Source organism: Mchenga conophoros, linkage group LG3 (assembly GCF_057382185.1).
Source record: "Mchenga conophoros isolate Kocher_MC1m ecotype Shallow Benthic linkage group LG3, M_conophoros_male_GT1.1, whole genome shotgun sequence".
NCBI classification, from domain to species: Eukaryota; Metazoa; Chordata; class Actinopteri; order Cichliformes; family Cichlidae; genus Mchenga; species Mchenga conophoros.
The window spans coordinates 33176154-33247866 of record NC_140528.1 but is presented as its reverse complement, the minus strand read 5'-3'; the positions used below and the strand labels follow the sequence as shown (position 1 = coordinate 33247866).

Here is a 71713-nt window from a genome sequence, read left to right as displayed (position 1 = left end):
TAGCTCAGGTGGTAGAGCAGGTCAGCTACTAACCAGAAGCTTGGCGGTTTGGTCCCAAGCTCCTCCAGTGTGCATGCCAAATATCCTTGGGTAAGATACTAACCCCAAGTTGCTCACCGATGCATTCATCGGAGTTTGAATGTGTATGAATGTTAGACAGTAAGCACTAAACCCGGTGGCGCCAGTGTTCGACAGCCTCGACCTCTGTCAGTGCGCCCCAGGGTGGCTGTGGCTACAATGCAGCTTACCATCACCAGTGTGTGAATGTGTGGATGACTGGATATGTAAAGCGCTTTGGGGTCCTTAGGGACTAGTAAAGCGCTATATAAATACAGGCCATTTAAACAGTTTAGAAAAAGTGATTGGGTGAATGAATTGTTGTATAAAGGCAGCTTTGAGTGCTCCGAGTAGAAAAACGCTATATAAGAACCAGTCTATTTACCATGTGGCCTTTTGGACTCTTCCAAACTAAGTATTCCTTTTTCAAACTGCTGCCTAAAAGCTAAATATTGTCATTATGGATTCCCTTTTTTCTTAGGATGACACAATACATACAAGACGAGCATGCATCCTGAAGTCCTTGTGTGTCTACCTGAATGAAGACCATGAGAAACTTGTGAAGGAATATACGGTCAGTTACATTCACAAGTTGTTCTGTGTTATGTAATTTGCTCCAGGAGTTATGGGTAATTTCGATATATGAAATGGTAAAATGTGACACCACGTGTGAATAAAAGATATTGCAATTGGTCCTTGTTTTGTTTCATGTCAAATTTCTGAGGTGTGAAACCAGAGACATAGAATTTAGTAAATATATCAGCTGTCACGGTCCGGGTCAGCGGCCGTGTGAAGAGTGGAAGGAGGACTCAAACGCAGCACTTATTCAGACGTGAGGGTGATTTATTGACAATACCAAACATAAAGTGGAGATGGCAAAACTGAACTAAGGACGAACTAAACTGGGAGAAACTACACAAAGGAGTGGCAAACCTGAACATGAAGGGAGAACAGCAGGGAGAGCACGCAGGGGATTTCACAGGGTATGAACACAGACGACGCGACGAGGAACAGAGGCAAACACACACTATAAATACACAGAGAGACACTGGGAAATCACACACAGGTGGGAGACACAGCTGGACCTGATTAACCTGACGAGACAGGGGAACACTAACACCAGGGACCAATAGAGGGAGCACAAACCCAGAACCCAGTATCTAAAATCCCAAAACACAAACCATCCCAACACAGCCCATGAATAATAACAATAAGGAACACAAACACAAAGTCACTGAGTCATGGACGCAGGACCATGACATCAGCATATTCACGCTGATTGCTGAATTCCTTTTTTTTTTTTTTCATATCTAGACTCAAACAAATGTATTATTATATTTTACGTCACAGAACACTGAGGCCAACACTGAAGCCATGGAACAAACTGTGATGGGAGTGTATGTCATACATCAGGAGGGTGCGGAGCCTGGAGATGACCCAGAGAACATCGGTGTCCTGATTGAAGGCGTGGAGGTTCTCACTGGTTTGAGGAGCATTGCAATTGCTTGTGCTCTGTTATTTGGACTGATATACTGTCTGAACCTAAGCTACCCACCGGAGCTCAAATGCACTTTTGAAGTCTTGCAAAAGATTATCATGAAGCTGGATGGACAGAGGTTGTCATCCAAGGCACAGTTCCTAAAAAACAAGCTAATGGGGTGAATGAGCTTGAAACAGACTCAGGCAAGCCAGATATTTTTTTTCAAGGTTTCTGCAATGCAAATATTGCATTGAACATAGTTTTATGTTCATATAAACTATGTGGTTTGCTCTGTGACTATTATACAAAGATTGTTCGTTCATAACTTAAAGTCTTATACACTTGAAGTGTAAACACTGATTTTTGCCAGATGGCAATTGTTACAAAGGCAAATGCACACTGGTTTTCACAAATTGTTTGAGTGGAGCAGTTATACTCAAAATTGAATGTTTTCTCCACACGTTAAATAGCATAAAGTCACTATTAATGGATACAGCCTGATTAAATGGAGGACTAATGTATGCAAGCAACATAGTAATGATGTAATGTTATAGTAATGTTGAATGTTATGTCTGAGCTTTAAATTGTGTTAAAATTCATATTGTTGTTTGCAATGCATATTTTACTACATTTTACGAAAGTTGCTTTGGGGATAATATTTTTTGTCTGCAAACTATTCAACAGACTTATTTCATTTTTATTATTAGGGTTATTTTATTGTATTTTTTCTTTCAGTCAGCATGTCTTCATCTGGAAGTTCTGTGGTCTTAGTATGAGATGGTTAAAGGGGAGAAAGCTAGGCTGAACTGGGATCCTGCCAACTGTTTTAAGAATGTTCAAGCAAAATAAAAGAGATGGTTTTGCAAGTTATCATTTATGTATGTTTCATTAATTTAATTAAAAGTAATGTTTACATAAGCAATACAAACACTAACTGAAACATGATTGGTGTAAGTACTACAGACATAAATTACATTTGTTCATTCAACAAGATTAACATTGGTGTAACAAACAAATATTTTACTAGTTCATGTAACAAGACTGACTTTTGATGTGCCAAGGTGTTTAAACAATATAACATGAATTTTAATTACACTAACTTGGTACAAACATGTTAACTGAATAAAAATCAAATTAACTGAATGTTAATGTTTAAATTATGTTACACTTACAAACACATTTAGTGTTGAAACAACACAATCAAGATGGATTGATATAACATGATTAGATGGAATATAGGTGGCAAGATGAAATTAAGTTCATCCAATGAATTATTTTTTTGAGTGCATCGATCGGCTTAAGCACACATGTGCAGCCGAGTCCAACCTCAAACTCCACAAAATTGCCTCAAATAGTTTCTTAGTCATGCAAGCCTACACCCGGTGTGGAGTTCTCTCCGTATGTAATAGTATCTTCAACCTCTTGTATACTCTGAGTGGAAAACAGTTAAAACATAAACATGTTTAATGAATACCTTTCATAACTTGAAATGCAAATAGAAATTATACATTTTTAAAAATGATGCAAACAACAAAGTAAAATGTTGCTATTTACCCCAAAATGCAGCCAAGGCCTCAGATTTTTTGCACAATCATTTCAAACTATTTACAGAACAATCAGGTGTGTTGCATCAAATAAGAAGGCACACAAAGTATTCATGCAACTCCCAAAGAATAGGTCCTGTCCACTATAAAACAGAGGAGAACACCACAAGGTCTGACAGCAGGAGCACCTGTGACATTCACTAGTATAACTCACAAAAACCCAATAACTGCATAACACACTAACTACAGCCTCCAAACACACTAAACGTCACTAATCTCTCACATGTGAAAACTCGCTCTCTCTCTCTCATTGGTGTCACTCCTAAAACTTCTCCCTCTTCCTAAACAACCAAACGCCTCATGTTGCCATATCATTTTTTGATTGGTGGACATGGTACACTTCAACATGAATAAGGAAGGGAAGTGGTGCTTTTTCTTTTTCACTCGCAAGCGGAGAGCGTTTGCTAGCGCTGTCCTTAGAAAACGCAGTTGCTGAGGCGGCTGAGGTCATTTGGAGTCCAGGGAGCGCTTTGAAGACCTTCTGTGACTCTTTGGTGGCATCTGTCATTTTTTACAGTGTTGTATGTTGGTACCTCAGGTCCCACATCTCCAGATTCACTAACAGCTTCTTCCACCTGGGCCATTCGGACATTTAACAAACACCATGTCCCCTCTGTTCTAACTCTGCTGTGATCCCAACAACCTACATGTAAAGGTCGCCCAAACTAATAAAATTGTCAGGGATTATAGTGGAGAGAGAAAACAGGCGGCTCCCACCCTCTATCTGAACATCAGTTTTGAGTGGCTATACAGTATATCTGCAGAGATACGGGCAGTACAGGTGCAGCAGTTAGGTATTAAGAAATAAAAAAGAAAAGAAAAACATAAAATGAATTCATATTCAATTTCCACATTTACTAAAAGCAAACAATGTAATGATATTAAAGTAACTCCCTGATGGATGACATGAGCAATGAATAGCTTCACTGATTTTATTAGGTTCTATTTGAGTCTCAATCTGCTGCTGTTTGAAGCTCATCACCAGAAAAACAACAAAACATACAAACTCTGAGGGAAATGACCAAAACAGTCTCCAGTCTTTTGTTAGACTCTGTGTTTATAGTGGAAAATTTGCTCTTATTAAAGGAAGTGAAGGCTACATAAAGGGCAGATTAGAAAAACGTGTGGTGAGTGCAACTAGCAGCTGTGGTTTCCTGAATGAACGTCGATGTTCAAAGAAACGAGGTTACTACACCGGGGGACCCCATCCTTGGGGTGGACCCATTTTTGTTTTAGCGTGTTTTGGGGTTTAAAAGCCACAGAGACGCGGTGCTTAGGAAAAATGCATTTCAGCTGTGCTGATGCTCCTGACACGTATAAGACTGGGGAAACCTGCATTCAGCTGGACCTGAAAAACACTATGTCCAGATAAACACAATCAACTTTTGGAGAAAAATAAAAGATTCTTCATCAGACTAACAACTAAAAACATGACACTTACCTTAACAGTATGGGCTACATCAAATATATTCAAGACCGACAACAACACTTCTCACTGCTGCTAATTTTAACAAAACTAAACAAAAAGTAGAAAAAGGCAATTCACCAAGTCTTGAAAAGTAAAACTGAAAAATAGAAACACAGAATAAAGCATCCATCCAGATCTTTACCACCAACAACATAAAATCTACCTTAATTAAATGGCCAAATTCTCCAATAAATTAGCAATAATAAAGTAAGAAAAAATAAGACATTCAATTTATGGACGCTCAAATTAACAGAGCGACATTAAACGCACCTCATTGCCTGCCGTAGCGTTCTTCGCAGCTGCACTTCACCTCAAAGGTCGGTTAATACATCGGATTGAACTTAACCAAAGTCCAATTAAAGGAAAATAAATGTTTCTAACAAATACAATGAAGAAGATTAAAATAATTCACTGTCAGTTACTGTCGCTGTGAGTTTGACGAGGTCAGCTGCTTCATTTGGTTCTGCCTAAAGTTCTCTCAGTGATCCAGTGTTTATATGATAAGATACGTGTTTAATGCAGAGAGTTGGAATTACAAGTTGGTAAGAAGCTTTTTAACAAAGGTTTGATTTAAGCTTTAAGTTCAAAGGTGAAAGAAATTTCACGTTTGATGAAGGAAGATCAAGGCTAACAAGGACATGGGTCAAAGGTCAAAATAAGGTAAGGTGAGAAAATATAATAGATATATATAATCAATCAATAAGGTGAAAATATCAGATAAAAGGGTTTATTTGGTTATAAGGAATAAAGAGGTCAAAGGTCAAAACAAGAGTACTGTTAAGTTAAAATTAAAGGGTCAAAGGTCAGATTAAACAGGTTACACAGAAAGGATCGGCAAAACTTAAACAAGGATAAAGAAATAATACATTAAACAAGGAAATAAATTAAAAGTCTGAGTTAATGAGAAATTAAACGTTTAAATCAGGTTAAGAGTTAAATTTTAAGCTTTTCTTAGTTAAACTAAATAAAATAATCAGAATAAACGATTGGAGGAAAAAAGCAAAGATGTTGTGATCAAATAGTTTGTACGGCAGAAAGAAAAACATGTTTCAGTAGATTGTATGTTGGAAACCACAGTAGACACAGTAGACTCAAATCATTGTTACTGAGGAATTCTGCCTTAAACAGTAAAGTGTTCTTTAACAGTGTGTGTGTGTCTGCAGCTGTTGTGTTGTTGCTGCATCGTTGCCTCAGGGGGAAAGTTGTGTGTGTGTTATGCAGACTAGCAGAGACTGCAGCTGTCAGCAGCCACACACACTTTCTATTCTTCAAATCAAATCACAGTGAAACATGTTCACTGACAGCTCAGCTTCAGCATCGTCTTCATGCTGTGACTGCAGCCGTTCAACTCTGTTTGTCTTTAACCCAAATCATCACAACATGCAAATATAATCATCAAAATGATGTGACTGGAAGGATGCAGCAGTCTGTGCTCCACCTTTCTCCTCCACACCTGCAGGTGGAGAACATGGATGCATGAATCTCTACAGAGTTCTTTGAATATTATCCGTCTCATCAGTTTTCAGTGAACAAAACTCCTCACAGAGCCAAAATAAGCAGTTTGTATCCAACATAACTCAGCTGGACTCTGATGCTCCGTATAACAGCCACACATGAGTCTGGATTCACTCAAAGCATTGAACAAACTTTATTGGAAATGAAGCTTTTGGACATTTGTTCTCTGATATTTGCTCTTCAGCTCGAGTCTCCATCAGTGGGAACATTTCCTGATTCAACTTTTCTTCTGTTCAAATCAAACTCCATGAGAATCAAAGTGTGAATCAGAGTCCTGATGATCAGATTCTATAGAAACATGGAGACTGTAGAGGATTTACACTCAATGTGTTCATTTGTTCCCTTAAATCAGAATCAAAATAGAAATCAATTTCTCCCAAGTCAAGTTCTTCCAATGAAATCAGGGATCGATTAATGTTATTGACAGGACAGATGATCAGAGGTGCAGAGTTTTTACCTCCATCATTGAAACTGGGACTGAAGAATGGGTGGAGTTTGTGAGTGAAGGAGCAGCCAGTAAAGGAGTAGATCAGAGCTGCAGCACCTACATCATAAAAGGAGACCAGACCCTCCTCATAATCCACAAACACCCCCACCTTCTCAGGACCAGGATGGAGACAGAGGGGGACTGAAGGACCAGCAAGAGCTTCATACTCATTTCCATTTCTCAGCCACACAGTCCAGAAACCATCCTGAGGACTCAGTGTGATTTTTCCCTTCCTGTTGATCGACTCTGTGGCCACTCCTAAAGTCCACTCAGTCTTTCCTTTAACCTGAACCTCAAAGTAAAATCTGCCTGAAGAGAAACTCTGCTCTCCTAAAACCATAACACACTGAGAAAATCTCTCTCGGGGGTTCGATTCCCCTGAACAGCTACCCTGAGGTACCCCTGAGCAAGGTACCGTCCCTACACACTGCTCCCCGGGCGCCCAATGGCTGCCCACTGCTTCACTGAGTGAATGGGTTAAATGCAGAGAGCGATTTTGCCGACGGGTATGAATACCGTACAACCTCCTCTTTCTTCTATGATAAACTTGTTTTCCATCATCAGACAGGATGAGTTCAGGATGAGCTGTATCAGGATCCAGAGTCACATCCACCTCATGCTGCTGCACCCTCTGCAGCTCAGCCTCTAACAGCTTCTTCCTGATTGTCTCCTCCAGCTGAGCCACAGCTCTCCCCACAGTCCCCTCATATGATGGTGGATGAACTCTGACCTCTGTCCAGTCCTTGCTGGGTGGAGCAGCTTTCAGGGAGGAGAAGCTTTGGAGGAGGTGGAGGTGGTCTTCAGAGCGTGAGAGCTGCTCCACCTCAGAGCTTCTCTCCATCAGCTCAGAGATTTCCTGTTCCAGATCTTTGATGAGACCTTCAGCCTGTTTCTCTGTAGCTTCCTGTTTGTCTTCGATCTCCTTCATGAGCTCCTTCAGGCGTCTCTCAACAGACTCCATCAGAGCCGTGAGGACCTGAACACCTTCTGCTTTCTGTCTGTCTGCAGCATCTTTACTCATCTTCACCGACTCTGTGATCTCCTGAATCTTCAGTCGTCTCTTCTGGATCATCTTCTGAATCTCAGCCTCTGTCTTCTCCAGCTCTGCCTTCTTTCCTTCATATTCTTCTCTCAGAGGAACAAACTCGTGGTTCTTGTGGTCTAAAACAGAGCAGAGCACGCAGACACATGTCTGGTCGGTCTTACAGAACAGCTGCAGAAGGTTATCGTGCTTCGTGCACATCCTGCCTTCCAGGTTCTCCACAGCATCAACCAGCTGATGTCTTTTCAGACGTTTCACTGTCAGATGAGGCTCCAGGTGAGTCTGACAGTAGGAGGTCTGACACACCAGGCAGGATTTCAGGGCCTTCAGTCTGGTTCCAGTGCAGACGTCACAGGGAACTTCTCCTGGTTTGGCAGCTTGTTGCTCTGAGCTGCTGCTGCTGGCTTTCTGCTGAGCTTCACGTCTGAACTGAGCAACCATCTCAGAGAACAAAGTGTTGATCTTCAGCTGAGGTCGAGTGTAGAAAGGCTCTTTACACATGGGACACTGACAGCTCTGACTCATGTCCCAGTGCTGACTGATGCAGGTTTTGCAGAAGTTGTGTCCACATGGTGTAGAGACTGGATCAGTGAACACATCCAGACAGATGGAGCACAGAAACTGATCTTCAGATCGCAGATTGCTGGCAGCAGACATGTCTGCACTCTGAGGGAGAAAGAAGAGAAACATTTGATTCAAAATTCACTTTAAATTTCATTTTTACAAAGAGAGAAACAAGCGTCAGTAGTCTGAGGAGCTTGGAGAGAAAAGCGTCTGGACTTCTTTAACTTTCTTTTCATCACAGAAGCTTCTTCACCTCATCCTCAACACGGACCAAGGAATGAATACTGCACTTTTAGAAGAACTCCCTCCCCTGCAACCTCTTATCGTCAAAGGGACAGAGGTGGAGAGGACAAACAGCCACAGATTCCTGGGACTGCAGGTTACATCAGACCTGAGCTGGACTCTCAACACTACAGCAACTGTGAAAAAAGCCCAGCAAAGGCTTTATTTCATTCGGCTGCTCAGGAAAGCTGGCATGAACCACCACCCTCTCACCCAGGCCTGCAGAGGACTGATAGACAGCATCCTCACCGCAGGCATCACTGTCTGGTATGGAAACACTACACAGACAGAGAGGAAGGCTCTGCAGAGTCAGAAAGTCTGCAGAGAGGATTATGGGAACAACACTTGCATCCATGGACCTGCACATACAAAGCTGCACATACAATCTCAGACACAACAGAGCGGACAGCAGCATCACACACAGAACACGATTCTTCAACAGCTTCTTCCCCACAACTGTCAGACTGACGGCAAACAAAAACACACTGAACACTTAAAATAACACAGCACTACTTAACCTCACTTTGAATGTATCATCGGTTCACTGACCATCGGGCAATACACTCACAACAGACTTGTGAAACAGATCTGTGGAACAAATGTGCAACACTGTGAGTGCGATAAGAGGTAGAGAACTACACACTCTCTGTACATTTTCTTCTTTTTCTTTGTATATAGAAAATAGTACAAATAAAATAATTCACGCGGAGTGTGAGGCATGAATTATGATCAGTTATTTTTTTAAGAATTCTAGAAATGGTTGCCAAATCATACAAAAACTCGCCAGTTTCCCCTCTCTATCAAATCTTATCTGCTCCACCCTGGCCACAGACACCATCTCATTAAGCCACCTGTTAAAACACGGGGCCGAAGAAGACCGCCACTGTAAAAGAATAAGTTTCTTTGCAGCCAGCATACCCATTGTAATTATCTGTTTTTGTGAAAAGGAAAAAGATTCGACTGATGCAAATGATCCAAGTATAGCCAATGTACCATCACGTGGTACTTTTTTCCTAAATTGGTTTGAAAACCACATAAAAAATCTGGCTCCAAAAAGCATTCAAAACAGGGCAATGCCAAAATAAATGTGCAAGGGAACCTTCACCGACTTTACATCTGTCACATAAGGGGGATACAGAATTATAGATCCGGTTAAGTTTAAGTTTAGAAAAGTGTAGTCTATGAATGACTTTAAACTGGATTAGTTTATATCTGGCATTTATTGAGCCTTTCTGAATATTGGACAAACAATTTGACCATTGGTCTTCAGACAGAGGGACCCCGAGGTCTTCAGCCCATGTTTTCTTAATTCGGTCGGAATCAACTGGGATTGTAAAGCACTTAACAAACTGAGATATCAAATGTTTAAAATCTGCTTTCCGAATTATATCAAAGTAAGTATAACTTCGTGGCTTCAGTGGAAAGTCTGAAAAGTTTTGTTGAACAAAATTCCTTATTTGAAGATAACGAAAAAAATGTGATTGAGGTAATTGAAACTTTTCTTGAAGTTGAAGGAAGGACATAAATTTGTCATCTGTATATAAGTCCTCAATGTATTTCAATCCCTTTTCCCCCCATTCTAAAAACACCCTATCCATTTTACCTGGTTTAAACAAGTAGTTATGTATTATTGGCATTCCTACTGAAAAATCAGGTTGTTTGAGAGATTTCCTAATTTGACTTAATATCTTTAAGGAGTGTTTAACAACAAAATTACGACTGAGCGAATTGTTAAAAGAACCCGTGTTAGAAAACAATAAGACTGGTAATGAGGCTTCAGATACTGTTGCTGCCTCTACCTGGAGCCAGATCGGAAGCTTGTCATGACAATAATCAATAGGCGAGCCCCACTGCCAGTGCAATAGAGCTCTTGAATTTGCTGCCCAATAATAATGTCTAAACACAGGGAGACCTAACCCCCCGCAGGAAGTGTTTTTTTGAAGATGAGCCATGGATATCCGAGGGGGTTTTCCTGCCCAAATGAATGAGTGAATCAATGAATCAAGCTGCTTAAAAAATTTAAGTGGCAAGTGAATAGGAAGGTTTTGAAAAAGATATAAAAATCGTGGCAAAGACACCATTCTAACTGGATTTATTCGACCGATCAGAGACAGAGGAAGCAGCTTCCATTTTCTAATATCATCTTTGAACTTATCCAGCATTTCCAGGAAATTCAATTTATAAAGGAGTTTGGGATTTTTAGAGATCTTAAGACCAAGATAGGTAAAAGACGTAGTTACTAATTTGAATGGGAGTGAGCTGAGGAACTTTGGGCATAGATTATCTGTTATTGGCATAAATTCAGATTTATCCCAATTGATCATATATCCTGATAATTTCCCAAAGTGTTTAATACAATTTAAAAGATTAGGGAATGAGATTTCTGGTTTGGAAAGGCAGATCAGTAAGTCATCTGCATAAATGTTAACAAGACTTTCCACATTCCCAAATTTAACTCCCTGTATACCTGGGTGGTTTCTTATGTTAATGGCTAGGGGCTCCAGGGCTATATCAAAAAGAAGCGGTGAGAGGGGATCCCCCTGTCTCACCCCGCGTTGTAATTGAAAGGGAGAGGATTTATCTGCATTAGTGAGAATACAGGACACCGGACACAGATAAATCATTTTAATCCAATCCCTAAAGTACTCCCCAAAACCAAATTGTTTTAGAGTCTCAAATATATAAGACCATTCAATCTGATCAAATGCTTTTTGAGCGTCCAGAGAAAGTACTGCTGTTTTAACCTCTTTTCCATAACCTAAATTAATTGTATTTAATAATAAACGGACATTATTAAATGACCATCTACCAGGAATAAAACCTGTTTGATTAGGATGTATAATTGTTGAAATAGTTTTTTTTTCTTCCTTTTCTTTTTCTTCTTTTTTCCTTTCTTTTTTTTTTTCTCCTTTCTCCTTTCATGCTCATAAGTTCACAAATGTTAAAAACAGTAATTGTTCTTGGTTGATTTTGTATAAGCATGTTATGTTTAATTTAAATGCAAAAATAAAAAAAAATTTAAGAAAAAAAAAAAGAAAATAGTACGACTACCCTACTCCGGACTTCATTTCTATCCTCCTGCTTTTTCTGTCTTTATATTGTTAAAGTGTGATTTGACTTGGAAAGCTCTGCACAAGTATTCCACTGTGCATGGACTGTTGGTCCTGTGTGCAAATGTCAAAATAAAAATCTTGAACCTTCAGTTGTCAGAGTAACTGGTGGAGACCCAGCAACACACTCAGAGACAAACTGGTTCATCTGAAACACAAACTGAACAACGTCGTGTCTGCTGTACAGTGCAGCGTCCAGATGAACAGGATCAACAGGATGAACATCTTTTTAACAGTCGTTACAAAGATGTGAAGTTGTTTGGCTGACACAGACAAACAGTATCCCACATTCTTGATTTTTAGCTCACAAACACGTCTTATAAGGACTTATTGATCCTGAAATGTTGGAGGTTTTAGCTCTTTAAACAGTAAAGTTACAGGAGGATACAGATAATTATCAGGAAAATGTCCTCGGTTTGTTAAAACGATCCCGTCCGATAACACACGAGAACAATAAATGTATAATTTTCTGTTGTAACCCACAAACTGAACGGTCACACTCATCTTTCATGTTGTCACTAAAACATCACTCCTTCCACGTCTAGTTGGTCGTGATGGAGGCGGAGTGCGTTGGGTCCGCTTTCCCTGCCCAGCCGATGTTCCTGACGCAGGGAAACAGATCCTGTTGGGGATCCCTACCTTGGCACAACACCTGCCATGGTCTTTGCACACTCACCACAGTAAATGCATCATGTTGTGAGCTTTACAGTATCATAGTCAGAGAAACTGGTCAGGCCGCTCTCTTCCAAATGTCTACACTTCACCCTTTTACTGTCAGTGGGCTCAGAGTCCATCTAATGTGGCTCATTATCTGATGCCGTCTGCAGACCAGTGTTAGACACTGAGAGGTTGATGGCTCCGTGTCAGAGCACCGGCCTTAACGAAAAAGTTATCAATCGTTCTTTTCATCTTTTCTCATTACCCACAGCTACATCCACTCCTATCACGCTGCTCACCTCTGCTGCGACGATTCAAACAGCCGGAAAGTAAATAATTTGGAGACGGTGCGTTTGTGTCACAGTGAACAGTGAAAACAGAGACTTTCTAAAACGATGATGCATGTTAGTCATGTGATGCAGGCATGTGACCAATTAAACAAAGATAGTGGAGAGCATTATACAGCAGCAGTTTTGACAGTCCTATTAAAGATGAATATCAGTCTGCACATGCTCCACAGAGCTTTTCTTCAAATTCTTTATTTCTCTCTCGCTTTTGCAACTTTGTACTTTTGTGTTACTCGCAGCAACAACTCCACCTCATTGTTAGTCCATTTTAAAACTCGGTGCTTTTCCTCCACGTCTGCTGCGACGTTTCAAACAGCCGGAAAGTGAATCAGCAGCAGACAGAAATGAGACCGGTCGAATCGTCTTGCGTTTCACGCATGCGCAGGACTGGAACGTAAGCGTTTTCAGCCGTCTTAATGTGGACGCACAACTCTGTGAAAACGACTGAAAACACCAGTGTGGACGCGGAGCGCTGTTTTCAAATCTATCCGGGCGAGTGTGGACGTAGCCTAAGTGGCACCATGGAGAAATGAGGTGGCGCTCTAGACCCTGATGAAGTGAACAGAGTGAAGATTTGTGTAGAAGCAGGAAGTGTGATCAGCTGCACTCACCACTGTTGCTGAGAGGAACGTGATGGACTCCAGTGAATCTTCTTTTAGATACAAACAGGACTCGACTGCAGCTCTGCTGCTGCTCTCTCACACTTTCACTTCTGCAAAATGACGTTGAGCTTCTTGTTTTTCAGGTGTTGCTCCGCCTCTTCCTGCCTCTCCCTTTACAGGAATCAGCCGGTCTGTACTCAGTGACTGTGTGCAGCGGGTGGGAGGAGTGAGGAGTGGTGTGTGGGTAAAGTTCAAACAGTAATGACGGCCTCAGGTGATCAGGAGAAACTCACCTGGATTTCCTTTTTCCACAGCAGACTGAGAGCTTCAGGTGGACCCTGAAGGAGGTCTCAGACACAGGTGATAAAAGTACACACAGTGTGTACTGAAGTAGAAGTACTACTGTTAAAAATACTCCAAGTACTGTTTCAACTTCTTTACTCAAGTAAAAGTAAAAAGTACTGGCTGTGAAATGAGAGTAAAAAGAGCTGATTGAAGAACATTTCTAACACGTGTTTATACAAAGCTAACTGAACCATGTGCTGCATCAACGTGATAATAAAATAATATTCCATCCATCCATCCATCCATGTTCATCCGCTTTATCCGAGGCCGGGTCGCGGGGGCAGCAGCCTAAGCAAAGAGGCCCAGACCTCCCTCTCCCCAGCCACCTCCTCCAGCTTATCCGGGGGAATACCAAGGTGTTCCCAGGCCAGCCGAGAGATATAATCTCTCCAGCGTGTCCTGGGTCTGCCCCGGGGCCTCCTCCCGGTGGGACATGCCCGTAACACCTCACCCAGTAGGCGCCCAGGGGGCATCCTTGTCAGATGCCCGAACCACCTCAACTGGCTCCTTTCGATGTGGAGCAGCAGCTGCTCTACTCTGAGCCCCTCCCGGATGGCCGAACTTCTCACCCTATCTCTAAGGGAGAGGCCAGCCACCCTTCTGAGGAAGCTCATTTCTGCCGCTTGTATCCGCGATCTCGTTCTTTCGGTCACTACCCACAGCTCGTGGCCATAGGTGAGGGTAGGGAGGTAGATCGACCGGTAAATTGAGAGCTTCGCTTTTACACTCTGCTCCCCCTTCACCACGACAAACCGGTGCAGCGTCCGCATTACTGCAGCTGCAGCCCCAATCCGTCTGTCGATCTCCGGCTCCCTTCTCCCATCACTCGCGAACAAGACCCCGAGATACTTGAACTCCTCCACTTGGGGCAGGAACTCATCCCCGACCCGGAGTGGGCACTCCACCCTTTTCCGGCTGAGAACCATGGCCTCAGATTTGGAGGTGCTGATCCTCATTCCCGCTGCTTCACACTCGGCTGCGAACCGTTCCAGTGCGAGCTGGAGGCCCTCACCCGATGAAGCCAACAGAACCACATCATCCGCAAAAATCAGAGATGAGATTCTGAGGCCACCAAAGCGAAAGCCCTCCGCCACTTGGCTGTGCCTAGAAATCCTGTCCATAAAAATTATGAACAGAACCGGAGACAAAGGGCAGCCCTGGTGGAGCCCATCACCCACCGGGAACGAGTCCGACTTATTGCCGGCAATGCGAACCAAGCTCTTGCAACGGTTGCATAGGGATCGAATGGCCCGTAGCAATGGGCCAGACACCCCATACTCCCGCAACACCTCCCACAGGACACCCCGAGGGACACGGTCGAATGCCTTCTCCAAGTCCACAAAACACATGTAGACTGGTTGGGCAAACTCCCATGCACCCTCACGTATCCTCGAGAGGATAAAGAGCTGGTCCAGTGTTCCGCGACCAGGACGAAAACCGCATTGTTCCTCCTGTATCCGAGGTTCGACTAGCGGACGAACTCTCCTGCCCAGCACCCTGGCATAGACTAGTGTGGACGCGGAGCGCTGTTTTCAAATCTATCCGGGCGAGTGTGGACGTAGCCTAAGTGGCACCATGGAGAAATGAGGTGACGCTCTAGAGCCCTGATGAAGTGAACAGAGTGAAGATTTGTGTAGAAGCAGGAAGTGTGATCAGCTGCACTCACCACTGTTGCTGAGAGGAACCTGATGGACTCCAGTGAATCTTCTTTTAGAGACAAACAGGACTCGACTGCAGCTCTGCTGCTGCTCTCTCACACTTTCACTTTTGCAAAATGACGTTGAGCTTCTTGTTTTTCAGGTGTTGCTCCGCCTCTTCTTGCCTCTCCCTTTACAGGAATCTGCCGGTCTGTACTCAGTGACTGTGTGCAGCGGGTGGGAGGAGTGAGGAGTGGTGTGTGGGTTCACACAGTAATGACGGCCTCAGGTGATCAGGAGAAACTCACCTGGATTTCCTTTTTCCACAGCAGACTGAGAGCTTCAGGTGGACCCTGAAGGAGGTCTCAGACACAGGTGGTAAAAGTACACACAGTCTGTACTGAAGTAGAAGTACTACTGTTAAAAATACTCCAAGTACTAATTCAACTTCTTTACTCAAGTAAAAGTAAAAAGTACTGGCTGTGAAATGAGAGTAAAAAGAGCTGATTGAAGAACATTTCTAACACGTGTTTATACAAAGCTAACTGAACCATGTGCTGCATCAACGTGATAATAAAATAATATTCCATCCATCCACAAAACACATGTAGACTGGTTGGGCAAACTCCCATGCACCCTCAAGTATCCTCGAGAGGATAAAGAGCTGGTCCAGTGTTCCGCGACCAGGACGAAAACCGCATTGTTCCTCCTGTATCCGAGGTTCGACTAGCGGACGAACTCTCCTGTCCAGCACCCTGGCATAGACTTTCCCAGGGAGGCTGAGGAGTGTGATCCCCCTGTAGTTGGAACACACCCTCCGGTCCCCCTTCTTAAAGATGGGGACCACCACCCCGGTCTGCCAGTCCACAGGTACTGCCCCTGATCTCCACGCAACATTGCAGAGGCGTGTCAACCAGCACAGCCCTACAACGTCCAGAGCCTTCAGGAACTCGGGGCGGACCTCATCAACACCAGGGGCTCTGCCACCAAGGAGTTGTTTAACTGCCTCAGTGACCTCGCCCCCGGAAATTGGCGGGTCATTCCCCTCATCCCCAGACTCTGCTTCTTCCTCGGAAGACGTGTCAGTGGGATTAAGGAGGTCCTCGAAGTATTCCTTCCACCGCCTGACAATTTTCTCAGTCGACGTCAGCAAAATAATATTATTCACTTTATTTCTGTCTAAATTTGAATTCCAATAAATATTTTAGCTTGAAATAAGTGAAAAAAAATCTGCCAATGGAACAAGTTAAAACTCTCTATTTTTTCTCTGGTTTCAAGATTCACTGTCTTGAAAAAAGTTCATATCTGGTGGCAGACGCCCTCAGACATCGGTGCGTTGGTGGTTCTTTGTGTCTGGGGATGGGCGTCCAGGTACACACCGGCTCACTCCTTGGCGGCCGCTTATCGGGGCCTGGAGCCTGGAGCCTGGAGCCTGGGGCTCGCTCGGGCCACTTCGGGGGTGGGGTGCCCTCAGCCTCTCAGCCTGGGGCTCGGTCACTCAGGCACAGCTGGCTGCCGGCGGAGCTCACGGGCGCGTCACTGCAACCCCTCCTGGCTTCTGCTCCGCGGCTGCTGAGTGAGCCCTCATCTGGGACTCTCCTCAGCTCTTTCTGGGACAGTGGCGCGTCCATGCTCACAGGTGTACACACGGGTGCTCACACACACAAACTACACCCTTTTTGGCTCCTACCTTAAGGTCAAGGTCAAATTTATTTATATAGCACATTTCAAACAGCCGATGCTACACAAAGTGCTTAACAATATAGAAATGGTATTGAAAAGCAACAATGTAATACAATAATAACAATAAAAAACAATAAAAGGACAGTAAAAGAATTAAAACAATAACTAAACTAATTAAAATAAGACCAAAATGCTTGGGTCATAGTGTGTTAAAAGCCAGGGCATAGAAATGTGTCTTTAGTAAAGATTTAAATTGCTCAAGTATTTGTGCAGATCTAATATTTAAGGGGAGACTATTCCAAAGTCTGGGACCTGCCACAGAGAAGGATCTATCAGCACGGGATTTGAGGTTAGTCCGTGGGATGGACAGCATTAGTTTTGAGCTAGACCTCGTGGTTTTTCCTGGAGCATAGGCAGAGAGGAGCTCAGACAGGTAAGGAGGGGCTCGGGCGTTAAGTGACTTAAAAACAAAAAGTAAAAGTTTAAATTGGATCCTGTAGGAGACAGGAAGCCAGTGTAAAGAAGCTAAAAGTGGGGTTATATGCTCTCTCCGTTTGGTACCAGTTAGCAGGCGAGCAGCTGCATTTTGAACCATCTGAAGATGATGGATGGTGGCCTGATCTAGACCATAATAAAATGAATTGCAGTAGTCCAATCTGCAAGTAAGAAAAAGGTGAATAACACGCTCAAAGACATTAGCCGGAAGGTATGGCTTTACCTTGGCTAGCGTTCTTAACTGAAAAAAGCAGGACTGAACTACTGCAGTCACCTGCTTATTCAATTTAAAAGAACCATCAATATAGACACCGAGGTTTTTTACATGTGTTTTACAATACGAGGAAAGTAGCCCAGAGTGCTGTCGATATGATTAAAGTTGCCAAAAGTGACAACCTCAGTTTTATTTTCATTTAGCTTTAAAAAAAATTTAATGACAACCACTGTTTGACATCATCAAGGCAGCATAATAAGAGCTGGGGATGGTCTGACCCTGCTTTTAAAGGTAGATAAATCTGCAAATCATCAGCAAAACAATGAAATGAAATGCTGTACCGTGAGAAGATGGAGCCCAATGGCAACAAATAGAGTACGAACAGGGCAGGACCCAAAATAGAGCCTTGAGGTACACCGTATTTAAGAGGGGCTATTTTGGAGTTGTGGGGGCCCATACTGACATAAAAAAACCTTTCTGACAGATAGGACCGAAACCACTGTAAGGCAGATCCTTTTAGGCCAGCATGAAATTCTAGCCGTGATAACAGGATGTCATGGTCGACCGTGTCAAAAGCTGCTGACAAGTCCAACAATAAAAGGGCAGCAGGGCTGCCAGAGTCCAGAGTTAAATGAATAGCGTTAAAAATCCTTAAAAGTGCCGTCTCAGTGCTATGTAGTGGAGGCCGGAGACAGCCCTGATGCCAAAGGATCCCAAGAAGCAAGTGTTCTCACCCAAATACCTCGGTACTTCAAGTTCCTGTTAGGCATAGCAACAAAGAGGAATAAGGATTAATATGTGAGTGGGGCACACAAAGGAAAACTACACTGACCAACATCTGCACCACCTGCATTTACTACAAGAAAGCCTATGACTCTGAGCCTCACACAGGGATCCTGGAAGTGCGCAAGATCAACTGGACTGCAAGGACCTTCATAAGTCACCATCAAGTGCATTATTTACCAAGGAGTTGCTCTGTCCTCACAGCTGTTTCTTGAAGACGTTTCATCCGAGAAGCTTCTTCAGTTCTAGGGTTGAACCGTGGAAAATCCCAGATTTAAGCCCTGTGGGAGTGTCCCCCCAAGAGGGACAATGGTGTGAAAATGGGTGTGGGTCACAATCAGCCAAGGTTTTTGGGTGAGTTCATTGTGAAACCTAACGCCACCATATCATGTGATTTCCTGAGGTCAGATGGCCCAGGGTGTGAGTGGGCGTTAAGGCGTCTGGGAAGGATCTCAAAACTGGATTATAGATGGCAGATAGTTGGTGTTGTAAACCACCGCCTCTGTTCAAAGATGGTCGCTCACAGTGGACATAGATGGCTTGTGAACTTTTTTTAGGAACTGCATCACATGACTGTGTTATGATCGTGCTTTTAGATTTAACAGCTGCCTTTGATACAGTGGATCATAAGATTTTAATTTGCAGTTTAGAGCAGGTGGTGGGTGTTAGGAGTACTGCACTGCAGTGGTTCAGATCCTAATTGGCAGACCAAACTTTCTCTGTGAAACTTGGTGAGTTTGTATCCTCTGCTGCTTCTTTTCAATGTGGGGTTCCACAGGGTTCAGTTTTAGGCCCGCTTCTTTTCTCCTTATATCTGATACCACCCGAGTATATTTTCAGGAAACATGGGATTTCTTTCTACTGTTTTGCCGATGACTCCCAGATTTGTTTCCCACTTAAAAGATAAATGGTTTCTCAGTAGGCCCTCTGCTCAGATGTCTTGATGAAATAAGGGCCTGGGTGGCTTTGAACTTTTTACATTTTAATGAGCAGAAAACAGAAGTGATGGTTTTTGGTGGCACTTCTGAGACCACTACTATGGATCTTGGTTTGCTGGCACAGTATGTTAAACCAATCACCACTAACCTGGGAGTTTAAATGGAGGCAGATGATGAAGTTGAAAGCCAGGTCAGAGCTGTTGTAAAATCTGTCTTTTTTTCATTTGAGACAACTGGCAAAAATAAAGCCCATCTTATCAGAGCAGCTTTTTGAGACAGTAATCCATGTCTTTGTTACATCTAAGATAAGAGATGAGATAAGATGTACCTTTATTAGTCCCACATGTGGGAATTTTCTAGACTCCATTATTGTAACGCACTTTATAGTGGGGTTAGTGATGCATCTGTTAGGCGTCTGCAGGTTATGAAGCGCATCTTTTAACTGGAATAAAAAGGTCTGAGCACATTACCCCCATTTTAATTTCACTCACTGGCTTCCTGTCACAAACTGGTAGTAGGAACTCAAGAGCAGAGCGGTGTGACGTCTCCAAAAACAGTTTATTTACAGCACCAGTGCACGATATATACAGTGAAGGGAAAATCCAAACTCCAGGGAATCACAGGGTAGCTCTCACACACTCGCTCACGTCTTCTTGCCCAAACTCACACATGCTCACACGACAGGGAGGTCCGGGGAGGAAAGTCTGTAGCAGAGGAAAGGGAAGTCACTCACAAATCACAGGTATACTCAAGCACAGGTTCACAGGAGCTGGGAGAATCACTAACGTCTGTAGTACAATCATCCAGCGATGAGAGGATCTGTGTTCCAGCCTCAAATAGTGCTCCAGGTGATCACAGCTGATTGTTGACAGGTGTGTGGGCCAAGGGCGGGAGCCCACAGTGAGCTCCGCCCAGGCAGAGAGAGAGAAAACCAAACACCACATGCAGCCTTGTGGGGCCGGCCGGGCAGGCACGGAGACCATGACACTACCTGTACATTTTAGGGTCCTTCTTAAAGTTCTCTATTTGTTTTTAAATCTCTTATAGCCTGCCCCCACCTCTCTGAGATGCAACAGCCATATACACCTTTCCACTCCCTTAGTAAGCATTAATTTGCTTTGGCTGTAGCAGCTCCAAAGTTGTGGAACGATCTGCCCTTGCACATTAGGCAGGCTTCTTCTCTTTTTTGAGTTTTAAACTCTTCTTAAAACACATTTTTTTGCTGGCGTGTACAGCATTTTGTGAACCCTGGTTTTATTTTAAAGGGCTTTATAAATAAAGATGGTATCATACAGTATGGTAAAGTTAAATTAACACCTATAATTCACAGTTAAATAACAGTGGCCATTATGAAGTGTTACCCACTCAGTTCCTTTCTGTTACTGAATGAACTCCCACTGGTCACCATCAGCCTTTGCTGTGTTTGATTTGAGTATCAATCCCTCTGGTGGGCTGTACGGGTATTACATGTGAATGGCAGTAGATTTTTTTGTTGTTGTTTTTGCTGTTTTCTTCAGTTTTGTAACTAGAATTTAAATCTATCCTATAATATTTATGATTAAAAGTTACATTTAAAGAGAAGTGAAAATAAAGATCAATCCCAGCTGTGCTTAGATGCACTTAGATGGTGGGAAAATAGTTAAAAGAGAGTGGGAATCAACAGATCCAAAACTGGAAACATTTAATTTTAGTGTTTCATGTTGAAAAAGTGTCATGATTAAAGTTATGCATAACAGATTAAAATCACAGACTTGAAGCAGGAAGTTTTTAAATGTGCAAATAGGTTATTTAGGTTTTTACTCTAATGAATGCTTCTTTCATTCTAACAGTTTCTTCTTTACTGGCTGAGGCTTTTGTGAACACTCCTCCTCCTCCTGCTTTTAAAGAAGTGTTTCCTCTTCCTGAATGAAAACAATCCACAGGTGTGATGTGTGACATGGAGAGCAGCCAGAAAACACCTTTGGCTTCTTGGCAGGATTATTTAATCTCTTAGTCGGTTCAGGTTGAAGACTAACTTTGTAGATGTCTACTCTCTGTATAGCAACATGAAGATTTTGGATTTGTTTGTGATCCTCCTGTACGGTAAGAAAAGTTTCTTTTAAACTTATGACACACACACATATTTACACAAGCACACACACACTGGTTTTGCTTACAGAAACAGTCAGACAGGTTTGTGCATGTTGATCTGGAAGATAAGTTCTCAAATGCCACAGGTTATTCTCGCATAGTTAAAGCCAAAAGAGAGAATTGTTTTTTGTTTTAGGACCAAGTGTATGTTTGCACCAGACTTTTACCATAAGAAGTATGTAAATGAGAAAAAAGTGAACTGTAGTCCTCTCATTTCTTTTAAAACAATGACGGGACTCAAACACAAACACACTGAAGCTGAAGTCCAGCTGTAATCCAGGCCTGAGTTCTGAACAGTAAGACAGTCAGTGGGTAAAATATCACAGGCAAGGGGGAGAGATGACAGACAAAATATAAAAACAGCAAAGGTAAACACACACACACACACACACACGGCATTATTATAGACAGGAGAAACGTCTTGGAAATAGTCTTTGAGCATGAAGAATCCACATCTGTCACTGGTGGGCAGATAAACTGAATCCGTTGATACAGCCATCCTTGGATGTGTATCTGAGGCAAATGATCAGACGGAGCAGGTGGTGGTCAAACCACACCTCATCCAAAGTTTGGGCATGGAGGTGGTCACCACGTACAAGCTGCTGGGTGTTCACCTTAACGATAACCTGGACTGCTCAGAAAACACTCAAACTCGGCACAAGGACCAAAGTCGACTGTGCTGACAGGCTGAAGTCTGCAGGACATTACTGAGGATGTCTGCAATCTTTTATCCAGAGCTCTGCTGTGGAGGCGGCAGCAGAGAGAGGGGCAGGTAACGGCTAAATAGCCTGGTGAAGAGGGCCAGCTCTGTCCTGGACAGTCCCCTAGACCCCATAAAGGAAGTGGGTGGGCTATTATGCACAACATCTCTCATCCCTGCATGAGACTGTGGACGGAGACAGTGGATGGAGACTGTGGACGGAGACAGTGGACGGAGACTGTGGACGGAGACAGTGGACGGAGACTGTGGATGGAGACTGTGGACGGAGACAGTGGATGGAGACTGTGGACGGAGACAGTGGACGGAGACAGTGGACGGAGACTGTGGATAGAGACTGTGGATGGAGACTGTGGACGGAGACTGTGGACGGAGACAGTGGATGGAGACTGTGGACGGAGACAGTGGACGGAGACAGTGGACGGAGACTGTGGATGGAGACTGTGGATGGAGACTGTGGACGGAGACAGTGGACGGAGACTGTGGATGGAGACTGTGGACGGAGACAGTGGATGGAGACTGTGGACGGAGACAGTGGACGGAGACAGTGGACGGAGACTGTGGATAGAGACTGTGGATGGAGACTGTGGATGGACACTGTGGACGGAGATTGTGGACGGAGACTGTGGATGGAGACTGTGGAAGGAGACTGTGGACGGAGACAGTGGACGGAGACTGTGGATGGAGACTGTGGAAGGAGACTGTGGACGGAGACTGTGGAAGGAGACAGTGGACGGAGACAGTGGACGGAGACTGTGGACGGAGACAGTGGACGGAGACTGTGGATGGAGACTGTGGAAGGAGACTGTGGACGGAGACTGTGGAAGGAGACAGTGGACGGAGACAGTGGACGGAGACTGTGGACGGAGACTGTGGACGGAGCGCTATCACAGGTCCTTCATCCCGACAGAAGCCAGGCTGCAACATTATAAACAGGATAAACACTGTTTAGAAATATGTGTGTATAACTATCACTGCCTGCACTTTATGTGCACATAAAACATCTTGTGTTATTTTTCTGCACATAGCAACCATTCGCACAGAATCTTTTTATTATTTATTTTTTCTATTTTTATGTGGGATCAATAAGGTCTTTGTCTATGTCTGTGTCCTCAGTTTCCCAGTGTGCCTCAGGTGTGGAGGTACTAGAGGGGGCGGAGTTTGTTCTCCTGCCCTGTGAGTTTCCTACTTTTGAAGAAAAAGAATCCACAGCTGTGTGGAGTCGCTATGACCTCAATCCCTCCACAGTGCACCTGCGTCGACCAGAAGGCGATGACCTCCAGAACCAAAATGAGCAGTTCAGCGGCCGAACATCCATGAATCCTGACGCTCTGGAAACCGGAGACCTCAGTCTCACTCTGAAAAAGCTTCAGCTGTCTGACAGCGGCAGCTACACCTGCACCGTCCGTAAGTTTGGAGTAGAACTGGGTCAGTCAAGAGTGGAACTGCAGGTTCAGCGGGTCAAAGGTGGAGGTCAGTGCAAAGAGATTCAAAATCACATGGAGTGTCACAGAGTGTTAATCATTTTATGTTAACATCATGTAATGTTCATGTTTTCATTGTGTTATAAGTTCCCATCAGTGTCCCAGTGGCTCTGGGTGTCCTGGCTGTAGTTGCAGCTGTCATCGTGGGTGTTGGAGTTCACTTCAGAAGCTATTTTAAGAAAGGTATGTTGTGTATGTGTGACGTGTTTGCATTGTGAATAATCTGAATCATCCCTAAACCTCAGATTTGTTTTACTTGACTTGTAGTGTTTTTTCTTCTTCTTAATCTATTAGTTATGTTAATAGGTGGTTTTAATTGTCTCCTTTCTTTCAATAAAACACAAACCAGTGTTTCCCCATGTTTCATGTTCTTAAGGAATCCTCCAGCGCATTTTGCAGAACAGGCTCCCCTCACACACTTTACATGTCAAACATGGGGGCTTTGACAGACTGCGCGCACAAATCATTATTTGTTTTTCTTACTTCACAGTCTCACAGGTGGATGTGGATTCGGGGGTGGAGTCTGTTCAGCTGCCCTTTATAACCACAGTTTACCGACATGAACTGTAGAGTGGACTGACAGCTCCAACAGGATAGTGCACGTCTTTAAAAACGGTTCTGGCCACCTTGAAAAACAGCACTGGTTTTACAGAAATCGAACAATGATGAGGAAAAACCTGCAGATAGCTGTGGACCTCAGCCTGACTCTGAAATACCCGACAAACAGAGACGCACTCACCTACACCTGCACCGTCTACAGGGGGGAAAACATCCTAAAGAAGAAACAAGTGAAGCTCTACGTCAGAGGTGAGTGCTGTAGACAGAAGATGAAGATGTGAGTCATGAATTGAAGAGCTTGGTGACCACACTGATAATCTGTCCCTGAGGTGAACAGGACTTGATGAGTGAGCTACAGTAAGATCTATTAAGTTAGGTTTTTCAACCATTACTTTTTTATCAGCTCAAACTGAAGATGTGACACAAGTCCAAGAAATTGAGGAGTTTAAGAGAAATTTATAAAATGATTTAGAATGAAAATATTATAATGATAATGTTTTTGAGTCAATGTCAGCCTGAAAGCACCAGGATTTTAAGGATCAGATGTTTTCTTAAGGAAACTCACACGAGCTTCTTCTATTTCTTCTATTCCACACTAAAACAACCTCATTAAAATGCTGCACGCTTTGTCTGGGCCTGCATAGCCCAGAATAATAGCTTATTTAACAAAAGTTCATAATAATCTACATGTAGAGAGAAAATTCAAAGGAAATATTAAGTAGGCAAGCTCCCATAACAGTCTATGAACGTTTCCAGTTTGGGTGTAGGAAGTGAAGATAAAGACAGATGATAAATTTCTTCCCATAATTGATTTAGGACACCAAAGATAACACTGTGTCTGCTCAGTGGAGCAATGGGACAAATCCCAGGCTGCAGCCAGTCAAACATGTTTTCAGTGCAGATGTTTCACTTCATCCAAACAAAATGTTCTCAGTGCTGATGATGCTGTGTTCAGCTCATTGTGGTATTTTTTCTCCTTTCAGTCCCCCTGGTGGAGGTGGAGCAGGGGGTCGAGTCTGTGCAGCTGCCCTGCAAAACCAAACTTCACCTGCTTAAAGGCAGTAAAGTGGAGTGGACCTGCATTTACATCCGGACCACAAAGGTCCACGTGAATGAGAACGGCTCTGACCAGCCTGAAGAACAAGACCACTTTTACAGAGACCGAACGAAGATGAATGAAGACCTGCTGAAAACTGGAGACCTCAGTCTGACCCTGAGATACCCCACAGACAGAGACAACGAAGTCTACACCTGCACCGCCTACAGCAGCGAGGGAAACATCCTGCTGAAGAGAGAAGTGAGGCTTCGAGTCAAAGGTCAGAAATGAATTTAAGTCAGTTATTTATACAGCACCAAATCACAACAACAATTGCGTCAAGGCACTTTATATTATAAGGTAGTTCCTTCAATAATACAGAGAAAACAGAGAAAAACCCAACAATCATATGAGCCCACTATGGGTAAGTGCTTTGGTGATAGTGGGAGGAAAAACTCAGTTTTAACATGAAGAAACCTCCGTCAGAACCAGGACTGGGGCGGCCATTTCTGACCCATTCCAACAAAACGATGGCTGATAAACACACGTGCTGTGGTAGAGAGGCAGAGGTTATTAATGACTAATTATTACATTCAGAGAGGTGTATTAACACATCATCGCAATCACAATCAACACAATCATCATCTCGGCTCCTCTGACGACCTGTTTGCTGTTGCATGCTGCTGAAAGGCAGTGGGGAGAGGGGACACTCGGGCAGTGCATTTATCACGTATAATGTGTTTCCTGGATACACTGCTGCTTTTACAGCATTCAGAGATCGATGGCTCCGTGTCAGAGCTGGCTATGAACTTCAGACGGATCAGACTTTAACTTAACAAAAAAGTTATCAGTAGTTCTTTTCATCTTTCCTTATTACCCACACCTACATCCACTCTGTCAGGCCCAGGCTGCTCACTAGGGCTGGGTATCATCACTGATTTCTATAATCCCTTTGATTCCGATTCACGAGGTCCCGTTTTGATTCAATTTAGCCTCAGACAGTCAGAAATATTATAATTCTGATCATTTATCAGCACCGATACATGTGAGACTTCATCATAATTGTGAGCATCACAGCAGATGTCTTTGTGTGAAAGTAACTGAGGATAAAACACAGAAAAACATGAAGGAGATTTTCCTGGTCTGTCGTTTTATAGCAGATAACCTTAAAAATATTCTGCAGTAGATCAAAAATGAAAGAAAACCATGAATCGACATATGAACATTACCTGATGCTGCTGAAGTGAAGCAGAGCAAAGTTGCAGAGGTTCTTTTTAAAAGTGGAATCAATGATAACATTTATCAAATGTGAGTTGTAGTTTGGATCTTGTCTGTGAAGCTTCTCAGTGATCCAGGTCATCGTAGTCTAAGGAGTGTGGAAAGGAAAAACGTCTGGACTTTTTTAAGTTGCTTGAAGACGTTTCACCTCTCATCCGAGAAGCTTCTTCAGTTCTAGGACCTAATTGGTCACACTCTAGGGAATCCCCCGGCAGCCTACACCTATTGCAGCATAACTAAGGGAGGATTCAGGGTCACCTGGTCCAGCCCTAACTATGTGCTTTAGCAAAAAGGAAAGTTTTAAGCCTAATCTTGAAAGTAGAGATAGTGTCTGTCTCCTGAATCCACACTGGAAGCTGGTTCCACAGAAGAGGGGCCTGAAAACTGAAGGCTCTGCCTCCCATTCTACTTTTAAATACTCTAGGAACAACAAGTAGGCCTGCAGAGCGAGAGCGGAGTGCTCTGGGTAAACTGGTGTAAGATCCAATAAAGTGTCATCTTGTCATTATATGCTCCACTTTCTTGTAACTAGTTACCAAAATAGATTGTACTGATACAATACAATAGATACTTTATACCCAAAATGAGTTGAGATCAGGAGTATCTGTACTTCATTGATTTGATTGATCGCAATCTGTGTGTTACATGAACACACAGATTGTAGTTTTGGGTAAGTTTAAGGGTCCAAATATGTGTTTCACTCAATGATATACAGATGAATTTACACTTTTTATGTAATCTTTCTTTTTTGGATTTTTTGTTAATAAATGGTAAATGGCCTGTATTTATATAGCGCTTTACTCAGTCCCTAAGGACCCGCTTTACATTACACTCAGTCATCCACCCATTCACACACACAGTCACACACTGGTGACAGCAGCTACAGTGTAGCCACAGCCGCCCTGGGGCGCACCGACAGAGGCGAGGTGATAATTTGTCTCCCTTTATTAAAATCAAACTACCATAAAAAATTAGAGACTCGTTCTTTCTTTGTGAGCAGTCCCACTCAAATCCTACTAAAGTGGACTGAAGGCAACAATTCAAAAGAAATGAAGAACAACCAATAAAATACATTATTGAATTATTATTGTACTTGTCTTGCTCTCAGCGAAGGCGGTCGCACTTTTTCTCCTCTTTTCTCCCTCTTTTCTCCCTTTTCTCCTCACTCCCTTATCTTCCCAGGGAAGATAAGGGAGTGAGGAGAGGGGACACTCGGGCGACATGACAACCCAATCCTGTGGGTTGTCATGTCTTGTGCTGTGGACATTTATGTGCTTTTTGTGCAGAGGAGTTTTTTTGTCTCCTGTTCTCGTGCTGTCCTACCATGGAAGCACAGCATGAGTAGAGGACTCTTTTTTTCCTCTTGTACTTTCCCATTGTAGTGTATATTTCAGTGTTTTTCTGTAACGCTACCGATCTTTGACTTGTATCCTCATGTGATGTCTGTGTTGTGTGTGTAAGGTCGAGGGGGGGGTCCCATTTCACTGCAGGGCAACCTGCATGTGGCGAATAAAGCTTTGATTGATTGATTAATCCTGAATTAAATGAGTGTAGTATATTTCATCTTTAGGAAATCAACACAAGCAAAGACAAATATCATAGTTTGAGCTTAAAATTGAATATTAAAGTTCTCTTTGGAATCATTGAATAAAACTGCTGCTGTGTCATGTTGTGTTTGTTGTCCTCTCAGTCTGTCAGGTGGACGTGGAGGAGGGGGCGGAGTCTGTCCAGCTGCCCTTCACAACCACAGAAAACCTGCCTGGAGATGCTGAAGTGGAGTGGTGGCGCTATGAACCTGAACCACCGATGACTGTTCACAAATATCACGCCGGCTCTGACCAGCCTGACGCACGAGACCAGTTTTACAGAGAGCGAAACGAAATGACAGACGACTCACTGAAAACTGGAGACCTCAGTCTGACCCTGAAACTCCCCACAGACAGAGACACTGGAAAGTACATCTGCAGAGTTGAGGGGAAAGGGATCAAGAGAAAGAAAACAGTTCTGCTGAGAGTGATGAGTCAGTGCAAATACCTATGAAATATTTCTTACAGTGTATTTGTTTATAAAATGACAATAATTAAATGTAAATATCAGACTGCAGCATAAAGAAGCTTAATAAGGTGTTTTCTAGATTCACTGCTGTCTGTACAGCTCATGTTGTGTTTGTTGTCCTCTCAGACTGTCTGCTGGAGGTGGAGGAGGGGGCGGAGTCTGTCCAGCTGCCCTTCAAAACCACACAAAACCTGCCTGAAGATGCTAAAGTGGAGTGGAGACGCTATGAACCATACAGGAAGGTCCACGTGTATAAGAACGGCTCTGACCAGCCTCACAAACAGCACCAGGTTTACAGAGACCGAACGAAGATGAATGAAGACCTGCTGAAAACTGGAGACCTCAGTCTGACCCTGAAACAGCCCACAGAGAGAGACAGTGGAGAATACATCTGTAATGTCTGCAGCAAAGAAAAATGCATTTCAAGAGAGACCACGGTGCTATTAAAGGTCAAAGGTCAGTATGAAAATATAAGTTTGTCTCTTGTTGTCTGTCCCTGTCTGACTGTCTTGTCTCTGCAGAGAGTTCAGGTCCAGGATCAAACAGGGGACATCAGGAACAGAAGCAGCTCCATTGATCCGACTCCTCTGATGGCTGATCAATCAGTTTGATCTGTGCTTAGTTTAGGATCAGCTTTTAGTTCAAGTTAAAATTAAAGTCCCTTTGTCATGACTACACTTTAAGAAAGGGACTGGAGCACACCAGCCTGCGTGGCAGAGTTCCAAGACTGTTGGGGGAAAAAAACCCTGGACTGATGAGTGTGTGTCATTACACACTGCATTTCAGAAAAGGAAGCTCATACCAACAGTAAAATATGGTGGTGATAGTCTGATAGTCTGAGGCTGTTTTGCTTCCTCGGGACCTGCAAGACTTGCCTCCCTAAATGGAACCATGAATTCGGCCCTCTTAAAGAAACAATTCTTTAGGAGACTATCTGGCCATCCGCTCTCATCTGACCTGAAGCGCACTTGGTTTCTGCAGCTGGATAATTATGCAAAACACCCAAATAAGTCAAAGTTCTTACCTGAATCTGATTTATATGCTGTGACATGACCTTAAAAACGTGGTTCATGCTTGAAAACCCAGCAATGTGGCTAAATTACAACAATTCTGCAACAGTGAGTGGGCTGAAAATCCTCCACAGTGCTGTTAAAGATTTATTGCAGGTTGTTACAAATGCTTGGTTGCAGTTATTTATTAAATTCAGGGGGCAATAGCTTTTTCTGACATGTTCATCTAGGTTTGGGTTTTTTCCACTTAATAATAAACACGTTTATTTAGAAACTGCATTTTGTATTTACTTCTGTTCTTTGGATAATATTGTAATTCAATTAATGTTTTATCACTCACCTTTGAAAGTTCAGGTCAGGGGTTAACGTGTAATAATGAGAAATAACAGAGAAAAACAAAAGGAAGGTGCAATGAGACATAGGAAATCATGATTCATGGCAAATGAAATTTATCAATAATTGAAAGCCATCCTGACAGTTATTACAAATTAATATTAGCAGGTTCAGTCCCAACTGATGACCTATAAAGATCTGTGTCATTACCAAAGTGTCACAAAAGAAACATCTCATGATGGGTAAACCAGTGAGCCGTCTCAAAACCTTCACAACCGTATTGTTGCAAAACATACTGAAGGTATTGGTTCTAAACTACTGAAGGTTCTAGTGAGCACTGTTGGGTTCTTAATGCAGAGGTAGAAAGAACATCATTTCACCATATATAATAATGATCAGAAGAGTCGTTGAAGAGCCAAGGTGCTACAGAAAAACCTGGAATCAGCAGGTACAATTGTTTCAAGAAGGCATGGCATGTAGGTCACCATCCATGCTGCCATTGCTGAAGAAAAAGCATGATGAAGAGCATTTAAAGTTTGCTGAACATTTAGAGAAGCCAGTGAAATATGGTCTGGTCAGATGATCATATGATTGTTCGGTTTTTCTCTGTAGGGTCTACCTTACAATATAAAGGTAACTGTTATTGTGATTGGTCGCTATATGAATAAAATTGACTGGAAATGAAAAGATGACATTTAGTCCTTGCCAAGCTCAATACAGGAAGGCTACATAGATAAAGGTCAGTAAAAATAGTGTTCAAGCTTGTGGTTTATTTTCCAGCTCTACATAAGAAACGCTTCAACCACGAGTGATGGCAGGTCACTGATCATCATTTATACATGTAAACTGGTTGTCTGTGTAAACGAACTGCTGCTACTGCTCTAATCCAGCTGAGCACTCAAGACTCAGCTATTCACACACTGCTTTCTAAGCACCCTTATCAAACACTCACGTTTGGATGGAGGCGTCAGAAGAAATTTGGCGTTCAGTATCTTGCCTAAGAATACTTCAGCATGCAGACAAGAAGACACATTTAGAAGACAACCCACTGCATCACATGAGCCTCAGTCAGTGTTCACAGTGCACAGAGAGATCCTGCTGGTTTGCTGTTTATGCATTACTAATGTAGATTTATTGTTGACATGCGTGTTTAAGGTTCGGTGCCCAAACTGACAGTGACTGATGGCAACATTTAGACTGAAAACCAAACAATGAAACTCTGAGAGACAAGGACGATTATCGACTCTGTCCACACAGTGGAAAATTTGTTCTTAATAGAGGAAACATCGTCTACATAACAGACCCAATCAGAAGTAGCGATGCTAAACACAGCCGCTGTGGTTTCCTGTTTGATGAAAACAGGTCGTCTGCCTTCATGTTCAGTCGTCATGTTACAGACTCTAACTGAACTGAACCTTCAGCAGGTTTTGGACGTTTATGAGACAAATTTAAATCACAAACTTTCATCACTTTAATCCTGCAGGTTTGAAACTGTTTTCTATTATTAGAAAGATTCTTTGTGTATTTCAGGTAAAGTGTGATGCTCATATGTAAATAACATCTTGTTTTGTTTCCTGTCCAACTGGCCAGCTTTGAGATGAAACCAGTCATTTTTAACCAGGACATGTCCTTTAATGCACATATTAAACAAATATGTAGGACTGCTTTCTTCCATCTGAGCAACATCTCTAAAATTAGAAATATCCTGTCTCAGAGTGATGCTGAAAAACAAGTTCATGCATTTATTACTTCTAGGCTCAAAATCGTTTTCTGTGCCTGTCATGAACAGCTGTGTGGCAGGCAGAGGCAAGACCCAAATGCAGGACTTGGAAACAAAGGGGTCGGCTAAAAGAGGCAGCGTTATTAATGTTAGAAGATACTCAGAAAGAAACATAAAAATACAAGAAAAACAAAGAAAGAAAATTAGAGAATATAAACAGGAAACTACGAAGGAAACATAGAACTCACAGAAGAACACAGCAAAACAGGCACGAGGGAGACTGAGGACCTAAACACAGGGATGGGATTACAAACACAATGAGACAGAACACAGAGAAAACAGACAAACGCAGGTACGTGAGCGGGGAGACTGAAAGAATAACAAAACACAGAGAAGAGGCTGGCACAGACTGGACACGAAGGAAATAAACATGAACAACAAGAAATAGAGAATAAGAAATATAAATAATGACGACTCTGACAAATAAGGGAACCTGAGCTCAAGAGACACCAATATAGAACCAGAACAAAGGTCATTGAAACAAGAGAACAAATAAACACATAGTCCATAACAAACACAAAAACTAGCTCAAAGACTGAGGACCATCACAGGACACTCTGTGTCAAACATGAGTGTTCATAAGTTCAGAGTATTGATCAGTTTGAAATGATGGAAGCAGCTCCTGAAAGTGACGACTCTTCACCTCGCAGTAGACCTTTGTCAGAGTTCAAGCTGCACAGACTCAAACCAGCAGCAGGTTGATTTCTTTAGTTCCCCGTCAATCCTGGTTCCTCAGGAGGAACTTGCTCCCACAATGACATCACTGTGTGAATGAATGGGAGTGAATGAAGAAAGGAGGAAGCTGATGACTGCCTGTAAATGTTCCCATGGTGACTGACAGAGTGAGACTGTCCACAGGAAGTCTGCAGGTCTGTCCTCAGCTTCCTGTTTACACTTCTTCTGTGGTGTCTGTGGTTCCTTTAGCTTCTGTAAAAATGGGACAGTTGAGTGTGCAGTCATGGTGCAGGTCACGAGAAGGGTGAGGCATTTATTGTCCTACCAACTTTAAAACCTAATTAAAATGTATATGTATGTAACAAATATACGAAACTTTAAACCTAATTTTTAAACTGAAGCTTAAAGAGAAAAAAGTTAATGATGGATTGCATTTATATAACACTTTTCTAGGCACCCAAAGTACAGTTCCACAGTCACTCTCACACACTGGTGGAGGCAGCTACAGTTGTAGCCACAGCTGCCCGGGGGCAGACTGACAGAAGCAAGGCTGCCATATCGCACCAGCGGCCCCTCTGGCCATCACCAGTAGGCGGTAGGGGAAGTGTCTTGCCATAGGACACAACCACCAGGACAGAGAGAGAGCAGGAGGGATCAAACCGGCGACCTTCCACTTATAGAGGAGCTTCCCAATCCACTGAACCACAGTCGCCCCGATAGTTCAGCATGTAATAACACTGGGACATGAGTCATATAGGTGCAGCCTCCCTACCTGTGTTCTCAGGGGTCTGAGTGATGATGTCAGCATTGGTCATGTGTGTTTTTGGGATGACATCATCAAGACAAGAACATGCCAATGAGTGACTGAATATCCGGGTTTTATTTACAACTCACTGAACTTGGATTTCCCATCAACCCTGTTTGCCTGCTGAACTGAATTCAAATATATATTGTTTTCATTTAATAATAATCCTGCAGAGAAATCTTAATTCTTATGAAGACGTTGTGAGGGGCTTCATGAATCTCTCTCTGAAAAAGAACTCATTTTGTTTCACTTTAAACACTAGTCACACAAAGAGATGAAGACAAGAAACAAAGTTAAGAACATCTTTTGCTGTGTGGTAACTTTACATCTTCCTTTGTTCAGTCCTGTATCTCAGCACCGGTATCTGCTGACATGCACTCTCTCTACTCTCAGACACTGTTTATCTCTACAGAGTCCACAACATTCAAATAGCTGCTAGACTGATCTTAAACACATAAAACACTTCATGGTTTATGTGTTTTACCTTTGATCATTTCCCACTGATCTCAACAAAGAAGCTCCGTCACAGAGAGCTTCTCTCAGCAGTTAACCACACCAGCAGCACCTGTTTTGATGTGGGTGAATGAACGCTCGACTCCGGGAAATATGAACTACTGACTCAGGTGACTTCACTATTTATGTGCTTTTACATCTGATTACTGCTACTACTGTGTATAACCCTCAGATTTACATGGCAATAAAAGAAATAATGTGGTCACTGAACTAGCTTCTCCTGCTAGTCCCAAAAACGTGACTCAAAGTGAGAGCTGACTGGGCTTTTTCAGCTGTAGCCTAAACTGTGGAAGCATCACCCTGCCCTTGTTAGTTCAGCCCACTCGCTGCCTGTCTTTAAATAATGTCTTAAAATGTGTTTTTGCTCCTCAGATTAGAGTCAGAACGCGAGCAGTACATTCTCACCTTGTACTGGTTGTTATTTTCCTAATTTTGCTGGTTTGCTGGTTTGTAGAGTATTTTTATTAAACTGTCCAACGTGTGCTTCTCCGATTTATTTTTGAAAAGATACATCTGGATTAAAAACAAACCAAATCCGCTCAAATTATTTTCAATCTTCAGTTCAGGCCGACAGCTCCTGTTACACTGTGTCATACACACAAACCTGAATTGACTCCCATCAAACACCGATCATATCTGTTTAAGCTGCAGGATTTCCTGTCTCAGTGCCACGTCTCTCTCTGCTGACTGCCTCATGTTATAAACACTGAACTGACCAACGAAACCACAGTACAGCTTTAATTATGAAACCAGTGACAGGTTTTACTGAGGAAACAGGAACCTGAAGAGTGAACTGCACCTGCTGTCAATCCCACTTTCAAAACACTAGTTTGATAAATGTGAGAAGAAGATTCTCATTGTTTCATTGACCACATTTTACAAGCCCAATGAAAACTACTTTTGGGTTTATCTCTCATTGATGTCCCTCGCTAGAACACAGGTGAATGTGTACCTGCAGTGTTTGTCCTCAGACTGGAGTAAAGTACTTCAGGTTCGCTGGCTGGAGTCTTATTGGTCCAGGCTCTACTGGTGACCTCAGCATAGGTGACATCATTTACTGGAGCTGACTGGTATCTCCCTGCAAAGATGAAGTGATCTGAAAGAATACTAGTATTTGTGTCTGTGGAGTTTTAGTCTGAATCTACTTTCTAAGTGTTCTAAAAATAGAAACGCTGATGGAGGCTGTCTTGATGTGTCCAACATGATGACTTTGGATGAAAATTTGAGACAGATGCCATACCTGTGCGTTTCTTCCACAGAAGATGAAGTACAAACAGAACCAGAACCAATAGCACCAGGGAACCTATAGCAGCTACAATTGGGAATATGAGGGAGGAGGGGGGAGAGGGAGAAGGGGGAGGAGAAAGAAGGGTAGAAGAAGAGGAGATATGAGTGTTTGTGAGTGACGTTATGGTTGTTGTTGCTTCTTTTGTTGTTGTAAACAAGGCTGTGGTTGAAGGACCTGCAGGAGAGATGAGGAAGCTGGTTCAGTCAGTTTATCATCAGCTCAGCAGATTGGCTTTAAACAGGAAGTGATGTCAGTGTTCTGACCTCTGACCCTCAGAAAGCTCTGAGGAGATGATCCAAACTCATCAGTAGAACACCAGTAGAGACCATCATCAGACTGCTGCACGTTAATGGTGATGTTTTTCTCTGATTTAGGTCCAACAGGACGTCCATTAAAGTAGAAATAAGCTGCAGCTGTGCCACCAGTTTTCTTCTTACAGCGTAGAGTGACATCACTTCCTGTCCTCACAGGAAGTGCAGGGATCTCCAGGATCACATGTTTATCTGAAGAAAAGACCCACAGAGTGATGTAGAGGTGGTATAACAGTCTGCTGTTAGTCTGATGAAATGAATGACTTCATTACCTGATACAGTGATGTTGACTTCTTCACTCTTCTCTCCAGCTTCACCTTTACACCAGTAAACTCCACTGATTGGCTCGAACTGATCAAACAAACAGGATGAACCATTGAACCTCCCGAAGCCCCGCCCACCTGCTCCACATGACTCAGTCCCACTTCCTGTGTCCCTCTTCACCGTCCATCCATCAGAGCCCAGCTGACCTTCACATGTCAGAGACACTGAGGCTGCTGTGAAGAACTGCTGAAGGTTTGGACTGACGCTCAGAGAGACTGGAGGACAGACGGACAGTTTCTATCAGTGTTTACACTCAGTGTTTGTCCTGGACCATGGTGCACTTCATCTACTCACCTGCACAAACAGTCAGTGCAGACAGCAGCAGCACACACACACCTGCAACAGGTCAGAGGTCACTGAAGGTCAGAGGTCAATGAAGGTCATAGGATATTAAAGGTCAGAGGTCACTGAAAGAGAGTGGAAATTATGACCAGAAGGCAGTAATAGGCCTGGGAGAGCATCTTCTATGTTACCATGTTCACCCTTCACCCTGCTGTGATGGCACTTGTTTAGCCATTTGTCACATAGACTCTGGATGTTATATTTCAAAGCTGCACACTGGTTATCTGTGTAGGTCACAGTTAGGTAGTGATGGCCCGCTTGAAGCTGACGCTCCGGAGCGTGTGTCGAAAAAAACAACACACTGGTTCAGAAGCACTGTGTCGAGGCTTGCTTCGTTTGGCAAAAGTCACGTGACCAGTGACGTCCGAAGCTTCATTACGCACGTAACTGCTTCGGTACCTGATTCAAACGGATATAAGGAAGTGAATCATCCACGGGATTCGTGGAGTGTGTTGATGGTGACAGATAGCGACGAGGTGATCGTTCCACTGACAGATATGGAGCCAGCGAGGAAGAGAGGACGTTCTGGCGTGTGGGAATATTTTGAGTTGATTTTGCTCAATTCATTTTATCTGCCGAAGTGAAAAACTTGAAATGTCCAAAATCATGTTTTCATAATGTAAATATCATTACAGCATATGACTTTAGGAACACTTCCATGTGCATTAAAGCTGATGAAGACTACAAAAATGTATTTGACACTATACGTACATTACATTGCTACAGTTTAGAAAATCATTTTGTTTATTGTTTTTAGGTGATAGTCTGCAGGACCCAGGAATACCTGCATATCTACCAGCTTGCAGTGTAGTTCCTGCACTCCACAGCCTCTTCTGTTCCATGCAAGTGGATTTTCTCCAGGGCAGGAGAAACTATTTCTAAGAAAAGAAACAGACTCAGCCAGCGCACAGTAACACTAATCCTCTTTTTAAATGTAAATAACAAAAGGGCTACCTGACATAGAGCATGTTTTTACTTTGCAAGTTCTTGATTAGGGGTGGGTTTTGATTATCGCCTTTCTGATTACAATCCATGCTAAATTGAATAAAGTGATATTGATTCATTAAAATCCCGTGTCGATTTGTAAATTAACGTTATTATGCCTGAAACGCCAGCATCTCAGGTTAAACCTCACAACATGTCGTCAAACACCATGCAGCTAAAACAGTAACTGGGAGCAGGTTTACGGATTCTGCATACAAACGTGAACACAGAGCGCGGACCCGACGCGTCAGAGTCAGATTTTGATGTGTCGTCGGGTCCGCGCTGTGTTTGCCTCTCTTTTTTTCCCGCTGGCTTCTGCAGCTGCAGGTTTCATAACTCTCTGTTTACATCTCTAATTAAGTCTCACATGTGTCAGCTTTCTTTTAATAGATACGAAATTATGGATATATACTGTTAAATGATCAGAATTGTAATATTTCTGACTGAGGCAAAACTTTCCAGATTCCAATCAAATTGAATCGGATCCTGTATCGAATCAAAATGATTCTACAAATCAGTGACGATGCAGCCGTACTCAGCTTCCTAAGCATTTTCCCTTTCCAGTTCACAATCAATCCCACCCCTAGGTCAAAAATATGTATAGGACAATTGGCCTCATCTAATATTTTGTATGAACCTGTCCAGCTGTCCAGTGATTAAATGACAAGTAGATGGAGGCAGGACTTCACAGCAGGGGCATACTCCATAATGTGCTGTGCATTCTCATATGTATATTATATATATTGCTCACTTATTGTATTTACCAACATCAAGGAGTTATGAGCAAAGAAAGGCCACACCATAGTGCATGTTTAAATAGGGAAAGTTTATTGATCAAAATGTATTACGCAGATACGCATTACATTTTTTTCAGCCCCCCAATCGAGAAAACAAAACCAATTACATGTTCAAAGCAACGGAACGGTGGCCCAATATCAGAGAGAACTCCACTCTTGAGTGAGCAGTGATGATTGAGCAGTCCGTTTTATTTTGCAGATTCAAGCTGCTCTTTAAAATTTTCACCACCAGATGTCACCGGAGAGGACTGTGTTGAAAAGCTTCGAGTAATGAACTGTTTTTCAATACAAGCTTCAGTGCTTCGGAAAGCTTCATTTGGCCATCACTACAGTTAGGTGTTGTGAGAAAGTTGGTGACACCCAGTTGGTGGGGAGGTCCTGGTGGTGAAGTCTTCTGTTCTCCTGTGTCAAGGGTGCAGACAACAGCTGTTGAAACACCTTCTCTTTTAACGTCTATTCAACTAAATGCTGTGCTATTTATCTTTAGTGACTGTGTACCTGCCCCCCCCCCCCCTCTCTCTCTCGTGCTCATAAGAATAAAAATGAATAAAAAGTTGTTGATTACTTCTACTCATGTGACAAAGTGCAGGAAGACCACGCCCGGGTGCATATTTTTGGTAATAGCCCGTCACCAGTAGTAACCATCTATTACCTATGACGAGCCACTTGGGAAGGCGAGACGAACTTTGGAGCAGACACAAGACACTTTGTCGAGAGACACTTCTGCATCGATGACGGGCTGATTTCAGTTCCCACAGAGGCTGCAGCCATCGATCGGCTTAAGCACACATGTGCAGCCGAGTCCAACCTCAAACGCCACAAAATTGCCTCAAATAGTTTCTTAGTCATGCAAGCCTACACCCGGTGTGGAGTTCTCTCCGTATGTAATAGTATCTTCAACCTTTTGTATACTCTGAGTGGAAAACAGTTAAAACATAAACATGTTTAATCAATACCTTTCATAACTTGAAATGCAAATAGAAATTATACATTTTTAAAAATGATGCAAACAACAAAGTAAAATGTTGCTATTTACCCCAAAATGCAGCAAAGGCCTCAGATTTTTTGCACAATCATTTCAAACTATTTACAGAACAATCAGGTGTGTTGCATCAAATAAGAAGGCACACAAAGTATTCATGCAACTCCCAAAAAATAGGTCCTGTCCACTATAAAACAGAGGAGAACACCACAAGGTCTGACAGCAGGAGCACCTGTGACATTCACTAGTATAACTCACAAAAACCCAATAACTGCATAACACACTAACTACAGCCTCCAAACACACTAAACGTCACTAATCTCTCACATGTGAAAACTCGCTCTCTCTCTTTCTTTCGCTCTCTCTCATTGGTGTCACTCCTAAAACTTCTCCCTCTTCCTAAACAACCAAACGCCTCATGTTGCCATATCATTTTTTGATTGGTGGACATGGTACACTTCAACATGAATAAGGAAGGGAAGGGGTGTTTTTTCTTTTTCACTCGCAAGCGGAGAGCGTTTGCTAGCGCTGTCCTTAGAAAACGCAGTTGCTGAGGCGGCTGAGGTCATTTGGAGTCCAGGGAGCGCTTTGAAGACCTTCTGTGACTCTTTGGTGGCATCTGTCATTTTTTACAGTGTTGTATGTTGGTACCTCAGGTCCCACATCTCCAGATTCACTAACAGCTTCTTCCACCTGGGCCATTCGGACATTTAACAAACACCATGTCCCCTCTGTTCTAACTCTGCTGTGATCCCAACAACCTACATGTAAAGGTCGCCCAAACTAATAAAATTGTCAGGGATTATAGTGGAGAGAGAAAACAGGCGGCTCCCACCCTCTATCTGAACATCAGTTTTGAGTGGCTATACAGTATATCTGCAGAGATACGGGCAGTACAGGTGCAGCAGTTAGGTATTAAGAAATAAAAAAGAAAAGAAAAACATAAAATGAATTCATATTCAATTTCCACATTTACTAAAAGCAAACAATGTAATGATATTAAAGTAACTCCCTGATGGATGACATGAGCAATGAACAGCTTCACTGATTTTATTAGGTTCTATTTGAGTCTCAATCTGCTGCTGTTTGAAGCTCATCACCAGAAAAACAACAAAACATACAAACTCTGAGGGAAATGACCAAAACAGTCTCCAGTCTTTTGTTAGACTCTGTGTTTATAGTGGAAAATTTGCTCTTATTAAAGGAAGTGAAGGCTACATAATAGGCAGATTAGAAAAACGTGTGGTGAGTGCAACTAGCAGCTGTGGTTTCCTCAATGAACGTCGATGTTCGAAGAAACGAGGTTACTACACCGGGGGACCCCATCCTTGGGGTGGACCCATTGTTGTTTTAGCGTGTTTTGGGGTTTAAAAGCCACAGAGACGCGGTGCTTAGGAAAAATGCATTTCAGCTGTGCTGATGCTCCTGACACGTATAAGACTGGGGAAACCTGCATTCAGCTGGACCTGAAAAACACTATGTCCAGATAAACACAATCAACTTTTGGAGAAAAATAAAAGATTCTTCATCAGACTAACAACTAAAAACATGACACTTACCTTAACAGTATGGGCTACATCAAATATATTCAAGACCGACAACAACACTTCTCACTGCTGCTAATTTTAACAAAACTAAACAAAAAGTAGAAAAAGGCAATTCACCAAGTCTTGAAAAGTAAAACTGAAAAATAGAAACACAGAATAAAGCATCCATCCAGATCTTTACCACCAACAACATAAAATCTATCTTAATTAAATGGCCAAATTCTCCAATAAATGAGCAATAATAAAGTAAGAAAAAATAAGACATTCAATTTATGGACGCTCAAATTAACAGAGCGACATTAAACGCACCTCATTGCCTGCCGTAGCGTTCTTCGCAGCTGCACTTCACCTCAAAGGTCGGTTAATACATCGGATTTAACTTAACCAAAGTCCAATTAAAGGAAAATAAATGTTTCTAACAAATACAATGAAGAAGATTAAAATAATTCACTGTCAGTTACTGTCGCTGTGAGTTTGACGAGGTCAGCTGCTTCATTTGGTTCTGCCTAAAGTTCTCTCAGTGATCCAGTGTTTATATGATAAGATACGTGTTTAATGCAGAGAGTTGGAATTACAAGTTGGTAAGAAGCTTTTTAACAAAGGTTTGATTTAAGCTTTAAGTTCAAAGGTGAAAGAAATTTCACGTTTGATGAAGGAAGATCAAGGCTAACAAGGACATAGGTCAAAGGTCAAAATAAGGTGAGAAAATATAATAGATATATATAATCAATCAATAAGGTGAAAATATCAGATAAAAGGGTTTATTTGGTTATAAGGAATAAAGAGGTCAAAGGTCAAAACAAGAGTACTGTTAAATTAAAATTAAAGGGTCAAAGGTCAGATTAAACAGGTTAGAAATAATACATTAAACAAGGAAATAAATTAAAAGTCTGAGTTAATGAGAAATTAAACGTTTAAATCAGGTTAAGAGTTAAATTTTAAGCTTTTCTTAGTTAAACTAAATAAAATAATCAGAATAAACGATTGGAGGAAAAAAGCAAAGATGTTGTGATCAAATAGTTTGTACGGCAGAAAGAAAAACATGTTTCAGTAGATTGTATGTTGGAAACCACAGTAGACACAGTAGACTCAAATCATTGTTACTGAGGAATTCTGCCTTAAACAGTAAAGTGTTCTTTAACAGTGTGTGTGTGTGTCTGCAGCTGTTGTGTTGTTGCTGCATCGTTGCCTCAGGGGGAAAGTTGTGTGTGTGTTATGCAGACTAGCAGAGACTGCAGCTGTCAGCAGCCACACACACTTTCTATTCTTCAAATCAAATCACAGTGAAACATGTTCACTGACAGCTCAGCTTCAGCATCGTCTTCATGCTGTGACTGCAGCCGTTCAACTCTGTTTGTCTTTAACCCAAATCATCACAACATGCAAATATAATCATCAAAATGATGTGACTGGAAGGATGCAGCAGTCTGTGCTCCACCTTTCTCCTCCACACCTGCAGGTGGAGAACATGGATGCATGAATCTCTACAGAGTTCTTTGAATATTATCCGTCTCATCAGTTTTCAGTGAACAAAACTCCTCACAGAGCCAAAATAAGCAGTTTGTATCCAACATAACTCAGCTGGACTCTGATGCTCCGTATAACAGCCACACATGAGTCTGGATTCACTCAAAGCATTGAACAAACTTTATTGGAAATGAAGCTTTTGGACATTTGTTCTCTGATATTTGCTCTTCAGCTCGAGTCTCCATCAGTGGGAACATTTCCTGATTCAACTTTTCTTCTGTTCAAATCAAACTCCATGAGAATCAAAGTGTGAATCAGAGTCCTGATGATCAGATTCTATAGAAACATGGAGACTGTAGAGGATTTACACTCAATATGTTCATTTGTTCCCTTCAATCAGAATCAGAATAGAAATCAAGCAATTCTTCCAATGAACGGGATCGATTAATGTTATTGACAGGACAGATGATCAGAGGTGCAGAGTTTTTACCTCCATAATTCAGACTGGGACTGAAGAATGGGTGGAGTTTGTGAGTGAAGGAGCAGCCAGTAAAGGAGTAGATCAGAGCTGCAGCACCTACATCATAAAAGGAGACCAGACCCTCCTCATAATCCACAAACACCCCCACCTTCTCAGGACCAGGATGGAGACAGAGGGGGACTGAAGGACCAGCAAGAGCTTTGTACTCATTTCCATTTCTCAGCCCTAAAGTCCAGAAACCATCCTGAGGTCTCAGTGTGATGTTTCCCTTCCTGTTGATCGACTCTGTGGCCACTCCTAAAATCCATTTAGTCTTTCCTTTAACCTGAACCTCAAAGTAAAATCTGCCTGAAGAGAAACTCTGCTCTCCTAAAACATTAACACAGTAAGAAAATCTCTCTGGGTTGTCTGGAAGATTCTTCTCCACATCACTATCATACACTTGTTTTCCATCATCAGACAGGATGAGATTAGGATGAGCTGTATCAGGATCCAGAGTCACATCCACCTCATGCTGCTGCACCCTCTGCAGCTCAGCCTCAAACAGCTTCTTCTTCATGGGTTTCCAGACTGTCTCCTCCAGCTGAGCCACAGCTCTCCCCACATTCCCCTCATATGATGGTGGATGAACTCTGACCTCTGTCCAGTCCTTGCTGGGTGGAGCAGCTTTCAGGGAGGAGAAGCTTTGGAGGAGGTGGAGGTGGTCTTCAGAGCGTGAGAGCTGCTCCACCTCAGAGCTTCTCTCCATCAGCTCAGAGATTTCCTGTTCCAGATCTTTGATGAGACCTTCAGCCTGTTTCTCTGTAGCTTCCTGTTTGTCTTCGATCTCCTTCATGAGCTCCTTCAGGCGTCTCTCAACAGACTCCATCAGAGCCGTGAGGACCTGAACACCTTCTGCTTTCTGTCTGTCTGCAGCATCTTTACTCATCTTCACTGACTCTGTGATCTCCTGAATCTTCAGTCGTCTCTTCTGGATCATCTGCTGAATCTCAGCCTCTGTCTTCTCCAGCTCTGCCTTCTTTCCTTCATATTCTTCTCTCAGAGGAACAAACTCGTGGTTCTTGTGGTCTAAAACAGAGCAGAGCGTGCAGACACATGTCTGGTCGGTCTTACAGAACAGCTCCAGGAGTTTATCGTGCTTCGTGCACATCCTGCCTTCCAGGTTCTCCACAGCATCAACCAGCTGATGTCTTTTCAGGCCTTTCAGTGTCAGATGAGGCTCCAGGTGAGTCTGACAGTAGGAGGTCTGACACACCAGGCAGGACTTCAGGGCCTTCAGTCTGGTTCCAGTGCAGACGTCACAGGGAACTTCTCCTGGTTTGGCAGCTTGTTGCTCTGAGCTGCTGCTGCTGGCTTTCTGCTGAGCTTCACGTCTGAACTGAGCAACCATCTCAGAGAACAAAGTGTTGATCTTCAGCTGAGGTCGAGTGTAGAAAGTCTCTTTACACATGGGACACTGACAGATGACATTCATGTCCCAGTGCTGACTGATGCAGGTTTTGCAGAAGTTGTGTCCACATGGTGTAGAGACTGGATCAGTGAACACATCCAGACAGATGGAGCACAGAAACTGATCTTCAGATCGCAGATTGCTGGCAGCAGACATGTCTGCACTCTGAGGGAGAAAGAAGAGAAACATTTGATTCAAAATTCACTTTAAATTTCATTTTTACAAAGAGAGAAACAAGCGTCAGTAGTCTGAGAAGCTTGGAGGAAGGAATGAATACTGCACTTTTGGAAGAACTCCCTCCCCTGCAACCTCTTATCGTCAAAGGGACGGAGGTGGAGAGGGCAAACAGCCACAGATTCCTGGGACTGCAGGTTACATCAGACCTGAGCTGGACTCTCAACACTACAGCAACTGTGAAAAAAGCCCAGCAAAGGCTTTATTTCATTCGGCTGCTCAGGAAAGCTGGCATGAACCACCACCCTCTCACCCAGGCCTGCAGAGGACTGATAGACAGCATCCTCATCGCAGGCATCACTGTCTGGTATGGAAACACTACACAGACAGAGAGGAAGGCTCTGCAGAGTCAGAAAGTCTGCAGAGAGGATTATGGGAACAACACTTGCATCCATGGACCTGCACATACAAAGCTGCACATACAATCTCAGACACAACAGAGCGGACAGCAGCATCACACACAGAACACGATTCTTCAACATCTTCTTCCCCACAACTGTCAGACTGACGGCAAACAAAAACACACTGAACACTTAAAATAACACAGCACTACTTAACCTCACTTTGAATGTATCATCGGTTCACTGACCATCGGGCAATACACTCACAACAGACTTGTGAAACAGATCTGTGGAACAAATGTGCAATACTGTGAGTGCGATAAGAGGTAGAGAACTACACACTCTCTGTACATTTTCTTCTTTTTCTTTGTATATAGAAAATAGTACGACTACCCTACTCCGGACTTCATTTCTATCCTTCTGCTTTTTCTGTCTTTATATTGTTAAAGTGTGATTTGACTTGGAAAGCTCTGCACAAGTATTCCACTGTGCATGGACTGTTGGTCCTGTGTGCAAATGTCAAAATAAAAATCTTGAACCTTCAGTTGTCAGAGTAACTGGTGGAGACCCAGCAACACACTCAGACACAAACTGGTTCATCTGAAACACAAACTGAACAACGTCGTGTCTGCTGTACAGTGCAGCGTCCAGATGAACAGGATCAACAGGATGAACATCTTTTTAACAGTCGTTACAAAGATGTGAAGTTGTTTGGCTGACACAGACAAACAGTATCCCACATTCTTGATTTTTAGCTCACAAACACGTCTTATAAGGACTTATTGATCCTGAAATGTTGGAGGTTTTAGCTCTTTAAACAGTAAAGTTACAGGAGGATACAGATAATTATCAGGAAAATGTCCTCGGTTTGTTAAAATGATCCCGTCCGATAACACACGAGAACAATAAATGTATAATTTTCTGTTGTAACCCACAAACTGAACGGTCACACTCATCTTTCATGTTGTCACTAAAACATCACTCCTTCCACGTCTAGTTGGTCGTGATGGAGGCGGAGTGCGTTGGGTCCGCTTTCCCTGCCCAGCCGATGTTCCTGACGCAGGGAAACAGATCCTGTTGGGGATCCCTACCTTGGCACAACACCTGCCATGGTCTTTGCACACTCACCACAGTAAATGCATCATGTTGTCAGCTTTACAGTATCATAGTCAGAGAAACTGGTCAGGCCGCTCTCTTCCAAATGTCTACACTTCACCCTTTTACTGTCAGTGGGCTCAGAGTCCATCTAATGTGGCTCATTATCTGATGCCGTCTGCAGACCAGTGTTAGACACTGAGAGGTTGATGGCTCCGTGTCAGAGCACCGGCCTTAACGAAAAAGTTATCAATCGTTCTTTTCATCTTTTCTCATTACCCACAGCTACATCCACTCCTATCAGGCTGCTCACCTCTGCTGCGACGATTCAAACAGCCGGAAAGTAAATAATTTGGAGACGGTGCGTTTGTGTCACAGTGAACAGTGAAAACAGAGACTTTCTAAAACGATGATGCATGTTAGTCATGTGATGCAGGCATGTGACCAATTAAACAAAGATAGTGGAGAGCATCATACAGCAGCAGTTTTGACAGTCCTATTAAAGATGAATATCAGTCTGCACATGCTCCACAGAGCTTTTCTTCAAATTCTTTATTTCTCTCTCGCTTTTGCAACTTTGTACTTTTGTGTTACTCGCAGCAACAACTCCACCTCACTGTTAGTCCATTTTAAAACTCGGTGCTTTTCCTCCACCTTTTGCCGCGACGTTTCAAACAGCCGGAAAGTGAATAAGCGGCAGACAGAAATGAGACCGGTCGAATCGTCTTGCGTTTCACGCATGCGCAGGACTGGAACGTAAGCGTTTTCAGCCGTCTTAATGTGGACGCACAACTCTGTGAAAACGACTGAAAACACTAGTGTGGACGCGGAGCGCTGTTTTCAAATCTATCCGGGCGAGTGTGGATGTAGCCTAAGTGGCACCATGGAGGAATGAGGTGGCGCTCTAGACCCTGATGAAGTGAACAGAGTGAAGATTTGTGTAGAAGCAGGAAGTGTGATCAGCTGCACTCACCACTGTTGCTGAGAGGAACCTGATGGACTCCAGTGAATCTTCTTTTAGAGACAAACAGGACTCGACTGCAGCTCTGCTGCTGCTCTCTCACACTTTCACTTCTGCAAAATGACGTTGAGCTTCTTGTTTTTCAGGTGTTGCTCCGCCTCTTCTTGCCTCTCCCTTTACAGGAATCAGCCGGTCTGTACTCAGTGACTGTGTGCAGCGGGTGGGAGGTACATACAGTCTGTACTGAAGTAGAAGTACTACTGTTAAAAATACAGCAAGTACTAATTCAACTTCTTTACTCAAGTAAAAGTAAAAAGTACTAGCTGTGAAATGAGAGTAAAAAGAGCTGATTGAAGAACATTTCTAACACGTGTTTATACAAAGCTAACTGAACCATGTGCTGCATCAACGTGATAATAAAATAATATTATTCACTTTGTTTCTGTCTAAATTTGAATTCTAATAAATATTTTTAGCTTGAAATAAGTGAAAAAAATCTGCCAATGGAACAAGTTAAAAATCTCTATTTTTTCTCTGGTTTCAAGATTCACTGTCTTAAAAAAAGTTCATATCCGGTGGCGGACTCCCTGAGACATCAGTGCGTTGGTGGTTCTTTGTGTCCGGGGATGGGCGTCCAGGTACACGCCGGCTCACTCCTTGGTGGCTGCTTATCGGGGCCTGGAGCCTGGGGCTCGCTCGGGCCACTTCGGAGGTGGGGTGCAACCGACCTCTGGGCCTGGGGCTCGGTCACTCAGGCACAGCTGGCTGCCGGCGGAGCTCACGGGCGCGTCACTGCAACTCCCCCTAGCTTCTGCTCCGCTGCTGCTGAGTGAGCCCTCATCTGGGACTCTCCTCAGCTCTTTCTGGGACAGTGGCGCGGCTGCCCCTCTGTGGGTCTTCCTTGGTCTCTTGTGTTCTGGGGGCCTCTGGATGTCTGGAGTCTTGATCTCCTCCATACCTGCTTCATGCCCTGAAGGACGGGGCTGTGGCCCCCCCACACCCTCTAGCAGATCATTACATGAAGGAACCTTTTAAATACAAGCGCGTCCATGCTCACAGGTGTACACACGGGTGATCACACACACAAACTACACCCTTTTTGGCTCCTACCTCAAAGCACACTGTGTTCTGTTGATCTTACAATAATGTTTAATATTTAGTATTTACTGTTATAGTCACATAGATCATCGTGATGTTGTTTATGCGATTGCTCTAGTCTTCCTCTGCTTGTTTTCTTTTTTCTTTCTCAACAGGTGATCCAGGGAAAGGAAAAAGAGAAAAAAAAAGGTGATGAAGCAGATTTTCATCGTGTTTTCTCTCTCTCTCTCTTCTCCTTTTTCTTTCCCTCTCCTTCTGTTAACTTTCTTCTGAACTTTTCTTCTTGTTTTTCTTTCCCGTCCCCGAGTCCAGTCCGGCCTGATTACAATAACTTATAAAAATAACTAATAAAGATCAAATAAACTATGACAATCAAGTGGACCAGTATTGCAAAAGGCCCACTTGGGAAAGTAAATCTGTTGGGCATTTGTCTTGGCCTTCAGACATAATTCTGATTGCTACAGTGCCAGACAGGACAATTGAAGGCCGGACAGCCCTGATGCCAAAGGATCTCAGGAAGCAAGTGGTCTCACCCGAATACCTCGGTACCTCATACTGAATCTTGTCCATGCCCGCTATGACTCCCCACACCCACTATCAGATCGTTACACGGAAAAACCTTTTGAATATAAGTGCACACAGGGGTGTGTCAAGATGAACCGAATCAACCTTTTGGGACTGCAGGGAGGGCACTGGCTGCCTCGAGAGCGAAATGTCGTGACCTGTTATTGGAGATACAACATCAGGAAATCTTTATATGGTATTAACCTGCTGTGCCCAGAAAATGGCACAGCTCATGGTGTGTTTGAAAAGCTGGGAAATCTAATATTGGATGCACTTAAGCTGCAACTGGGAACCAGCAAAGTAACACATTCACATTTAATGAAGTTTGGTGTGAGTGAGCAAGTATTTCACTGAGGCAATTCAGTTCAGGGGGATGTGTAGGCTGGGATATCATCCACGTAGGCTTCTAGTTGAACAGCGTTGACCAGCCTCATCAGGAATGTTGCTCGTTCACGTCTGCTAAATTTTTAAATCCAAAACTTCAATTATATTGTACGAAATGGTCAGGTGTGACAAAAGCATGTATGCATGATTACAGTTTTTACTGCCACGAGGACTGGACCGGATTCTGGACCGGAGTTTTTCCCATTTTGTGGATAAGCTGTCGGTCCACCGTTTACCTCAGCTGTCAATGCTGGAGCTGAGAAATGTCCACTTTTATTTACTCTCAAACAGGGTGTAAAACTTCGTGCAAGTTTTTTTTTTTTTTCTTTTTCTTTTTTTTTCTTCCTTTCTTCTTCTTTCTTTTTTTTCTAAAAAAAAAAGCACCATCACAATAAACTAGCTAGCAATAGATATCAATAATTACTAAATAATAAACGATATTGTGCAGCACACAAGATCGACAGCGCACAATGTGCTTTGAGGCAGCAGCCAAGAAAGCTTTAGTCCGCGTCTGTGAATACCCATGTGTGCATACCTGTGTGGATCAGCATGCTTGCATTCCAAAGGTTTCTCCATGTAATGATCTGCTAGGGAGTGTGGGGAGCCACAGCCCTGTCCTCTATGGTATGAAGCAGGTATGGAGGAGATCAAAACTCCAGACATCCAGAGGCCCCCAGAGCACAAGAGACCAAGGAAGACCCACAGAGGGGCAGCCGCGCCACTGTTCTAGTAAGAGCTGAGGAGAGTCCCAGATGAGGGCTCATTCAGCAGCCGCGGAGCAGAAGCCAGGGGGAGTTGCAGTGACCTGCCCGTGAGCTCCGCCGGCAGCCAGCTGTGCCTGAGTGACCGAGCCCCAGGCCGAGAGGCCGGGGGCACCCCACCTCCGAAATGGCCCGAGCGAGCCCCAATAAGCGGCCGCCAAGGAGTGAGCCGATGTGTACCCGGACGCCCACCCCCAGACACAAAGAACCACCAACGCACCGACACCTGAGGGAGTCCGCCACCGGCAGGGGAAGTGGTGGTGGGTGGAGATAGGCCCTCCAAGGTTTGGAGGCCTGAGATGTCCCCAGAGAGGTGGCGTCTGATACCCAACCTGACATATAGACACAGACATACAGGCACACACAGACACAAACATCCATTCCCACCCTCATGCTCTCATATGCACTTACACCACACTCAACCAACGTGGAGACAGACATAAAGAGACGCTGTACACACGATCACACTCCCCAAGCGTACTCTACCAACCGGGTCTAGGTACCCTTGCCCCTGGAGGGGGGAACTGCACCCAGACCCAGGTGGTGTTACCCTTTTCCCTGCGGTGGGGAGAGGCAGACCGCCCCGACTCCGCAGCAGCAGGGAGGCCCCACACCCCAGACCGCAGTCTGGGGTGTGGGGCCCTTAACTCTTGTGCAAGTTAATAAAGCTCACTGCTGACCGAGGACAGCCATGCTGAGGTGAGCTGTCGAGTGGTGTGTGGTATGGTGGGGTGGTGTATGTTTGTGTCTGTGTGTGCATGTTTGTCTATGTCTATGTGTCAAGTCAGGTCTCACATACTGGCTCACTCCCGGCGGCTGCTTGGCAGGGCCTGGCATCCGTGACTCTGTCAGGCTACTTTGGGGGGTGGAGGGCCCTCAAACCTCGGGCCACTCTGGTGCAGCTGGCTGCCGGCCCTCTCTGACTTCTGCACTGTGGCTACTGGGTGACATCCCATATAGGCATCTCTTCAGCTCTTTCAAGGATGGTGGAGCATCTGCCCATCCGGTGGTCCTGGGGGGGGGGCTGAATATATGGCTCCCCACACCCACTATCAGATCTTTACACGGAAAAACCTTTTGAATACAAGTGCACACAGGTGTGCGTCAAGATGAACCGAATCAACCTTTTGGGACTGCAGGGAGGGCACTGGCTGCCTCGAGAGCGAAATGCCGTGACCTGTTATTGGAGATACAACATCAGGAAATCTGGCTACCTGTGATTTTACCATATTAATGGCTACTTTTAAAGCGTTCCTTGAGCTTGTTGAGACCCACATTACAAATGATGTTACATCCTCAGATCAGAGCCCCAAATAAAGCTTATTGTTATTCATGTTTTTATTATTGGCTCCAATGGAGAGGTTGTTGTTCAGTTCCACCTGGAAACACAGATCCCGTTTGAGTTGCCTCAGGAAGCTCATCTAGTGCAAAACTGCCAAATCAAACATGCTGAGCTACCGGCTCCACCTGTTTATTATTTATTAATAATAAATTATAGAATGTGTTACTGTTTATCTGCAAGACCTTCATTAGGAACCTGGAATTTTAAATCATTATGCTATTATTATCATTTCAAAATGCCAGTCACTGGCTGTCACTACAGGTCTGTGCTGGACTTTCAGTAACATCCACTTCCATGCAACAACTGCCTGAAGCATAGTACACTAAAAATTCATTCTTTACAAATCCCTTTGCAGCCCTGGCAAAAGCCTGCTTTTAGTAAATGGTAGAAGGACTGGTTCTTATGTAGCACTTATATAGCGCTACTCTGACGCCACAGCCAGGGTTCAGTTTATCAGCAAGAGATTTTTATTTAAACAAAGTAATAAACTGAAGGCTTATTTTTGGCCAAGACAAACATCAAAGTTGAAGGCAGCTGGACATTTGGATGCAGAATGTACACTTTTTAAGCCATGGCAAGAAAAACAGATGAGCAGGGCCTTCATACTGAAAAACAGGACAAGCTCTAAATCTTAGCAGGGAGCTGACGGGACTGGCAGAGAGAAAATCCTCTTCTTCCCATCCTCCTTTAAATTTGATCTGGGAAACTCCATCAATAACTCAGCCCTGATGCACAAGAGAACGAGAATGAGTAGATGGTTAAAAGAGAATCCAGGAGATGGAAAGACAAGAAGAATAGAGGAGCAAAGAAATTATCACAAGGACCCACAGTGGACAAAGGGTCATAATCATATTTTGTGAAGCAATAACTTGTTGGATAACAGCTGAATGTGTACCTGCAGTGTCCTCGGACTGGAGAAAACAACATGTGAGTGTGTATCTGTAATTTTATTGGCTGATTGTCTGAAGTTCATATCCTGATAGGTGACTTGACTCAGACTTGATGACAGCGTCCTTTCTGCAGGAATGAGAAAGACGAGGATTTAAACACGAGACAAATAATAAAAGATTCTAAACCGAAGACGTCTGCCAGCATGGAGCACAAACTGGGAGTCATCAGGACGCTACAACACAGAGCGAACACCATCCCCACAGACACAGCGGCCAGGAGGAACATCACATCAAGAAGGCCCTGAGTAAATGTGGTTATCCCAGCTAGTTAGATTAGATTAGATAGAACTTTATTAACACTAGCATCCCCAGGCTTCGGGTGGGTTCCTCTGGGAAATTCGATTTCCAAAAAAGCACAGCACCGACAGAAGTTACAGAGTTACAGAATATTATATATATATATATATATATATATATATATATATATATATATATATATATATATATATATATATATATATATATATATATATATATATTCACACACACACACACACACATATATAAATACAGAGACAATATAAATAAAATATACGAAGGGGATAAATAGAATAAATAGGAATAAAAAATAAAAATACAAATGAATTGCACATTTCAAGTATTGAGTCTATTGCACTGTTGACTATTTACAAAAGTATTGCACAAGGTATTGCACAGTGAGGTGAAGAGGCACTACAGCTTAGTTGTTCCCCCCTCCTTTGTCCTCCTGTTTCCCCTCCCTCTCCCCTCCAGAGAGGAGTTAAACAGTCTGATGGCGTGTGGGACAAAGGAGTTTTTAAGTCTGTTAGTTCTTGTCTTGGGGAGAAGCAACCTGTCACTGAACAGACTCTTCTGGTTGTTAATGGCCGTGTGCAGAGGATGCCCAGCATTGTTCATAATGTCCAGCAGCTTTTTTAGTGTCCTTTTCTCTGCCACTGTCACCAGAGTGTCCAGCTTCATGCCGACCACAGAGCCAGCCCTCCTGATCAGTTTCTCCAGCCTGGATGAGTCCTTCTTTGCTGTGCTGCTCCCCCAGCACACCACAGCATAGAAAAGTACTCCAGCAACCACCGACTGGTAAAACATCCTCAGGAGCTTCCTGCAGATGTTAAAAGACCTCAGCCTCCTGAGGAAGTACAGTCGGCTTTGGGCTTTTTTATACAGGTGCTCTGTGTTGCATGACCAGTCCAGTTTATTGTCCATCCACAGCCCGAGGTACTTGTACTTGTTGACCACCTCCACCTCCTCCCCGTCTATCTGAACCGGCAGTGGACCTGCTCTAGACCTCCCGAAGTCCACAACCAGTTCCTTAGTCTTTGAGGTGTTGAGTTGCAGGTGGTTTGTGTGACTCCATGCGACAAAGTTCCTCACCAGACTTCTGTACTCCTCTTCCTGATCATCCCAGATACACCCCATGATGGCCGTGTCATCTGCAAACTTCTGAATATGGCATAATTCAGAGTTGTAGCAGAAGTCAGAGGTGTACAGGGTGAAGAGAAGAGGGGACAGCACAGTTCCCTGTGGTGCTCCTGTGCTGCTGACCACTGTGTCAGACGTGATGTCCTTCAGCCTGATGTACTGTGGTCTGTCGGTGAGGTAGTCGGAGATCCAAGCCACCAGGCAGGGGTCCACCTGCATCCTGTTCAGTTTTTCCTGAAGCATACAGGGCCGGATGGTATTAAAGGCACTGGAAAAGTCAAGAAACAGGATCCTGACCGTGCCTTTTCCCCCATCCAGGTGTGAGTGGGCTCTGTGTAGGAGGTACAGGATGGCATCCTCCACTCCGACACCCGCCTTGTATGCAAACTGTAGTGGGTCCTGGGCATGTTGTACCTGTGGTCGGAGGAGGTTGAGGAAGAGCCGCTCTAGAGTCTTCATAAGATGTGACGTCAGTGCCACCGGTCGGAAGTCATTCAGCTCATTGGGCCGGTTCCTTTTGGGGACCGGGACGATGCAGGATGTCTTCCATAGGGCGGGCACTCTCCCCAGTCGCAGACTGAGATTGAAGACTCGTTGTAGCGGCTCCCCAAGTTCAGCAGCACATGCCTTTAGCATCCTAGGACACACCTTGTCTGGGCCTGCTGCCTTTCTGGGGCGAAGCTTCCTCAGTTGTCTCCTGACCTGATCCACTGTGACACTGGGAGATGTTTGGGAGGAGGGAAGGGGGGGAGATGTCTTGCTGCTGAGAGAGGGATTGGAGGAGGGGGGTGTCATGGTGTCAGGAAGGGGGGGAAGCGAGGGAGGTAGGAGAGTGGGGAGAGGACTCTGTAGTGAAGGTGAGGGTGAGGGTGGGGGGGTTGTGGGCTGGTCAAACCTGTTGAAGAAGTTGTTGAGTTCGTTTGCCTTCTCCACAGTCCCCCCCACTGTGCTTTTCTTGGTGTTGTGGCCTGTGATGGTTTTCACACCATTCCAGACCTCCCTCATATTGTTCCTCTCCAACTTCTGCTCCACCTTCCTCCTGTAGGTGTCCTTTGCTTCCCTCAGGCAGCGTTTCACCTCCCGCTGTGCTGCTTTCATCTCCTCCTTCACTTTGCTCCTGAAAGCCTTCTTCTTCATGTTGAGGACAGCTTTGACTTCCTGTGTTACCCACGGTTTGTTATTAGGATAACACCGTACCGTCTTAGCAGGGGCGACCGTGTCCACACAAAAGTTGAGGTAGTCTGTAAGACAGTGTGTCGCCCCCTCTATGTCCTCACCATGTGGGCTCAGGAGCACATCCCAGTCTGTGGTGTCATAACAGTCCCTCAGAGCATCCTCCTTTTCTGGGGTCCATCTCCGGATGGAGCGCGTTGTGACCGGCTGCCTTTGGACGAGGGGTGTGTATTGTGGCTGTAGGTAAACCAGGTTGTGGTCTGACTTCCCTAGTGGGGGGAGGGGGGTGGCTCTGTATGCATCTCTCACATTAGCATACAGTAGGTCAATTGTCCTGTTGCTCCTTGTGGGACAATTCACAAACTGGTGAAAAGCAGCCAGAGTAGAGTCCAGTGTGGCATGGTTAAAGTCTCCAGATATAATAATGAAAGCCTCGGGGTTTTGTGTCTGAAGTCTTGCTGTGACTGTGTGTATTTTCTCACAGGCAGCTGTTGCGTCGGCCCTCGGAGGGATGTAAACACACACACAGATCACATGACTGAACTCCCGAGGTAGATAATATGGCCGCAAGCTAACAGCTAGCAGCTCCAGGTCCGGACGGCATACCGAAACTTTAACGGAGACGTGTCCAGGGTTACAGTATCTGTTGTTAACGTAGACAATGAGTCCCCCACCTCTGCTTTTTCCGCTGGGCTGCGTGTCCCTATCGGCTCTCACGGATGTGAAACCGCATAGGTCTACGTTAGCCTGCGGCGTTAGCTCGGTTAGCCACGTCTCCGTGAAGATAAACAAGCTGCACTCACGGTATAGTCTGTGGTTGTTCAGAGCGCACAGTTCGTCAATCTTATTCTGTAACGAGTTCACGTTGCCCATGATCACTGTCGGGATTGATGGTTTGAATCGCCTCCGGTGATCCGCTCTCCTCGCTCCAGCTTTGCAGCCTCTGTAGCTCCTCTTTAGCTCGGCCGGGATGTTGTGCCGCATGCCGGTCTGTCCCTTTGTTTTTAGTGCCAGCAGCTCCGCTCTCGAATAGATGAAGGAGCTGGTTCCAGAAGTTTTGAAAAGTGCATTATCCATCTTGTATCGCTATATCTAAGAGGTATAAGTAGAGGAAGGTGAAAAAAAGTTTGAAAAGCCTAGTCTAAAAAAGTTAAAGTTAACAAAAAAGGTGCGGTGTTGCAGAGCTACTTGGAAAGGCTGCCGTCACTCCAGCGCCATCTTTGATTTTGCTAGTGATGTGTCGCTCAGAGCCGACTCTTTGACTCTTTGGTGTGTGGTAGTAACAGGTAAATGAACATATTTTTTCAATTATTTGACTATAAATACACAAACAATACACACATGCTTTCATGCTTTCAATTGTGTAATTTAAGTGATCTGCTCTGTTTGGAAGTTCAGTTAAAGCTAGAAATGTGTTTTGGAGTTTGCACGTGCTTTGTGTCGTGGTCCTCGTGCCTCGCTGGCTCACTCTGTGTTTGGCAACATGTTTTGTGTGTTTTGTTTCCTTTGCACTCTCTCTCCTCTGCTGGGGCGGTGCTCATTACGGGCTCCCGCCCCTGGCCCACGCACCTGTGCTCACCGTCACACCTGCAGCCGATCCCAGCTGATTTGGAGCACTATTTATGACGGCGGACCTGAACCTGTATCTGTGAGTTTGAGACTATCCCTAACCTGGACGTCTTTCTCTGTGTGTAATATATATCTATATTTTTCATGTAAGATAAGTTCTCTGCTAAACAATGTGAATGGGGACAGTTTATAATTGAATTATAGTATATAATTACATAATTATTAAGGAAAATTTATTTTTCCATGTAAAATGTTTAATCTAATGAGCTCTGGGGGGTTTGACACACTTTATACCTATTTTTTTGTTCCAAAACAGCAAAGCTGCAACCAGAATAAGATCTAGAAGACCCAGAGAACCCAGAGCAGCTACAGGTGAGATGATGGAGGAGGACGATGTAGAAGGAGGGGAATTGAGATTGGTAGTTGTTGTTGGTGGTGGTTTGGTGGCACTTGGTGAAATGGTGGTGGTGTCATAGACATCTGCAGGAGAGATGATAAAACTGGGTCATTAAATTTATTATAAGCTCAGCAGGTTTGCTTTAAACAGGAAGTGATGTCAGTGTTCTGACCTCTGACCCTCAGAAAGCTCTGAGGAGATGATCCAAACTCATCAGTAGCACACCAATACAGACCTTCATCAGACTGCTGCACGTTAATGGTGATGTTTTTCTCTGATTTAGGTCCAACAGGACGTCCATTAAAGTAGAAATAAGCTGCGGCTGTGCCACCAATTTTCTTTTTACAGTGTAGCGTGACATCACTTCCTGTCCTCACAGGAAGTGCAGGGATCTCCAAGATCACTTCTTTATCTGAGGAAAAGACCCACAGAGTGATGTAGAGGTGGTATAACAGTCTGCTGTTAGTCTGATGAAATGAACGACTTCATTACCTGATACAGTGATGTTGACTTCTTCACTCTTCTCTCCAGCTTCACCTTCACACCAGTAAACTCCACTGATTGGCTCGCTTTGCTTATCAAGCAAACAGGATGAACCATTTAACCTCCCGAAGCCCCACCCACCTGCTCCACATGACTCAGTCCCACTTCCTGTGTCCCTCTTCACTGTCCATCCATCAGAGCCCAGCTGACCGTCACATGTCAGAGACACTGAGGCTGCTGTGAAGAACTGCTGAAGGTTTGGACTGACGCTCAGAGAGACTGGAGGACAGACGGACAGTTTCTATCAGTGTTTACACTCAGTGTTTGTCCTGGACCATGGTGCACTTCATCTACTCACCTGCACAAACAGCCAGTGCAGACAGCAGCAGCACACACACACCTGCAACAGGAGGTCAGAGGTCACTGAAGGTCAGAGGTCATTTAAAGAAAGACTGAGGCTGCACAGTTTTTTTTTGTTGTTGTTTTTTTTCTCTCAGGAAACTTTTTAATCTCCTGAAGTATCTGCCACAATCTAAGGAGCTTGGAAAGAAAAGCGTCTGGACTTCTTTAAGTTGCTTGAAGACGTTTCACCTCTCATCTGAGAAGCTTCTTCAGTTCTAGGATCAAACGGTGAAGAGACCCACATTTAAGCTCTGTGGGAGTTTCCCACTGAGAGGGACAATGGACCCCCTGATGATCCTCTACCTAATCACATGAGCCAAGGTGTGGTAATGGGTGTGGGTCACAATCAGCCAGGGTTTTACTGCTACTACTTTGTACGTTCTTACTTTGAGTACATTTCCTAGTCTGTACTTTTTTTTACTTTTACTTGAGTTAATAAGTTGAATCAGTACTTCATCTTTTACTGGAGTATTTTTGAACACTAGTATTTGTACTTCTACTTAATTATGGAAGGTCTGTATTTTTGCCAGATCTGGGAGCCACGCAGATTAAACTACACAAACACCACCGTGCACTGGAACAGGAACAGGAAGTTCTAAAATACCACCGAGACAGCAACGCAGGTTAGCCTGTCTTTTCCTGTTTTCTATACATTTTTTGATCAGATGGCAATCAACGGTAAACATCACAGTGCACAGCATTGTAAACAATGGAGAAGGAACTGCATGGATGAGCTTTCATTCATGTGCAGAGAAGAAAGTGTGGGACTAAGAAGCCACCCTTCAAAAGCACAGTTTTCATTTTCAGATTTGCGGCCTGTTTCACTCCCACACTGCTGCTGTTTAAAGGTCATCATGTCAATGGGAATGGGAACTTTAACAGTCAAAACCGTCTGTGGTTGTTTGAATACACTCAGTCCTCTTAATGGAAAATTGGCTGTGAATAGAGGAAGTGAAGACTAGATAAAAGAGGGGACGCAGTCAGAGGACCCTGTGCTTCATGCAGTCAGAGGCTGTGGTTTCCTGACTGAAGAGATGTTTGATGAAAAGAGGTCAAGTCTCTTTTGTTCTTTTGGTCTTCATGTTACTGACACTTAGCTGGGCAGAAAGTTTAATCGCTGACTTAGTCCAGACTATATGGTGACTTTCCTGCAGGACTCCAGGTTAAACTGCTGAGAGTCTGAACCTCTGAGAGGTTTGCAGTGATGATGAGATCGATTTAAACCGAAAAACTTTCATCATGCATGTTTGAAACCATTTTCTATCACTCTTCATACATTTCAGTTAAAAGTGTGAGCTCCATTATTCAACATTAACATCACTTCTTGGTTCCTGCCCAACTTCACAGCCACCAATCAAATGAAACCAGAAAGACATAAGAAGGAGAATGAACTGTTCCTCCTGCCTTGACGAAACTTTTCAGAATTTTTACATGAACTTTAAAGTCAGTAGCTGCGAGCTTGTAACTGCTGAAAGGTTGTTTTCCTGCCATATTGCTTGTTGGAGCTGTGATAAATAAATCGATGATTTTAGTGTTTGACTCACCGAGGAGCAGAGAGACCGGTGCAGTCTTCATGTTGTCTGGATGACGACTGAACGTCAGTCTGAGCAGCAGAGAGACGCCTTCAGCTTCAGCACTTCCCCGTTAACAGTCTTCAGTATGTCACGCTGCTGCATCACAAAGAGGCAGAGCAGCTTCTCCAGCAAACGTCAGTGAATGAGATGTTCCGTTGGGTAATTCAGCTCCGAATCTATAATCCTTTTAAAAAACAAATTCCCTTTTCCTACAAAATGTTAATTGAACTCACATGTAGTTATAAGGAAAAACAGACTGTATGTGTCCAAGTCCAAACTATAAATGTATATCATCACTTTAGCTCCATCTTTGTAGAAGTAGTCGGTTTAAATCTGGTTTTACTATCTTAGAAAACATTATGAGTTGCAGCACTTTATAATAACTAAGAAGCTGTAAAATTAAAGGTGTTGAGGTGGCAGGCAGGATGTAGGACCCAAACGCAGGACTCAGAGACAGAATGATTAACTAAAGTGGCAGCTTTATTGCTGGAGAACATTCAAATAGAAATAGAAGAAAACAAAACTAGAAACTCAAAACTTAAGCCCAAACTAGAAACCCGGGAAACTAGAAAATCAAACCAGGAAAGAGCAAACCAGAACATTACCAGAAGCACATAGAAAACAAAACACAGTACAGTTGTTAGATTTCTATTGTTGATTGTCATTTATGCTTAGAAATATTTACTTATATATGCTTAGAGTTTTGTAATTAGTTGTAGATTGGTAGAGGTTTTGATCCTTGATAGTCTGCAAACTTTGTGTGTATTAGACAGCACTTTGGGAGCATGAGAGGTCATACCGTGTCTTATTGTTTTATGGTAGGATTAACGTAGTTGCGTCTGTTCTAGTCTAAGTGCTCTTTGTTTAGATGAACTGCAGGACTTCCTCACCGTGTTATCTAGGATGAACCATCTATGGTGAGAGGGAGGCTACCCTCTTCCTGACCAAGGATGTTTGAACCTTTGATCAGCAGTCCACACACACACACACACACACACACACACACACACACAGGCAAGGTACTCTTTGTGTGTATGTAGACGTCATATGTTAATGAACTTATGCATATTCATGTAACCTCAATAAAAGAACAGTGGTACGGGAGAACAGACGAGAGCAACTGGGGTCAAGCGAAGGAACGGTGCCTCCCGTGCACGAGAAACATGAAGAAGCTTGCCTACTTGTGTCTTGCTTTGCAGTGTAATTATATTGTCTTCAACGTTCCAGCGGATAGATTCAAGCTACAAACCTATCAACAGTGAGGGTACAACACAACAACTAACAGAGAAACACAGGGCTTAAATACACAAGCAGGACTACGAGAAGATGGGGAATAGGTGGTAACACATCTGGGACAAATCAGGCCTAATGACAGAAGGGAAGCAAAACCAAGCACACTGCACACAGGACAGGGACTATCAAAATAAAACAGGAAACACATGAGGCACAGACTTGATACTGAACAGAGGGAACACAGAGCACAGGGACAGGATTGACAAACTGCAACATGAGACACGACTGAACAAGAAAATCAGCATGAAGACAGAACTAAACCTTGAGTAAACATGAGGGCTACAGGAAGAAAACCCAAGTAGATTAGATTAGATTAGATTAGATGAAACTTTATTAATCCCTCGGGTGGGTTCCTCCAGGAAATTCAGTTTCCAGTAGCAAAGCACCGAAAGAAGTTGCATGTTACAGATACATTAAGGGGAATGAGAGTAAGGATATAAGCATAAATACACCATATATACACATATAGATACAGAATATACAATATGGATAAATAGGATTGCTCATTTGAGTGAGTATATTTCACCGTTGCTTTCGTATACATGAAGCGGACATACCTGAGTGGCTGTGATCTAATCCTGTTTACATAAAGTAAGCCTGCTCCCGAGCAGGTTTACGCTTACGGATCTGTTGCTATGACAGCAAGTCCCGGATGAGCTTCGGAGAACCGAACGATCCAAGATCACGCGAAATCGTCAACAATCTAATCCAGCTAATTTACGTAGCGAGGTACAAAGAACGGACCCCTGGTCTGACTGTTAGCTGAACGTGTGTGCGCAGGTGTGCGTCTCACTCTTTGTGACCAAGCTGGGAGGAGTCTGCAGGTGTACCTGGACTTAAGCCACACCCCCTACCCACCTGGCCTGTTGCCGGGTAACACTCTGCTGTTGTCTGGTGTCCAGAGGAGGCTGTCCAGGTGAGACACACATAGACAGGCTTATAAATGTTTGGACTCTTTATTTGGACTCATTTCCAACAATGTCAGCCCCAATAAAGTTATGGATCATCTTGCATTAATAGGCTGCTGGTTTTCTTTACTCGTTTCAGGTGTTACCAGCAAAATAGTTGTTTAATCATCTGGAAATGTACCCAGATTTATTTATTTAGACAGAGATCTTGACCCCCCAATGTTCAATACAAAGTCACGCCCATGGTTACGTACCTGTGCGGTTTACCTGTGTGTGTGTTTCAGGACAGGAAGTGTGTACTGCACGTACTTACCTGTCAGCTCCATAACTGTGGTCTCCCTGGGAGACACCAGGTAAGTTTACAGGTAAAGTCTGGTTCACGTGTTTGTCGTGCTGTTGTTTATTTGTTTGTTTGATTTCTATCAGCTCGGCCCAGCCTCCTCCTCCTGCTCCCATCATGCACCTGGGTGAGTGGGCTCTGAGCAGCAAGCAGAGGTGCGCTGTGGGACAGGTCAAAGGTCACGTGGTGTGTTTCCTGTTCCTGCAACTGCAGTGGAGCTGCTCGCTGTGTGGCAGCGTGTACACACAGGTACTGCATAAAATACACACAGTGTGTACAGGATGTGTTTAGTTGCAGTTTCTCAGGTGCAGTGAAAGTACTCAGAGTGCTTCATGTGTTGTTAGCGTGTTGGTGGTGTGTTAGTGTTGGTGCAGTAAGTAAAGTGTCGTTTTGGAGGAAACTGCTCACGATTTCAGGTGTGTGTGTTTACCTGTTGCTCTCTCTCTCTCAGGGCTGCAGCAGCTCTCAGTGTCACTCGACCTCGTCAGTGTTTCAGTCCAAAGCAAAGTAAGAGCAGCTTCCTGTTGAGCTCACCTGCTGATACGTGTTAATCACCTGGATGAGTCAGGTGACAGTCACATGATCAAACCATGTGGCTCTGCTCTTCGATCAGGCTGGTGATCGATGACGGGACAGGTGAGGCTCACGTCTGCTTCTCAGCTGCTCTGGTTCCTGCTCTGCTGGGATTGGCTGATGCTCAGTGGGAGGGGCTTCAGAGAGCTCTCAGGGTCAGAGGTCACATCAGTCTTCCCTCGTGGGCAGAGCCAGGTCAGTAGCACCTGTCAGGTGTATATGTTTACCTGTCACAGGTGAGTCACGTGCTCATCGTCGTCTTTAAACTTTATTTTATCTTTAAAATTTAAGATGAGGCTTTAACTGTGAAAGGGCACATCCTGTTTGCATCCTGGTAACAGCTCCGTCTGCTCACACCTTACTGCTGAACTGGTTTGGGGGCGTGGCCACTTCCACCTTTAAAAGTCTGTAGGTGTGACGGACCCACGCTGGGCTCACGTGAACAGGAGGGAGGGGCCTTACAGCCGTGTGTTTCAGCGAGACTCAGGTCGTGCCCCTGACTCCACCCACTCGACCTGATGAAGCAGCAGGTGGTGTAGTTCTGAGGGTAATCAGGGCTGACTGTGAATGCCACACCTCCCACATGGAGGGTGGAGACCACAGGGGAGGGGCAGGACAGCGAGAGGCATTTAGGACTCGGGTCACACCAGGAGAACCCACAGGGCCCCTCCACCCACAGTTGGAGCTGTGTTAAAAGACCCTGCAGACTGAAACGTCCTGTGGTCAGAGGAGGTGAAACGAGAAGAAGATGCAGCTACAACCCAAAGAACAGCGTCCACACAGTGAAGCACGGTGGGGACGCTGTGGGGGGGCCACCACAGAGAGAAACAGGCGTCCTGCAGGACGTTTCCACAGGGCCGAGCCGTGACTCTGCAGAGACATAACCTCTGTGTCTGTCTCAGGTGTGTGACGGGGACGCTGACGACTTCCTCCTCCACTTCCTGTTGTGTCTGTGCAGCAGTGATGTCATGATTCGGCCGCTCAGCCTCACCTGCAGGAAACACACCAACCAGAGACCAGAAGATAACCCCACCCTCACCACCCTGACCAACCCTGACTGCAACCTTCAGAGTCGTGTGTGTGTGTTTCAGAGGTGAGGAGGTTCACTCGAGGAGACAGAGAGTTCCTGACCAGACTGGCTCCTCCCCTTCAGCTCACCTGTCTGCACCTCCACCCTGACTGAGCTCCACCTGCTTCGTTCTGACTTCATCTGTTCTACGTGTTCGTACAAATAAAACTTTATTGTTCCTCCTGTCACATGGTATCTCACATTCACTGACCCTAACGCTGGTGATCAGGGTCAGAGGTCACACGAAGCTCTCTGGGTTTAACCTCACACGAAAGGGGCGTCGCTGTCATCATCACAAAGGGGCCTATAACAGGTCATGTGACCCTTCTACAGGAAGTGATCCCTGTGAGTGGCGCCCACATCAGAGATGTTCTCAGATGGTGATTCATCAAACCTGCACCAGTAAAATCTGACAGTAGAAGGATGATGAGTGAAACTGGTTAATCTGGTGTTTGTGGCACAGAAGGTTTGACCTCCACTGTGTGACACGGGTCAGACTCCAGCTGGGCCTGCCGCTCTCAGCCTCACTCTGAGGAAGCCCACAGTCTGTCACAGTGGAAACTACACCGGGGGACCCCATCCTTGGGGTGGACCCATTTTTGTTTTAGCGTGTTTTGGGGTTTAAAAGCCACAGAGACGCGGTGCTTAGGAAAAATGCATTTCAGCTGTGCTGATGCTCCTGACACGTATAAGACTGGGGAAACCTGCATTCAGCTGGACCTGAAAAACACTATGTCCAGATAAACACAATCAACTTTTGGAGAAAAATAAAAGATTCTTCATCAGACTAACAACTAAAAACATGACACTTACCTTAACAGTGTGGGCTACATCAAATATATTCAAGAACGACAACAACACTTCTCACTGCTGCTAATTTTAACAAAACTAAACAAAAAGTAGAAAAAGGCAATTCACCAAGTCTTGAAAAGTAAAACTGAAAAATAGAAACACAGAATAAAGCATCCATCCAGATCTTTACCACCAACAACATAAAATCTATCTTAATTAAATGGCCAAATTCTCCAATAAATGAGCAATAATAAAGTAAGAAAAAATAAGACATTCAATTTATGGACGCTCAAATTAACAGAGCGACATTAAACGCACCTCATTGCCTGCCGTAGCGTTCTTCGCAGCTGCACTTCACCTCAAAGGTCGGTTAATACATCGGATTGAACTTAACCAAAGTCCAATTAAAGGAAAATAAATGTTTCTAACAAATACAATGAAGAAGATTAAAATAATTCACTGTCAGTTACTGTCGCTGTGAGTTTGACGAGGTCAGCTGCTTCATTTGGTTCTGCCTAAAGTTCTCTCAGTGATCCAGTGTTTATATGATAAGATACGTGTTTAATGCAGAGAGTTGGAATTACAAGTTGGTAAGAAGCTTTTTAACAAAGGTTTGATTTAAGCTTTAAGTTCAAAGGTGAAAGAAATTTCACGTTTGATGAAGGAAGATCAAGGCTAACAAGGACATAGGTCAAAGGTCAAAATAAGGTGAGAAAATATAATAGATATATATAATCAATCAATAAGGTGAAAATATCAGATAAAAGGGTTTATTTGGTTATAAGGAATAAAGAGGTCAAAGGTCAAAACAAGAGTACTGTTAAATTAAAATTAAAGGGTCAAAGGTCAGATTAAACAGGTTAGAAATAATACATTAAACAAGGAAATAAATTAAAAGTCTGAGTTAATGAGAAATTAAACGTTTAAATCAGGTTAAGAGTTAAATTTTAAGCTTTTCTTAGTTAAACTAAATAAAATAATCAGAATAAACGATTGGAGGAAAAAAGCAAAGATGTTGTGATCAAATAGTTTGTACGGCAGAAAGAAAAACATGTTTCAGTAGATTGTATGTTGGAAACCACAGTAGACACAGTAGACTCAAATCATTGTTACTGAGGAATTCTGCCTTAAACAGTAAAGTGTTCTTTAACAGTGTGTGTGTGTCTGCAGCTGTTGTGTTGTTGCTGCATCGTTGCCTCAGGGGGAAAGTTGTGTGTGTGTTATGCAGACTAGCAGAGACTGCAGCTGTCAGCAGCCACACACACTTTCTATTCTTCAAATCAAATCACAGTGAAACATGTTCACTGACAGCTCAGCTTCAGCATCGTCTTCATGCTGTGACTGCAGCCGTTCAACTCTGTTTGTCTTTAACCCAAATCATCACAACATGCAAATATAATCATCAAAATGATGTGACTGGAAGGATGCAGCAGTCTGTGCTCCACCTTTCTCCTCCACACCTGCAGGTGGAGAACATGGATGCATGAATCTCTACAGAGTTCTTTGAATATTATCCGTCTCATCAGTTTTCAGTGAACAAAACTCCTCACAGAGCCAAAATAAGCAGTTTGTATCCAACATAACTCAGCTGGACTCTGATGCTCCGTATAACAGCCACACATGAGTCTGGATTCACTCAAAGCATTGAACAAACTTTATTGGAAATGAAGCTTTTGGACATTTGTTCTCTGATATTTGCTCTTCAGCTCGAGTCTCCATCAGTGGGAACATTTCCTGATTCAACTTTTCTTCTGTTCAAATCAAACTCCATGAGAATCAAAGTGTGAATCAGAGTCCTGATGATCAGATTCTATAGAAACATGGAGACTGTAGAGGATTTACACTCAATGTGTTCATTTGTTCCCTTCAAGAAAAATCAATCATTCATCCAATTAAATCAGTCGTTGATCAGTTTGATTGACAGGACAGATGATCAGAGGTGCAGAGTTTTTACCTCCATCATTGGTACAGGGGCTGAAGAATGGGTGGAGTTTGTGAGTGAAGGAGCAGCCAGTAAAGGAGTAGATCAGAGCTGCAGCACCTACATCATAAAAGGAGACCAGACCCTCCTCATAATCCACAAACACCCCCACCTTCTCAGGACCAGGATGGAGACAGAGGGGGACTGGAGGACCAGCATTAGCTTTGTACTCATTTCCATTTCTCAGCCACACAGTCCAGAAACCATCCTGAGGACTCACTGTGATTTGTCCCTTCCTGTTGATCGACTCTGTGGCCACTCCTAAAGTCCATTTAGTCTTTCCTTTAACCTGAACCTCAAAGTAAAATCTGCCTGAAGAGAAACTCTGCTCTCCTAAAACACAAACACAGTCAGAAAATCTCTCTGGGTTGTCTGGAAGTTTCTTCCTCACATCACTATGATAAACTTGTTTTCCATCATCAGACAGGATGAGCCAGGGATTTGCTGTATCAGGATCCAGAGTCACATCCACCTCATGCTGCTGCACCCTCTGCAGCTCAGCCTCTAACAGCTTCTTCATGGGTTTCCAGACTGTCTCCTCCAGCTGAGCCACAGCTCTCCCCACAGTCCCCTCATATGATGGTGGATGAACTCTGACCTCTGTCCAGTCCTTGCTGGGTGGAGCAGCTTTCAGGGAGGAGAAGCTTTGCAGGAGGTGGAGGTGGTCTTCAGAGCGTGAGAGCTGCTCCACCTCAGAGCTTCTCTCCATCAGCTCAGAGATTTCCTGTTCCAGATCTTTGATGAGACCTTCAGCCTGTTTCTCTGTAGCTTCCTGTTTGTCTTCGATCTCCTTCATGAGCTCCTTCAGGCGTCTCTCAACAGACTCCATCAGAGCCGTGAGGACCTGAACACCTTCTGCTTTCTGTCTGTCTGCAGCATCTTTACTCATCTTCACCGACTCTGTGATCTCCTGAATCTTCAGTCGTCTCTTCTGGATCATCTGCTGAATCTCAGCCTCTGTCTTCTCCAGCTCGGCCTTCTTTCCTTCATATTCTTCTCTCAGAGGAACAAACTCGTGGTTCTTGTGGTCTAAAACAGAGCAGAGCATGCAGACACATGTCTGGTCGGTCTTACAGAACAGCTCCAGGAGTTTATCGTGCTTCGTGCACATCCTGCCTTCCAGGTTCTCCACAGCATCAACCAGCTGATGTCTTTTCAGACCTTTCAGTGTCAGATGAGGCTCCAGGTGAGTCTGACAGTAGGAGGTCTGACACACCAGGCAGGACTTCAGGGCCTTCAGTCTGGTTCCAGTGCAGACGTCACAGGGAACTTCTCCTGGTTTGGCAGCTTGTTGCTCTGAGCTGCTGCTGCTGGCTTTCTGCTGAGCTTCACGTCTGAACTGAGCAACCATCTCAGAGATGAAGGTGTTGACCCTCAGCTGAGGTCGAGTGTAGAAAGTCTCTTTACACATGGGACACTGACAGCTCTGATTCATGTCCCAGTGCTGACTGATGCAGGTTTTGCAGAAGTTGTGTCCACATGGTGTAGAGACTGGATCAGTGAACACATCCAGACAGATGGAGCACAGAAACTGATCTTCAGATCGCAGATTGCTGGCAGCAGACATGTCTGCACTCTGAGGGAGAAAGAAGAGAAACATTTGATTCAAAATTCTCTTTAAATTTCATTTTACAAAGAGAGAAACAAGCGTCAGTAGTCTGAGGAGCTTGGAGAGAAAAGCGTCTGGACTTCTTTAAGTTTCTTTTCATCACAGAAGCTTCTTCACCTCATCCTCAACACGGACCAAGGAATGAATACTGCACTTTTGGAAGAACTCCCTCCCCTGCAGCCTCTTATCGTCAAAGGGATGGAGGTGGAGAGGGCAAACAGCCACAGATTCCTGGGACTGCAGGTTACATCAGACCTGAGTTGGACTCTCAACACTACAGCAACTGTGAAAAAAGCCCAACAAAGGCTTTATTTCATTCGGCTGCTCAGGAAAGCTGGCATGAACCACCACCCTCTCACCCAGGCCTGCAGAGGACTGATAGACAGCATCCTCACCGCAGGCATCACTGTCTGGTATGGAAACACTACACAGACAGAGAGGAAGGCTCTGCAGAGTCAGAAAGTCTGCAGAGAGGATTATGGGAACAACACTTGCATCCATGGACCTGCACATACAAAGCTGCACATACAATCTCAGACACAACAGAGCGGACAGCAGCATCACACACAGAACACGATTCTTCAACAGCTTCTTCCCCACAACTGTCAGACTGACGGCAAACAAAAACACACTGAACACTTAAAATAACACAGCACTACTTAACCTCACTTTGAATGTATCATCGGTTCACTGACCATCGGGCAATACACTCACAACAGACTTGTGAAACAGATCTGTGGAACAAATGTGCAATACTGTGAGTGCGATAAGAGGTAGAGAACTACACACTCTCTGTACATTTTCTTCTTTTTCTTTGTATATAGAAAATAGTACGACTACCCTACTCCGGACTTCATTTCTATCCTTCTGCTTTTTCTGTCTTTATATTGTTAAAGTGTGATTTGACTTGGAAAGCTCTGCACAAGTATTCCACTGTGCATGGACTGTTGGTCCTGTGTGCAAATGTCAAAATAAAAATCTTGAACCTTCAGTTGTCAGAGTAACTGGTGGAGACCCAGCAACACACTCAGACACAAACTGGTTCATCTGAAACACAAACTGAACAACGTCGTGTCTGCTGTACAGTGCAGCGTCCAGATGAACAGGATCAACAGGATGAACATCTTTTTAACAGTCGTTACAAAGATGTGAAGTTGTTTGGCTGACACAGACAAACAGTATCCCACATTCTTGATTTTTAGCTCACAAACACGTCTTATAAGGACTTATTGATCCTGAAATGTTGGAGGTTTTAGCTCTTTAAACAGTAAAGTTACAGGAGGATACAGATTATTATCAGGAAAATGTCCTCGGTTTGTTAAAACGATCCCGTCCGATAACACACGAGAACAATAAATGTATAATTTTCTGTTGTAACCCACAAACTGAACGGTCACACTCATCTTTCATGTTGTCACTAAAACATCACTCCTTCCACGTCTAGTTGGTCGTGATGGAGGCGGAGTGCGTTGGGTCCGCTTTCCCTGCCCAGCCGATGTTCCTGACGCAGGGAAACAGATCCTGTTGGGGATCCCTACCTTGGCACAACACCTGCCATGGTCTTTGCACACTCACCACAGTAAATGCATCATGTTGTCAGCTTTACAGTATCATAGTCAGAGAAACTGGTCAGGCCGCTCTCTTCCAAATGTCTACACTTCACCCTTTTACTGTCAGTGGGCTCAGAGTCCATCTAATGTGGCTCATTATCTGATGCCGTCTGCAGACCAGTGTTAGACACTGAGAGGTTGATGGCTCCGTGTCAGAGCACCGGCCTTAACGAAAAAGTTATCAATCGTTCTTTTCATCTTTTCTCATTACCCACAGCTACATCCACTCCTATCACGCTGCTCACCTCTGCTGCGACGATTCAAACAGCCGGAAAGTAAATAATTTGGAGACGGTGCGTTTGTGTCACAGTGAAGAGTGAAAACAGAGACTTTCTAAAACGATGATGCATGTTAGTCATGTGATGCAGGCATGTGACCAATTAAACAAAGATAGTGGAGAGCATTATACAGCAGCAGTTTTGACAGTCCTATTAAAGATGAATATCAGTCTGCACATGCTCCACAGAGCTTTTCTTCAAATTCTTTAATTCTCTCTCGCTTTTGCAACTTTGTACTTTTGTGTTACTCGCAGCAACAACTCCACCTCATTGTTAGTCCATTTTAAAACTCGGTGCTTTTCCTCCACCTCTGCTGCGACGTTTCAAACAGCTGGAAAGTGAATAAGCAGCAGACAGAAATGAGACCGGTCGAATCGTCTTGCGTTTCACGCATGCGCAGGACTGGAACGTAAGCGTTTTCAGCCGTCTTAATGTGGACGCACAACTCTGTGAAAACGACTGAAAACACTAGTGTGGACGCGGAGCGCTGTTTTCAAATCTATCCGGGCGAGTGTGGACGTAGCCTAAGTGGCACCATGGAGAAATGAGGTGGCGCTCTAGACCCTGATGAAGTGAACAGAGTGAAGATTTGTGTAGAAGCAGGAAGTGTGATCAGCTGCACTCACCACTGTTGCTGAGAGGAACCTGATGGACTCCAGTGAATCTTCTTTTAGAGACAAACAGGACTCGACTGCAGCTCTGCTGCTGCTCTCTCACACTTTCACTTCTGCAAAATGACGTTGAGCTTCTTGTTTTTCAGGTGTTGCTCCGCCTCTCCCTGCCTCTCCCTTTACAGGAATCAGCCGGTCTGTACTCAGTGACTGTGTGCAGCGGGTGGGAGGAGTGAGGAGTGGTGTGTGGGTTCACACAGTAATGACGGCCTCAGGTGATCAGGAGAAACTCACCTGGATTTCCTTTTTCCACAGCAGACTGAGAGCTTCAGGTGGACCCTGAAGGAGGTCTCAGACACAGGTGGTAAAAGTACACACAGTGTGTACTGAAGTAGAAGTACTACTGTTAAAAATACTCCAAGTACTGTTTCAACTTCTTTACTCAAGTAAAAGTAAAAAGTACTGGCTGTGAAATGAGAGTAAAAAGAGCTGATTGAAGAACATTTCTAACACGTGTGTTTTGTGGAGCAGGGAAATTATTTTACTGCTATTGTTAAATAATTATTATCATTACCATTGCATTAAGAATATAATCTGCAGCATTGATATTGCATTCAGAGGTTTAACAGTGTGTGTCTTTCAGAAAGATTAAAGTCACAGGCTGACAGGAAACTGCAGGCTTGCAGAGAGTTTGCAGAAGTGAAAGCAGAGTCTTAAGTTATTCTGAGCAGCTGGCTAGACGAGGCTATTTGAATTACTAGGTTATTCAAATTGATCATTGCTTTAACAATGTAACAGATGGCTTTAAGATGGCCTTAACAAATTTCCCACGTGTGGGACTAATAAAGGTTATCTTATCTTATCTTATCTTAAGATGTTTATGCATACAGTTATTATATTAACCTTGTATTCCAGATGCAGTTATAACTATTTTATACATATTGCATATCTGTGCTTATTTTGAGTTGATGTTCAGGTTCAATAAGGGTCTTAAGCTTCACTGGTGAGAGTGTCCAGATGATACATGCTGAGGGAAAACTAGAACATAGAAGGATTGCAATACATGCTTACAAAACACTTATATCAGGTCATTTTATATTAAGCTTCTAGTTGAACAGCGTTGACCAGCCTCATCAGGAATGTTGCTCGTTCACGTCTGCTAAATTTTTAAATCCAAAACTTCAATTATATTGTACGAAATGGTCAGGTGTGACAAAAGCATGTATGCATGATTACAGTTTTTACTGCCACGAGGACTGGACCGGATTCTGGACCGGAGTTTTTCCCATTTTGTGGATAAGCTGTCGGTCCACCGTTTACCTCAGCTGTCAATGCTGGAGCTGAGAAATGTCCACTTTTATTTACTCTCAAACAGGGTGTAAAACTTTGTGCAAGTTAATAAAGCTCACTGCTGACCGAGGACAGCCATGCTGAGGTGAGCTGTCGACGATATGCTAAACTGTTGGTTAGCGTTGGTATTAGCCTCTGTTAGACTGTGCTAGCTGCAAACAGCAGCTAACAGAGGCTTTTCCACTTTCCTTGAAGTGGATCCTTCATCATTTGTTTGTATTCATGTGTTTTTGGCAGTTCTAGTAAATTGTAAACTCAGTCAAGAAAATCTGGATAAATGACAGATTTGTGTATGAAATGTTTTTAAGTATAGTTTTTAACGTACTTCATCTGCAAACAGACTGTTTTTCAATGAGGCCTAATACTTTTCTTATGTTGAAAGCTGATAGAGGACAGGGTTTGATGAATATCTGTGAGAGATTAGAGATTCAGAACAGAAACGCTAAGGCTGCTAATCTTTGTCTTTGTACCATTTTTCTTGTATCCACTGATATTAGCTAATAAATGTACGGTCTGCACATTTCTTCTGTGTGTGATGATGATTTATTTGTATAAAGAAAAAACTAGCTGTCACAACACAAATCAGTCAAATGTCTGATGTTTTACATATGTATATGTGTTACAGTGCTGCATTTCTGTCCTGACCTTTGACCCCATGCTCAGACTAAAGGTTCACACAGGCTGGTGTGTAAAAACAGCTAACAATGCATTTCTGTGTAAAGCATCATTTGTAGTAAACATTTAATGCCTGTTTCAGTTTTACACAACCTGATGGAAAAGAGAAGGAGAGCAAAGGTCAGTGAAGGGAACGACTGTAGTGCAAATACAGGTGATGTCAGTGAGGATGTGACCCTGCTGCCCTCTCCTAAACAGAGGAGACATTGTTACCCCAATACTGTCAGGCCAACATCAGCA

At 43.7% G+C, this 71713-nt stretch overlaps 4 protein-coding genes, 1 long non-coding RNA gene and 1 pseudogene across 5 annotated transcripts; 2 read left to right on the top strand and 4 right to left on the bottom strand.

The window, feature by feature from the left end:
• Positions 1–6319: 6319 nt before the first annotated feature.
• On the bottom strand, positions 6320–8382 carry LOC146578253 (E3 ubiquitin-protein ligase TRIM21-like). The gene is made up of 2 exons (XM_085268527.1): positions 7183–8382; positions 6320–6978 (listed from the first exon to the last, which is right to left on the bottom strand). Exons 1-2 carry the CDS (start codon positions 8341–8343, stop codon positions 6406–6408), a joined length of 1734 nt encoding a protein of 577 aa, XP_085124653.1. The 5' UTR covers positions 8344–8382; the 3' UTR covers positions 6320–6405.
• A 14823-nt stretch (positions 8383–23205) lies between these two features.
• Positions 23206–29850, top strand: LOC146578252 (uncharacterized; annotated as a pseudogene).
• Positions 29851–32581: 2731 nt separating this feature from the next.
• Positions 32582–58385, bottom strand: LOC146578250 (uncharacterized). The gene is made up of 7 exons (XM_085268604.1): positions 58355–58385; positions 35903–35944; positions 35557–35823; positions 35237–35476; positions 34926–35147; positions 34638–34763; positions 32582–32619 (listed from the first exon to the last, which is right to left on the bottom strand). Exons 1-7 carry the CDS (start codon positions 58383–58385, stop codon positions 32582–32584), a joined length of 966 nt encoding a protein of 321 aa, XP_085124730.1.
• LOC146578251 (E3 ubiquitin-protein ligase TRIM21-like) lies at positions 41983–43814 on the bottom strand. The gene has a single exon (XM_085268538.1). It carries the CDS (start codon positions 43812–43814, stop codon positions 42120–42122), a length of 1695 nt encoding a protein of 564 aa, XP_085124664.1. The 3' UTR covers positions 41983–42119.
• Positions 58386–60833: 2448 nt separating the features above from the next.
• On the top strand, positions 60834–61655 carry LOC146578249 (uncharacterized). The gene is made up of 3 exons (XR_014891466.1): positions 60834–60938; positions 61012–61174; positions 61377–61655. It is a non-coding gene; the product is annotated as an uncharacterized LOC146578249 (long non-coding RNA).
• A 3421-nt stretch (positions 61656–65076) lies between these two features.
• On the bottom strand, positions 65077–66907 carry LOC146578248 (E3 ubiquitin-protein ligase TRIM21-like). The gene has a single exon (XM_085268570.1). It carries the CDS (start codon positions 66905–66907, stop codon positions 65252–65254), a length of 1656 nt encoding a protein of 551 aa, XP_085124696.1. The 3' UTR covers positions 65077–65251.
• Between the last annotated feature and the right edge of the window lie 4806 nt (positions 66908–71713).

Coding starts and splice junctions, on each gene's coding strand:
- LOC146578253 (XM_085268527.1), bottom strand. CDS start 8,343: ATGTTTCTCTTCTTTCTCCCTCAGAGTGCAGACATGTCTGCTGCCAGC. Junction 6,979..7,182: donor ATACAGCTCATCCTGAACTC/ATCCTGTCTGAT, acceptor GGGGAATCGAAC/CCCCGAGAGAGATTTTCTCA.
- LOC146578251 (XM_085268538.1), bottom strand. CDS start 43,814: ATGTCTGCTGCCAGCAATCTGCGATCTGAAGATCAGTTTCTGTGCTCC.
- LOC146578250 (XM_085268604.1), bottom strand. CDS start 58,385: ATGAAGACTGCACCGGTCTCTCTGCTCCTCG. Junction 34,764..34,925: donor TCTGTGGAAGAAACGCACAG/GTATGGCATCTG, acceptor TCATCTTTGCAG/GGAGATACCAGTCAGCTCCA. Junction 32,620..34,637: donor TCTGAGGACAAACACTGCAG/GTACACATTCAC, acceptor CCATTTTTACAG/AAGCTAAAGGAACCACAGAC.
- LOC146578248 (XM_085268570.1), bottom strand. CDS start 66,907: ATGTCTGCTGCCAGCAATCTGCGATCTGAAGATCAGTTTCTGTGCTCC.